The sequence below is a fragment of the Triticum aestivum genome, chromosome 3A (genome assembly GCF_018294505.1).
Source record: "Triticum aestivum cultivar Chinese Spring chromosome 3A, IWGSC CS RefSeq v2.1, whole genome shotgun sequence".
NCBI classification, from domain to species: domain Eukaryota; kingdom Viridiplantae; phylum Streptophyta; class Magnoliopsida; order Poales; family Poaceae; genus Triticum; species Triticum aestivum.
The window spans coordinates 588,401,958-588,474,046 of record NC_057800.1 but is presented as its reverse complement, the minus strand read 5'-3'; positions in this window follow the sequence as shown (position 1 = coordinate 588,474,046).

Genomic DNA, 72,089 nt, shown 5'->3' with positions numbered 1-72,089 from the left:
CTAGTATGAGTAGGAGTTGTTTGAGCCATGTTGTGCCTACTCATTCATGTTTGTTTGTCATGCCTGCTATTGCTTAGAGTTGAGTCAGGTCTGATTCATCGGGGATGAATCAGAGGTGTGTGAACATGTCCTACCATTGAGAGCTAAGTGTGTGAACACGATTTGGTAAAGGTAGCGGTGAGAGGCCATGTAGGAGTACATGGTGGGTTGTCTCATTGCAGCCGTCTTCAGGAACTGAGTTCTGTGTTTGTGATCCATGACCAGTTACTACCACACATTGGGTTCCGGTAACTCGACCCCTCTCGACTTATTAATCAACATGATCTCTGTCCAGGAGTTGCAACTAGTTTCTGGTGTTTGTAGGTAGTGTTAGTAGTCTACCAAGTGGCACCCGGTACAGGTGGGCTTGGGACAGACTAGGCACAGTGGCCCGGTGTACCAAGTAGCACCCGGATGGTGGGCTTGGGAACCCTGCACACATCGTTTGGGGCCGTGAGCGACACCCCGGCCGGATCTCCTTGCGGATGGAACCCGAATAGGCGATAAACCTGGACGAGAGACTTGTGTGGTTAGTCAGGTTGTGGCCGACTCCCTCGCCAGGCTTCCGCTTGAAGGTTGCCGAGATACACGAGGTGTACATGGCGGTAAGTGGCGAGAGCGTGTGTGAAGAAGTACACCCCTGCAGGGTTAATATGATCTATTCAAATAGCCGTGTCCGCGGAAAAGGACTTCTGGGTTGCCTGTACAGTTCATAGACAAGTGAAAGTGGATACTCTAAAATACGCAAGATAAGCGTGAGTGCTATGGATGGCGTTCTCGTAGGGAGACGGGAGTGGATCCATAGTGGTGTATTGATATGGTGAATATGTGGACTCGTGTGCGCCACCTCAAAAGAGTTGCTTGCAGTCGTAGTTTAGGATAGCCACCGAGTCAAAGCTGGCTTGCTGCAGTTAAACCCCACCATCCCCTTTGTTGATAATGATGCATATGTAGTTAGTTCTGATGTAAGTCTTGCTGGGTACATTTGTACTCACGTTTGCCTATTCTATGTTTTTGCAGAGAGACTTCAGTCTCGCTAGTAGTACCGCGTGGACTTCGACGTTTAGCTTGTTACCTCAGCTATGATCTTGTGCCCTCGGCAGGATCTGGTAGATAGTCAGGCTTCTTAGCCTTTTTCATTTCTAGATGTCTGTACTCAGACATGTTAAGCTTCCGCATGTGCTTTGACTTGTATGCTCTGATTGTTGGGTCATGAGACCCATGTTTGTAATATCTCGCTCCTCGGAGCCTATTGAATAAATACTTGAGTCGTAGAGTCATGTTGTGATGCCATGTTGTATTGCACATATCGAGCATATTGTGTGTATGTTATTGAAATGCTTGGTATGTGTGGGATCTGACTATCTAGTTGTTTATTCTTAGTAGCCTCTCTTACCGGGAAATGTCTCCTAGTGTTTCCACTGAGCCATGGTAGCTTGCTACTGCTCCGGAACACTTAGGTTGGCCGGCATGTGTCCTTCTTCGTTCCTGTGTCTGTCCCTTCGGGGAAATGTCACGCGATAAATACTAGAGTCCTGTTAGCCCGCTATAGCCCGGTTCACCGGAGTCCTGCTAGCCCAGTGCTACAGCCTGGATTCACTCGCTGATGACCGACACGTTCGATGCTGGGTCATGGATGCCTGTCCCTGTAAGTTTGTGCCACTTTGGGTTTACGACTAGTCATGTCAGCCCGGGCTCCTTATCATATGGATGCTAGCGACATCATCATATACATGAGCCAAAAGGCGCAAACGGTCCCGGGCAAAGGTAAGGCGACACCCGTGGGAATACCGTGCGTGAGGCCGCAAAGTGATATGAGGTGTTACAGGCTAGATCGATGTGACATTTGAGTCGGGGTCCTGACAGCTTTGGTATCAGAGCTTGACTGCCTGTAGGATTACCAAGCCAAACTGGTCGAAGTTGAGTCTAGAAATGCTTTAGTTATATAAGGGAATTGATTGTGGGATGGAACGTAAGGCTCTTTTTTACTCCTTATACCTTATGCCCTTCTGATCTAAGTCATCTTATCTTTCCTACGGGGTTAAGGAACCAGGCTTACTCTTCTTTCTATTAGGATCACGTGTTAGTAATCTGTAGATTTATAAGATTGTTGGATTTAAGTCTCAGTTCAGTTCCTACTACTTCTGTATGTTAACTGTTGATCTCCAAACCTTGATATTGTGCTTCTGAGTGGCTATGCCACCATTTCTGTAGTATGTCTCCAACTTTTTAGCATTTACAGCCGTTATGATGTCCGAGTCATCCCAGGTTTCTAAACAATCTGATGCACTTGCAAACCCTTTCCCTCCGGTTTTTTTATGTTCCTTTGGGCCAGGTTAATCACACTAATTGCTGAGTTGAGGTATTCTATTGCCTCGACATATATGTTGGAATTATCATTATGACCCTAGGTGTCCTAGGGGATCATCTAGTAATCTAGCCATGATTTGTGTCCCAGTGCGATGATTCTGGCCTTTATTCTCGAAAGCATCCCGTGATGCTACTTAGTAGTAGGTATTCTATTCCTGGGTTCTTGAACCCGAGATTCACTCTACTTACTTCATGTTGATAGTGTTTGCTAGTTCCTTTAGGATATTAGTAACTTTGCGATAGTCCTCGAGGTCCGTGGTATTTCCTTCTTCCAAATACTATGAACCGCTTATGGCAGATGTTTATTGGATCAATAGATCACACTTAGAGTACTCTTGAGGAGTTCTCCATTCATAAATCGTGACTCTGCCAGTCCTACCTCTCTGCATGGCTTATCCGGAAGAAACATGTTGAACTTGGTTCGACATACTAATCTATGCATCCATAACTCAGAAAATTATATGTTCTTTGAGTTGTCCCTCTTAGTTGTATTCTGACCCCTGTCTATCATTTGATAGTCAAGAGTATGCGTGCATTCGTTCATCGATACCTATTACTCTTGTGGTCCGTCAAGCCATTCTATTCCGGAATGACTAGGAGAAACAAACTCCAGTACCTCATCCATACCCAGGATTGGGTCTTAGCAGTTGTACTCCGCAGATCAAAATACTAATCCAGTTTTTGTTCTGTTCTACCCTGGAGTGTTACCATCTATATATTAAGATTATCATGGGAATTGCACACCATCCTATGAATTCTTGGTGAAGTGATACTTCTCTCCATCATTATTCATTTCTCGGTTCCCGTGTTGTTATAACCGGAATGTCGACAAGTGAATCGTGGTGTGTGAAATCAATACTGCTAGCAACTTCGTTGCTTGGTAGTTAAATGGACGATAACCTCATTCTTAGCGTGTTGATTATTGAATCGTCACCCTAAGGTTGATTGTGCTACCTAGTCCTTATTTCCGGTGCACCCCTCGATCAATGAGTTAGGATTGTGCCGATCCCTTGTTCTTGTGATCATATCGTCTTGCCCTGAAAAGCAAGATTGTTCTCGAGCTTAGTAACATATCGGTGGTTCGTGATTTTCCGAATATCTTCTCGAAAGTATCACCAGGTTGTCACCTGACTGTTATGTTGAGCTCGTGATCAAGTTGGTTTTCCAATAAACCACTTTTTCTCCAAGAATCTGTGTTGGATACCCCTGAGCTAGTTTGTTAAGCCAAACAACAACTTGGAGAGTTGGAAGATAAAAGCTTACCTGACTTAGTTCATTTCAAAGGGATATCCTTTGTATGTGTGTGTTGAAGAAAGTTGATATTTCATCGACTGACCCTCGTGATCAGTTAATGGACCTATCATCTTGTCCAACCTTTGATTTGGGTGTGGGCTATCCTCAAATCAAGTCAGAACCAACGATGTTCGTAATGTTGTCTTACTCGTGGTTTTTCCTCGGGCATACACCATTATATTCTTTGGTCTGACCAATGCTATCACCGTGTTCACTTAACTATGGAATTCCTTTTAAAAGGAAACCCGGATGAATTGTTGTGAGCCCATTGACAACATCCTTATCTCCTCCATGATTTTGTTGAACATTAAGTTAGTGTTGGAAACTTTTGAAAGCATTTTCTTCATGCTAGCTCATGAAGTATTTTGTTTGATGAAAGGAGTGACTTCCTCTTATACACGTGCATTTGGTGAAAGTTGCCGCCGTGAATTTGAGAAAGTTAGTTTTGCTTCCTCTGGAATCATCCCAAGTCAGTCATGCACACGTGCGAAGTATTCTGTGGTCTGGAGACTTGCAACCTTCATTCCATAGGTGCCCCTAGCACACCAAGCCACCGATTGATTTGTTCAAGGAGAAGAAGTTCCTTCTTAAGAGTATACCTTATGCAAGGACTTCGATATCCTCGATGATGGTTCCCAACTAGAACTCGGTAGTGTTTATTGTAAGACTACCACGTGGTCATGCTTGTCTAGGACAGCGTGTTCACATGTGTGTAGTAGAACCAGCTCATGTTTTGGAGCTTGCTATCGTAGTTCATTTCCCGAGAATCTCGCAACGTCATCTGGTCGAATTGTGTTGCAAACTTTCTTTTTCTTCCTAGACTCGATGAGTCTGGAATATCCTGACACCAACCGGATCTGAATCTCAGGCAGATATGATGGTTGGAATGTTTTCCAAGGATTATAATATTGGTCATTCTATAACTGGTAAAGTGGATGTCGTGGCCAACACACCCCGCCGGAAGACCTATTATTGTAGTAGCTTGATTGAAGAAGTTGGCCACCTCCCCATAAGGACTTCGTAGGATTTACTCCCTAGTTGTTCCTTATGGATTTTTGTGCTCCCGAAGTCCGACCTTACTTGATGTTCTAGACACCAGACCATTTCAAGGAATGGGATACGCTAGTACATTAAGGAGAGCATTAGAAGCGGAGTGCTAAATGTCTCTCGGTCGATCATCCAGGTTTTGTTTCCTTAGCCTCGCTAAGGTAAAATCTGAGAAAGTGTTATCTTCCTTTGCATCTGCATCATCCATCATCATTCATCATGGTAGCAAGTTGTGTTGCCAGGATCCTTGACACGGATATTGGTAAAATCTTGATGATTATGGAAATGCTCAAGTTCTTGAGAGCACGCGCAAGTGCTAGGTTTGATTGTCGGCATTATCTGTATAGTGCTCTCAGTTTCCTAGGCAATGCTATGACCTTTTCAAACAGTGAATTCACTCTCTATTGTTGGGTTCTTCCCCAGTTACCAGAATCATTCCCAGCATTTGCATTTTGTTCCCAGCTTGCACCGCCAATGTGCCATTCTACCATGGGTCTCTTCCATTTCCGGTGGTAAGCAAATTCATCCATTACGTTGTCTTCAACAAGGTAATCCACATCATCCAAGTCCGAGTATGCCATTCTACCGACCTCCTCCAAATGATCGATTGTGATTGCCTTAAGCTGGTATAAAGAGTTTCAATGATCCTGAATCAAAGGTAATTCTTTTTGCCACTTAAGGGGATATATCTACGAGTCACCATCCCTAAGGTGCCTCGTTGTGGTATCATGGCAACTCAACACCTTGCTACGTTGACAACCGTTCACCACCCTCATAAGTGTGGAATTGTTGTCTACCTAGTGAACCCTCGTCATTTGTTCCACTCCTTTCCGCTAGAAGTGTGCTTCATCTCTCAGCTCAAGAGATGTTGCTATGTCTCATTCCGTGGGTTAATCCTGAGTTGTTCGACCTTCGAGAAGAACAATTCTTTTAGGGTCTTTCCTTTCCTCTCGTTGTCATGTTAGTTGGAGTTCTCAGAGCAAGACTTCGAGACAATGATGGTGAACGAATCAACGTTCATTTGAAGTGCAACCTGGATCGTGAAGATTGTGCTAGTTTGCGTTCCCCCTTCACCTTACCCTACGCTTGAATCTCGGGACGAGATTCTTGTTTAGTGGGGGTGAGTTGTCACATCCCTGGCTTTGCTATGCACTTGGGCTAGCTTGGTTGCTGCATCATGTCTAAATTTCTTTTAAACTTGAAATGGGGATGACAAACCCTAGCACTAAATAAAATGCAATTAGGATCAAAATAAAAATATTTTCAATGAACCCAGAATGCCCTATAGAAAAGTTCATTATTTTTGTTAAAGGTGAAAACCCCTGCCAACAATGATGCACATATTTCTAGGCCATTCTGGATTTTTGAATTAAATCCTATTGTATTTGACTTTGGGCATTTAAATACTATAAATAATTTAAATGTTCAAATAAATGTTGGAAATTGTTAAGGGTCACTGAAATAATTAAGAAAGCACCCATAATTGTTTCCAAGATTTTATGAAATGGTTTGGTATAATTACTAAATCAAAACAAATAGCAAAAACTAGAAAACAGAAAGTAATAGAAAAACAAGAGAGAGAGGAAGCCTACCTGGGCCACCTACCTGCAGCCCACCTAGCGCCCCACCTGGCCCAGCAACGCGGCTGAGGCCCAGCCCAGCTCCCCACCGTCTTCAACCTCTGCCAGTAGGCAGAGGCGTGTCGACGCGCCCGCGCCCGAGCACCACCTCCTGCTTCCACCTCATGCTGCCCCATCATCGCCCTGGACTCCCTCCGCGATGCCACGCGACCCCTGACGCTCTCTCACTCTCTGGTTCTCTCTCCCCCTTGCTCCTCTGCTTTCTCTCCCCATGGCCGAGCATGCCCACCGCCGCCGACGTGCACCACCGCGGCCACGGCCATCCCCGAGCCGCCCCGAGCTATCCTCGAGCTCCGCCACCTCGCTCCCTACCTCCTCACCGAGCCACACGACCGGAAGGGCCCCGAAGCGCCGCCCCGATGCTTTTCTCCTCCTCGGCCGCTGGAGATCCGCCTCGCCGCCCCGCTCGCTCCGATGCATCCCCGAGCTCGCCGTTCGCCTCGTCGCAACCGCCGTGAGCTCCTGATCCTGCTCCCCCTCTCCGCTCCCTCTCTCGCACGCCGTAGCTGCCGCACCACATCCCACCGCACGCGCCGCCGCTCGCACTCGTCGCCGGTGATGCTCCGGTGACCATTTGGTCCCGGGCATGCGCCCAACGCGCTCCCCGCATCGCGTAGAGCCTCCGTGGCACCTCGCCGCGCTCGTTTGCGCACCGCAGCCCCATCCCCACTTGCACCCGAGCTTCGGCCGCCGCCGAGCTCGTCACCGGCACCACTCCGGCCACTCCCCGGCCGCGCCACCACCACAGTTGGATGCGGACGAGCGTCCGCATCCCGAAGCTGTGCTCCGCGCGCCAAACCGAGCCCTGTGGGCAAAACCCGAGGCTCGCCACCGCGGCTGGCCTCGCCGGCGTCAAGCCGCCGGTGGGTTTGACCCACTTTGACCACGGCAGGACCCCCCCTGTGTCCATGACAGGTGGGGCCGGCCTGTTAATTAGGTTAGGATTAGTGTTAACTAAAAATTAGTTAGACTAATTACACTGACACGCGGGACCCACTGTCAGGTTTGACCAGCAGCAGCGTCTGTTGACCTATTGACGTCATAGTGACGCAATGCTGACGCAATAAGTATTTTCTGGATTTATTTTTATTCAGGAAATTCCAGAAAATAGTATAAACTTCTAAAATTCATAGAAATTCAACCGTAACTCCAAATTAAATAATTTATATCTGAAAAATGATCAGAAAAATCCAATCTATCCATCTGTACCATTTTCATGCATGTTAGAACAACTTATAGCTTCTGTTTAGCACAAAACAAATAAATGGCATTTAAACTCTCACATATGGAGTTTGAATTTGAATCTTGTATTCAAACCAACCCCATTTAACTTGTTGCTAGATGCATTAGCCCAAAACACATTCATATTGCCATGTCATAGCATGCATCATACTGTGCATTGCATTGATCGTGTTTCTTCTGTGTTTGCCGGTGTTGTTCCCCCTCGGTAGACGCTGTACCGATGATGTGATCGTTGACATTGATGAAGACTGAATGTTATCTTCAGAAGTGCCAGGCAAGCAAAACCCCCTTGTTCATTCCGATAGAATCCTACTCTCTCGCCCTGCTCTCTTTTACTGCATTAGGATAACAACGAGTCATTTGTTACTTGCTGCGATAGCTGAACCCCTTTATCCTTTGCATGACCTGTCATTGCCACAGTAAATAGATGAAACCCACTAGCATGAGTAGGAGTTGTTTGAGCCCTGTTGTGCCTACTCATTCATGCTTGTTTGTCATGCCTGCTATTGCTTAGAGTTGAGTCGGGTCTGATTCATCGGGGATGAATCAGAGGTGTCTGAACATGTCCTACCATTGAGAGCTAAGTGTGTGAACACGATTTGGTAAAGGTAGCGGTGAGAGGCCATGTAGGAGTACATGGTGGGTTGTCTCATTGCAGCCGTCTTCAGGAACTGAGTTCTGTGTTTGTGATCCATGACCAGTTACTACCACACATTGGGTTCCGGTAACTCGACCCCTCTCGACTTATTAATCAACATGATCTCTGTCCAGGAGTTGCAACTAGTTTCTGGTGTTTGTAGGTAGTGTTAGTAGTCTACCAAGTGGCACCCGGTACAGGTGGGCTTGGGACAGACTAGGCACAGTGGCCCGGTGTACCAAGTAGCACCCGGATGGTGGGCTTGGGAACCCTGCACACATCGTTTGGGGCCGTGAGCGACACCCCGGCCGGATCTCCTTGCGGATGGAACCCGAATAGGCGATAAACCTGGACGAGAGACTTGTGTGGTTAGTCAGGTCGTGGCCGACTCCCTCGCCAGGCTTCCGCTTGAAGGTTGCCGAGATACACGAGGTGTACATGGCGGTAAGTGGCGAGAGCGTGTGTGAAGAAGTACACCCCTGCAGGGTTAATATGATCTATTCGAATAGCCGTGTCCGTGGTAAAGGACTTCTGGGTTGCCTGTACAGTTCATAGACAAGTGAAAGTGGATACTCTAAAATACGCAAGATAAGCGTGAGTGCTATGGATGGCGTTCTCGTAGGGAGACGGGAGCGGATCCATAGTGGTGTATTGATATGGTGAATATGTGGACTCGTGTGCGCCACCTCAAAAGAGTTACTTGCAGTCGTAGTTTAGGATAGCCACCGAGTCAAAGCTGGCTTGCTGCAGTTAAACCCCACCATCCCCTTTGTTGATAATGATGCATATGTAGTTAGTTCTGATGTAAGTCTTGCTGGGTACATTTGTACTCACGTTTGCCTTATTTATGTTTTTGCAGAGAGACTTCAGTCTCGCTAGTAGTACCGCGTGGACTTCGACGTTTAGCTTGTTACCTCAGCTACGATCTTGTGCCCTCGGCAGGATCTGGTAGATAGTCAGGCTTCTCAGCCTTTTTCATTTATAGATGTCTGTACTCAGACATGTTAAGCTTCCGCTTGTGCTTTGACTTGTATGCTCTGATTGTTGGGTCATGAGACCCATGTTTGTAATATCTCGCTCCTCGGAGCCTATTGAATAAATACTTGAGTCGTAGAGTCATGTTGTGATGCCATGTTGTATTTGCACATATCGAGCATATTGTGTGTATGTTATTGAAATGCTTGGTATGTGTGGGATCTGACTATCTAGTTGTTTATTCTTAGTAGCCTCTCTTACCGGGAAATGTCTCCTAGTGTTTCCACTGAGCCATGGTAGCTTGCTACTGCTCCGGAACACTTAGGCTGGCCGGCATGTGTCCTTCTTCGTTCCTGTGTCTGTCCCTTCGGGGAAATGTCACGCGATAAATACCAGAGTCCTGTTAGCCCGCTACAGCCCGGTTCACCGGAGTCCTGCTAGCCCAGTGCTACAGCCTGGATTCACTCGCTGATGACCGACACGTTCGATGCTGGGTCATGGATGCCTGTCCCTGTAAGTTTGTGCCACTTTGGGTTTACGAATAGTCATGTCAGCCCGGGCTCCTTATCATATGGATGCTAGCGACATCATCATATACGTGAGCCAAAAGGCGCAAACGGTCCCGGGCAAAGGTAAGGTGACACCCGTGGGAATACCGTGCATGAGGCCGCAAAGTGATATGAGGTGTTAAAGGCTAGATCGATGTGACATTTGAGTCGGGGTCCTGACAAGCTAGGCCACAGTGCGCCGTACCAGCGGAGATCTCCGTCCGGCGAGGCACTGTTGTCGTGCCATCCCTGACATCAGCAACATGGGGCGGAGTCCTACACCCACGACGGCCTGTCGGTACGGTCCACAGGCGATGGGCCCTACCGGCCAGCGAGAGTCCAGAAGACGGCAAGAGCGCCACCAGCCGGACCCGAAGGGAGCCAGCCCCCGGGAGTCGGCCTGCCCCTCCCACGGGTCCCATGCGCGATTAACCAGATGAGACGGGGAGTGGCTACAGTAATCGCCTGCCAGGTAGCTGGGCTGTAGCCACGACCCCATGACCAAGCCTGTGTCATTAGAAACACGGCCACAGTAATTGGCAACCGGCAAGACCCGCAAGCGACGGGTACGGCCTGTCGGCTCCATACCAGACCAGTCGGCGGGGCCCACCAGCCGGCGGGCCCCAGCAGTCGGCAAAGAAGCCGGCAGGCGAAGAGACTGACGGCTGGGCCCTGCGCCCGGTCGGTTTACCATTGTACCCCTAGGGGTAGGCTTATATAAACCCCCCTGGGCACCCATGCAAAGGGTTCCGATCCATTAGAACTAGACCAGACCTCAGAGAGAGAGGAGAGCTGGCCTAGTCTCCCCCTACCCTTAGATACAGCTCAAGGAGCACCATTGTACCCACTTTTGCCTTTGTGATCACGCGCCCCGCAAAGCAGGACTAGGGGTGTTATCTCCTAGGAGAGCCCCGAACCTGGGTAAAGTTCGCCGGCGTTCGTGTCTATGTCTCATCCCGTATCCAGGCACCGGCGACGTTCTACTCGCCCCCACCATGATAAGCCATCCATTGGCATATGTCGCACCCAACCCCCGACACCCGGGGAGTTGAGCTCCGAGGTGTTGTCGTCACAATTTTATCGTTACAATTCTGGAATACCTGAGTTTCGCCGACATCAAAAATCTCTTTTATGCAGTTGTTGGTGAGATAACCTCGACGCCACCCAGTACTGGGGTGGGAGTTCGGGAGTATTGCCATAACTCATATAACGGATGCTTTTCGAAGGTTGAGGTAAATGATTTCCGAAGGTTTCTTGGTTATGTGTTGAAGGATGGATACAGTTGGATGTAGGATTTGCTAGCTTTAGGTGAGATATTATGCTTCCCCTGTATCCCCAACACCTGATTGCATAACCGGAAAGGTTCGGGAGTTTCATAGGTGGGAATTCTTGTAGTTCTAGTATTTCTTCTGCAGATATTTGGTTTGTGATTGGGTAATCCTCACCAAGTATTTGTTCTTGTTCGTACCTTGTTGTTTTATTCTTCTACCTCTATCTAAGTGGCTTCTCAATTTATGGAAGTGTGACCATTTCATTTGGAATGCATTCGTTCATTTTGTTCGGATGTTAAGACTATATGTTGCAATTTCGATCCATTTGATTCAGCTTGAATATATGTCTGTCAAGATGCTAACGGATGTCACCCTCTTCAGGATGGCTCCTCCAACGCGTCAAAATCCTGAACCGCTGCCACCACCTCCACCTCCAGAGGCATGGAAAGCTCTGATGGCCGCTACCAATGCAAACACGCAGCTGATCATGCAACTCTTGCAAGAGCGCAACCAAGGGAATCAAGGCCATGGCAACAATCAGAATTAGTTTGCTACACTCAACCAGTTCCCCGCTAACCAGCCAAAGACATTCAGTAACCGTGTCGAGGCAATAGACGCTGATGATTGGCTCGTGGATATCTGCAAGCATTTCGAGTGCAGCAACGTCAGGCCTGAGGACTTTGTCAAGTTTGCCTCGTTCCAACTCAAAGACCAAGCTGCTGAATGGTATCAGCAATACAAAGATTCCAGAGGAGGTCGTGTGATTACCTGGGATGAATTCCGTCAAGACATCAAAGCTCAACACATTCCTCAGAGTGTTGTTGAGAGCAAGTGTGAGGAGTTCCGCAATCTGAAGCAAGGCAACCTGTCTGTTTACCAGTACAACATCATGTTCCAGAAGCTAGCCCGTTTCACTAAGCAAGACGTCCCTGACGAGAAGAGCATGATTTATCAGTTCAGAGGTGGCCTCAGAGAAGATCTCCAACTAGCTCTTGTGCGTTTTGAGCCGCAGAAGTACGATGAGTTTTACAACATGGCACTGAAACAAGAGACTGCTCAGCTCAAGTGCGATGCTTCCAAGAAGCGAGTCAGGGATGCAACTCCTTCTTCCTCAACTCAAGTGGCAACTGAGCAGCAAAAGTATTGGTTGCCTCCTCCTCCTCCTTTCTGTCAGACTTATCAGCAGAAGAGCAAAGGTGGCAATGGATCTTCCCACCCACCCAACCCAGGCTTTCAGAACAAGACTTCGTCTCATGCTCCAAGATCTAGTGCTCCGTATCACCGTCCGCTCTCGGAGGTCACGTGCAACAAGTGTCAACAGAAGGGTCAGTATGCCAACAAATGCTTCAATCAGAGGTGTCTTCTTCCTCCTCCTCCTCCTGTGAGAGCTGCTAGTACTGCAGTGGTCAAGCACAATCCCAAGCATGCCAAGGTTAACGTGATGAACGCAGCTCAGGCAGAGGACTCGTCAGAAGTTATCATGGGTTACCTTCCTGTTAACGATGTTCCTGCAAAAGTTCTTTTTGATAGTGGTGCATCGCATTGTTTCATTTCTAAGACTTTTGCATCAAAGTATGAGTGTGATTATCAGCATTTGCAAAGATCTTTATCAATTGTGTCCCCGGGCAAGCAAATGACAGCTAATATCTCAGTCCCGGATGTTACTATCACGTTGGGCGACTACAAATTTCTAGCTTCTCCTATTATTCTAGGCGACTCGGATATTGATCTTATTCTCGGAATGGATTGGCTTTCTAAGCACAAGGCCCGGCTTGATTGTGCTGCCAGGAAGATTCAATTGACACATTCGTCTGAGGATGTAATCGTCTTTGCCGCTCGTGATGATACCATTCGACCGTTTTCTCTCAATGAGAAGGGCGAGCTGGATGCCATCTCTCAGATTCTAGTCGTTTGTGAATATCAAGACGTCTTTCCAGAAGAGCTTCTAGGAATGCCTCCGCACCAGCCAGTTGAATTCATCATTGATCTTGAGCCTGGCACGGAACCTGTTTGCAAACGTCCTTACAAGCTTGGTCCTGAAGAGTTGAAAGAGCTAAAGAAGCAACTCGATATTCAAGAGCGTATGGGTCTCATCCAACCAAGTTCTTCTCCATTGGGCTATGGTGTTCTTTTTGTCAAGAAGAAGGATGGAATGGACCGACTTTGTGTCGACTACCGTCCATTGAACAAGAAGACCATAAAGAACAAGTACCCACTTCCCAACATCAATGAGCTTTTCGAACAACTCAAAGGTGCTCAAGTATTCTCCAAGCTTGATCTCCGTATGGGCTATCATCAGATTCGCATTCGTGAAGAAGATATCCCCAAGACAGCATTCAGAACAAGCTATGGTTCATATGAATACACTTTCATGTCTTTTGGCCTTGTCAATGCTCCTCCAACATTCTCTCGCATGATGAACTTCATCTTCAACGCCTACACAAATGACTTCGTCTTGGTCTACCTCGATGACATTTTGGTCTTTTCCAAGGACAAGGAGGATCATGGCAAGCATTTGAGATTGGTGGTGGATAAACTCAGAGAACATCAGTTCTATGCGAAGTTTTCAAAGTGCGAGTTTTGGCTCGATGAGGTTCTCTACCTTGGGCATATCATCTCCGCCAAGGGCATAGCTGTTAATCCTGAGAAGGTGTCTGCAATTGTGAATTGGGAACCACCTCAGAATGTGAAGCAACTCCGCAGCTTCCTTGGGCTCGCAAGCTATTGTCGAAGGTTCATTGAGAATTTCTCTAAGATCGCGAAGCCTCTTTCCAACCTTCTCTAGAAGCATGTGAAGTACGTCTGGTCGCCTGAATGTGACATCGCTTTCAACACCCTGAAAGAGAAGTTAGTCACTACTCCAGTTCTAACTCCTCCTGATGAATCCAAACCGTTTGAGGTCTTCTGTGATGCTTCCCTTCAAGGTCTTGGTGCAGTGTTGATGCAAGAGAAGAAAGTTGTGGCCTATACCTCTCGCCAGTTGAAGCCCAATGAAAAGAACTACCCCACTCATGACCTCGAGTTGGAGGCAGTTGTCCATGCTCTTTTAACTTGGAGACATCTTCTATTGGGAAGAAAAGTGGACATCTTCACTGATCACAAGAGTCTCAAGTACATCTTCACTCAGCCAAACCTCAACCTCAGACAGACTCGTTGGGTCGAAATGATTCAAGAGTATAATCTGAGTATTGAATATACTCCAGGCAAGGCCAATGTAATTTCTGACGCAATGAATAGGAAGGCTTACTGCAACAGTTTGATTCTCAAGCCTTACCAACCGGAACTTTGTGAAGCTTTCCGCAAACTCAATCTCCAAGTTGTTCCTCAAGGATTCCTTGCCAACCTTCAAGTATCTCCTACTTTGGAAGATCAGATTCGTGAGGCTCAACTTCTTGATGCTATGGTGAAGAAGGTGAAGATTGGGATTGCCAAGAGTCAACCCAAGTACAAGTGCTATCGTCTTGATGACAAGGATACTCTATTCTTCGAGGATCGCATTGTTGTGCCTAAAGGTGACCTTCATAAAGTCATTATGAACGAAGCTCACAATTCACTCCTCTCCATTCACCCTGGAAGTATAAAGATGTACCAGGACCTCAAGCAGTCGTATTGGTGGACTCGAATGAAGCGCGAGATTGCTCAGTTCGTGAATGAATGTGATGTATGCAGAAGAGTGAAAGCAGAACACCAACGACCAGCTGGTCTCCTCCAACCTCTTGCCATTCCAGAATGGAAGTTTGACCACATTGAAATGGACTTCGCGACTGGATTTCCAAAGTCCAAGTGTGGCAATGATGCTATCTTCGTTGTCATCGACAAGCTCACTAAAGTGGCTCATTTTCTCCCTATCAAAGAATCTATCACAGCAGCTCAGTTGGCAGAGCTATATACCTCCAGGATTGTCTCTCTGCACGGCATTCCGCAGTTGATATCTTCAGATCGTGGGAGCATCTTCACCTCCAAGTTTTGGGATTCTTTTCAGAAGGCCATGGGCACCAACATTCTCTTCAGCACAACTTTTCATCCTCAAACCAGTGGCCAAGTCGAGAGGGTCAATCAAATTCTTGAAGATATGCTCAGGGCATGTGTCATCTCTTTCGGTATGAAGTGGGAAGATTGTCTTCCATATGCTGAGTTCTCCTACAACAACAGCTTCCAAGCGAGCTCGGGCAAGGCCCCATTCGAGATTCTCTATGGCAGGAAGTGTCGTACTCCTCTTAACTGGTCAGAGACTGGTGAACGCCAACTTCTTGGCAATGACTTGATCACAGAGGCTGAAGAAATGTGCAAAGTCATTCGTGAAAATCTCAAAGCCGCGCAATCGCGCCAGATGAGTTACTATTATAGCAAGCATCGTGACTTGGCTTTCGAGATCGGAGACCATGTCTACCTCCGCATCTCTCCAATGAAAGGTACTCGTCACTTCGGTATCAAAGGGAAGCTTGCCCCTAGATACGTGGGTCCTTTCAAGATCATGGGCAAAAGAGGCGATCTTGCCTATCAACTTGAGCTTCCATCCAACTTTGCAAACGTGCACGACGTGTTTCACGTGTCTCAACTCCGCAAGTGTTTCAAGACTCCTGACTGCACCATCAACTTTGAAGAGATTGATCTCCAAGAAGACATGTCTTATCATGAGCATCCCGTTGCTATTCTTCAAGAAACTGAGCGCAAGACTCGCAACAAGTCTATCAAATTCCTAAAAGTCAAGTGGTCACATCCTTCCGACCGTGAAGCCACCTGGGAACGCGGGGGCCACCTCCGTTCTGAATATCCGGAGTTTTTTCAGTCCTAGATCTCGGGACGAGATCCTTTCGTAGTGGTGGAGTGTTGTAACACCCCGTATGTAACCTGCGATATTTATATTCCAACACTTGCCATTTTCGGCACTAAGTTATGACATTTCCTCGTTGTCGTATTTTTGTCTTCGTCTTGTTTTGTCTTTGTCTTGCATCTCATATCATGTCATCATGTGCATCACATTTGCATACATGTTTGTCTCATGCATCCGAGCATTTTCCCCGTTGTCCGTTTTGCATTCCGGCGCTCCTATGTCCTCCGGTGTCCCATTCTACCTCTTTTCATGTGCGGGTGTTAAACGTTCTCGGATTGGACCGAGACTTGCCAAGCGGCCTTGGTTTACTACTGGTAGACCGCCTATCAAGTTTCATGCCATTTGGACTTCGTTTGATACTCCAACGGTTAACCGAGGAACCGAGAAGGCCTCGTGTGTGTTGCAGCCCAACACCTCTCCAAAGTGGCCCAAAACCCACCTAAACCCTTCCATCATCTAGGTCGTTCGATCACGATCGTGTGGCCGAAAACCGTGCTCAATTTGGAGCGTCCCAGCTCCTCTTACCTATAAAAAAGTCCCTCTCCCCCGAAATCCGGACGAAACCCTAACCTCCCCATTCCCTCGCGTCGTCGGACGAAATTTCGCTGGCCGGACACGTCTGCCCGCTCCGCCGGACGAATCAGCAGCCGCCACATGCCCCGCGGGCGAGCCCCACTTTGCCGCCGACCGCACGGGCCCGCCAGGCCCAGCGCCGGCCCCCGTGTCCCATCCCGCGTCCGCCGTCGCCTGCCTCCTTCGCCCCCGACGCTGCTCGTCGCCCCCGACGCCACTCCGCCGCCCGCCGGCGTCGCGCGCCTCGCCGACGCGAGTTCCGGCCGCTAGAGCCCGCCGCCTCTCCGCTTCGTTGCCGTCTGCGCCCAGCGCCGCCCTGCCCGGCACCGCCGCCGCCATCGCCGCCGTCCGCCGCTCCGGATCCCGCTCCCCGGCCTCCTCCTCGACCTCCGAGCTCCGGCCACCTCGATCTCCGGCCGTCTATAGTGATTTCGGCCATCCTCGGATTGCGTGCCCGATCTGGATCTGGATCTGAGAGGGTTGACTTTTGCCCTAATTTTCAGTAATTTTTGGCATTCTTCATAGCATCATATCTCATCATCTGTGGCTCCGTTTTGGGCGTGTAGCATATCAAAATTTTTGTCTCGACGAGTACTTCATTTCATTCCATTGCACCATGTTCATTTGAGCTCACATTGATGCCCTAAATGCTGTTGCAAGAGTGCTAGTTTATATTAGTTTCAGCTTCTTATCAGTAATTTGTCTTTTGTCATTTTTGCCATGATTGACGTGTGCCTCCTATGAACTTGAGCCCTACATGTGTTTTGAAGTATGCCATGCCATCTTTACAGGGGTGTATGCCATGTATTTTTGTGGTCTCTGTGGTGGCTAGCACAAGCAGGCAAAGTAGCCCTTGTAGTGTTGCTGACTTCAGGGACTTAGAAATCTTCTAAGTCTGTCTTATCAATATTTTTATGCCATGTATTCTTGTTGCTACAGAGTGATACATGCCTCTTTTGAGCATGATCGGTAAGGATGTTTTGTAGATATTGTTGAGCTCTATCCATCCATGTCTTTTTTTTTGCAATTATGGAGCACCCTAGCTTGAGTCAATCGAGCTCTACTTTTGCTATAAAATATTCCTGGCAGACCTGATATCTTTTGCACTTTTGCCATGCTTGTTTGAACCTGCAATTGAGTGAATTAGTCATAGCTCAGTATTCATCTTTTGTCAAACATCTTGAGTGGATCCCTGCCATGTGTTTTGTTGTTATGTTAGAGTTCAGTTGCTTGTTGTTCTTGATGCTTTTAGATGGCTTCGTGCTGTTAATCGCATATCGGTGCCATATTTGTTTTGCTTGACATTTGCAAACCGTGCATCCGATTTCGGTGATCTTTATATCGATTTCGACCGAAATCAACTCCTCTTTCCAGTGGTACTCTTGGTTTTCCAAGTTGAGGCCAGGTTCAATCTTTCTTTTCTAAAACATGCATATGCATCGCATATCGCATCCCGCATATCATGTTATGTTTTGCATCATGTTGCTTATGCATTGCACGTGGTTCATTGTTTCTCCCTTTGCTTGTGTTCTTGCTTTGGGTAGAGCCGGGAGACGAGTACGTGATCGAGGAGCCCATTGAGTACGTTTACGAGGATCAAGTTAATGTCAACTCGGAGAACTTTGCAGGCAAGATGACCATACCCTCGAAATCACTTCTATCTTTGCTTGCTAGATGCTCGCTCTATTGCTATGCCTATGCTACGATACCTACCACTTGCTTATCATGCTTCCCATATTGACATGTCAAACCTCTAACCCACCTTGTCCTAGCAAACCGTTGTTTGGCTATGTTACCACTTTGCTCAGTCCCTCTTATAGTGTTGCTAGTTGCAGGTGAAGATTGGAGTTTGTTCCTTGTTGGAACATGTTTATTGTTGGGATATCATTATTATATCTTGTCTACTTTAATGCATCTATATACTTGGTAAAGGGTGGAAGGCTCGGCCTTATGCCTAGTGTTTTGTTCCACTCTTGCCACCCTAGTTTCTGTCATACCGGTGTTATGTTCCTTGATTTTGCGTTCCTTACACGGTTGGGTTATAACGGGAACCCCTTGACAGTTCGCCTTGAATAAAGCTCCTCTAGCAATGCCCAACCTTGGTTTTACCATTCGCCACCTAGCCTCTTTTTCCCTTGGGTTCCGCGGACTCAAGGGTCATCTTTATTTTAAACCCCCGGGCCAGTGCTCCTCTGAGTGTTGGTCCAAACTAGAGCCCTTTGCAGCGCCCCCTCGGGGTAACTCGAGGTTTGGTTCTAGTTGTATGGAGCGCTCATCCGATGTGCCCTGAGAACGAGATATGTGCAGCTCCTATCGGGATTTATCGGTACATTCGGGCGGCTTTGCTGGTTTGGTTTTACCATTGTCGAGTTGTCTTGTAACCGGGATTCCAAGTCTGATTGGGTTGTCTTGGGAGAAGGAATATCCTTCGTTGATCGTGAGAGCTTGTGATGGGCTAAGTTGGGACACCCCTGCAGGGATTTGAACTTTGGAAAGCCGTGCCCGTGGTTATGGGCAGATAGGAATTTGTTAATGTCTAGTTGTAGAAAACCTGAATCTTAACTTAATGAAAATAAATCAACAGAGTGTGTGGCCGTGATGGTCTCTTTTCGGCGGAGTCCGGGAAGAGAACACGGTCTCGAGTTATGCTTGAACGTAGGCTATTCTAGGATCACTTCTTGATCATAGTTTCTCGACCGTGCCTTGCCTTCTCTTCTCGCTCTCATTTGCGTATGTTAGCCACCATATATGCTAGTGCTTGCTGCTGCTCCACCTCATACCTTTTTCCCTACCTATAAGCTTAAATAGTCTTGATCGCGAGGGTGTGAGATTGTTGTGTCCCCGTGGCTCACAGATTACTTCAAAACCAGATGCAGGGACCGATGATACCGCTCCAGGAGATTCGACTAAGCTCAAGTGGGAGTTCGATGAGGACTCAGGACGATACTACATTTCTTTTCCAGACGATCAGTAGTGGTTCCCAGTTGGGGCGATCGGGGACTTTGCTGCATTTGGGGTTGTTCTTTATTTTGGTTCTGTAGTCGGACCTTGATTGAATCTGGATGAAATGTAATGATATTTATGCATTGTGTGACGTGGCGAGTGTAAGCCAACTATGTACCTCTTTTCCTTATTCATTACATGGGTTGTGTGAAGATTACCCCACTTGCGACATTGCTTACAATGCGGTTATGCCTCTAAGTCGTGCTTCGACACATGGGAGATATAGCCGCATTGTGGGTGTTACATCCGTTAGGAGAGCGTCTGCAGGGTCTTCGGGCAGAGGGGCCGGACAGTTAATCTGCTCCGATGTCTCCACCCAGACCTGTCAAAGGCATGGGAGCTCAGACCCCGCACATGGTTAAGCTATGGGAAATAAATACCCTACCAGATGTACAGAACTTACCGGATTCGCAGGGCGCTTCGCGCTTAGACCGCGATCATCGGTAAGAATAGGGGGGACCTCGGCGCCCTTGAACAGCACCTTCCAGACGTCCTTATGCGTCGTGTCGAAGAGCTCGCGTAGAGTCTGGTGTTGGGCCGGGTTGAACTCCCATAAGTTGAAAGCCCGTTGTTGACATGGGAGGATCCGGCGGAAGAGCATGACCTGGACTATGTTGACAAGCTTAAGTTTCTTGCTTATCATGTTCCAGATACACTTCTGGAGTCCGTCCAGCTCCACCGATGAGCCCCAAGACAGGCCCTTCTCCTTCCAGGAAGTGAAGCACGTGGGGATTCCGGATCAAAACTCGGGGGCCGCCACCCAGTTGGTGTCACACGGCTCGGTGATGTAGAACCACCCCGATTGCCACCCCTTTATGGTCTCCACGAAGGTGAAGGAAATATGCCCTAGAGGCAATAATAAAGTTATTATTTATTTCCTTATATCATGATAAATGTTTATTATTCATGCTAGAATTGTATTAACCGGAAACATAATACATGTGTGAATACATAGACAAACAGTATGTCTCTACTTGACTAGCTCGTTGTATCAAAGATGGTTAAGTTTCCTAGCCATAGACATGAGTTGTCATTTGATTAACGGGGTCACATCATTAGAGAAAGATGTGATTGACTTGACCCATTCCGTTAGCATAGCACTTGATCGTTTAGTTTGTTGCTATTGCTTTCTTCATGACTTATACATGTTCCTATGACTATGAGATTATGCAACCCCCGTTTACCACAGGAACACTTTGTGTGCTACCAAACGTCACAACGTAACTGGGTGATTATAAAGGTGCTCTACAGGTGTCTCCGAAGGTACTTGTTGGGTTGGCGTATTTTGAGATTAGGATTTGTCACTCCGATTGTCGGAGAGGTATCTCTGGGCCCACTCGGTAATGCACATCACTATAAGCCTTGCAAGCATTGCAACTAATGAGTTAGTTGCGGGATGATGTGTTATGGAACGAGTAAAGAGACTTGCCGATAACGAGATTGAACTAGGTATTGAGATACCGACGATCGAATCTCAGGCAAGTAACATACCGATGACAAAGGGAACAACGTATGTTGTTATGCGGTTTGACTGATAAAGATCTTCGTAGAATATGTAGGAGCCAATATGAGCATCCAGGTTCCGCTATTGGTTATTGACCGGAGATGTGTCTCGGTCATGTCTACATAGTTCTCGAACCCGTAGGGTCCGCGCGCTTAAAGTCCGATGACGGTTATATTATGAGTTTTTGTGTTTTGATGTACCGAAGGAGTTCGGAGTCCCGGATGAGATCGGGGACATGACGAGGAGTCTCGAAATGGTCGAGATGTAAAGATCGATATATTGGACGACTATATTCGAACATCGGAAAGGTTTTGAATGATTCGGGTATTTTCGGGAGTACCGGGGAGTTACGGGAATTCATATTGGACCTTAATGGGCCATACGGCAAAGGAGAGAAAGGCCTCAAAGGGTGGCCGCACCCCTCCCCATGGGCTGGTCCGAATTGGACTAGGGAGGGGGCGCCCCCTTCCTTCCTTCTCCTTTTCCCTTCCCTTTCCTTCCCTCCTACTCATACTACATGGAAGGGCTCCTAGTTCTACTAGGAAAAGGGGAATCCTACTCCCGGTGGGAGTAGGACTCCCCTAGGGCGCGCCGTAGAGAGGGCTGGCCCTTCCCCTCCTCCACTCCTTTATATATGGGGGCAGGGGGCACCCCAAAGACACAACAATTGATCTCTTGATCTCATAGCCGTATGCGGTGCCCCCTCCACCATAATCCACCTCGATCATATCATAGCGGTGCTTAGGCGAAGCCCTGCGTCGGTAGAACATCATCGTCGTCACCACGTCGTCGTGCTAACAAAACTCTCCCTCAACACTCGACTGGATCGGAGTTCGAGGGACGTCATCGAGTTGAACGTGTGCAGAACTCGGAGGTGTCGTGCGTTTGGTACTTGATCGGTCGGATTGTGAAGACGTACGACTACATCAACTGCGTTGTGCTAACGCTTCCGCTTTCGGTCTACAAGGGTACGTGGACAGCACTCTCCCCTCTCGTTGCTATGCATCACCATGATCTTTCGTGTGCGTAGGATTTTTTTTTGAAATTACTACGTTCCCCAACAGTGGCATCCGAGCCAGGTTTTATGCGTTGATGTAATATGCACGAGTAGAACACAAGTGAGTTCTGGGCGATATAAGTCATACTGCTTACCAGCATGTCACACTTTGGTTCGGCGGTATTGTTGGATGAAGCGGCCCTGACCGACATTATGCGTACACTTACGCGAGACTGGTTTTACCGCCGTGCTATGCACACAGGTGACTAGCGGGTGTCAGTTTCTCCAACTTTAGTTGAACCGAGCGTGGCTACGCCCGGTCCTTGAGAAGGTTAAAACATCACTAACTTGACAAACTATCGTTGTGGTTTTGATGCGTAGGTAAGAACGGTTCTTGCTCAGCCCGTAGCAGCCACGTAAAACTTGCAACAACAAAGTAGAGGACGTCTAACTTGTTTTTGCAGGGCATGTTGTGATGTGATATGGTCAAAACGTGATGAGATATAAGTTGTTGTATAAGATGATCATGTTTTGTTGAAGTTATCGGCAACTGGCAGAAGCCTTATGGTTGTCTCTTTATTGCATAAGATGCAAACGCCAAATAATTGCTTTACTTTATTAGTATGCGATAGCAATAGTTGCAAGAGCAATAGTTGGCGAGACAACCATGTGACGACACATTAATATAGATCAAGATGATGGAGATCATGGTGTCATGCCGGTGACGATGGAAATCACGACGATGCTTTGGAGATGGAGATCAAAGGCACAAGATGATGATGGCCATATCATGTCACATATTTTGATTGCATGTGATGTTTATCTTTTATACATCTTATTTTGCTTAGTTCGACGGTAGCTTTATAAGATGATCTCTCACTAATTATCAAGGAACAAGTGTTCTCCCTGAGTATGCACCGTTGCGAAAGTTCTTCGTGCTGAGACACCACGTGATGATCGGGTGTGATAGGCTCTACGTTCAAATACAACGGGTGCAAAATAGTTGCACACGCGGAATACTCAGGTTAAACTTGACGAGCCTAGCATATAACAGATATGGCCTCGGAACACTGAGGCCGAAAGGTCGAGCGTGAATCATATAGTAGATATGATCAACATAGTGATGTTCACCATTGAAACTACTCCATCTCACGTGATGATCGGACATGGTTTAGTTGATATGGATCACGTGATCACTTAGAGGATTAGAGGGATGTCTATCTAAGTGGGAGTTCTTAAGTAATATGATTAATTGAACTTAAATTTATCATGAACTTAGTCCTGGTAGTATTAGCATATCTATGTTGTAGATCAATAGCTCGCGTTTAGCTCCCCTGTTTTATTTTTGATATGTTCCTAGAGAAAACTAAGTTGAAAGATGTTAGTAGCAACGATGCGGACTGGATCCGCGATCAGAGGTTTATCCTCATTGCTGCATAGAAGAATTATGTCCTTGATGCACCGCTAGGTGACAAACCTATTGCAGGAGCAGATGCAGATGTTATGAACGTTTAGCTAGCTCAATATGATGACTACTTGATAGTTTAGTGCACCATGCTTAAACAGCTTAGAATCGGGACTTCAAAGACGTTTTGAACGTCATGGACCATATGAGATGTTCCAGGAGTTGAAGTTAATATTTCAAGTAAATACCCGAGTTGAGAGATATGAAGTCTCCAACAAGTTCTATAGCTAAAAGATGGAGGAGAATAGCTCAAGCAGTGAGCATGTGCTCAGATTGTCTGGGTACTACAATCGCTTGAATCAAGTGGGAGTTAATCTTCCAGCTGAAATAGTGATTGATAGAATTCTCTAGTCACCATCACCAAGTTAATAGAACTTCGTGATGAACTATAATATGCAAGGGATAACGGAAACAATTCCCAAGCTCTTCGTGATGCTGAAATCGACAAAGGTAGAAATCAAGAAAAGCATCAAGTGTTGATGGTAAACAAAACCACTAGTTTCAAGTAAAGGGACAAATGGAAGAAAGGGGAACTTCAAGAAGAACGACAAACAAGTTGCTGCTTGTAACATCCCAAATTTGCAATTTGGAATGTTATATATTAGATCATCATGCATATCATATTTTCTTGCATTTTGCCCGATCCTAGAAATTTCACGCAACTCAAGGACCCTCGGAGAGAGTTGGAGATTTTGTTATTTTCATATTTGAGAGTTTTCTCAAATTTTGAAAAGAGGATCATTTGATTTATTTATTTTATCTTCAATTATTTTTCCAATATCAAAAATATAACAGAGGGAATAATATGACTTTCCCAAAATTGAGGAAAAATGAAGATTTAATAAATAGATCAATTTTGTTTTCCGGTGTTTTGTTTGCGTTTTATTTGGATAGGGAAAAATGCGCATTTTCAAAAATTGCATTTGAGGTCCGGAGTAAAGTTCATTTTGTTCGGCTCATTTTTAGGAGTCGGGGAAAATTTACTTTATTAGTTTTGGAGCTCGTTTAGATTTTCTTTTGTGTTTTTCTGCGCGCGAAACCAGTTTAAAAAAAAGGAGCAGCGCCCCGCCTGGGCCAAAGGCCCAGCAGGCCGGCCATCCCTGCGCGCGCGTGCACCAGGCGCCAGCCAGGCCGCCGCCTCGCCTCTTGCTCTAGCCGAATCCTTTTAGCATTCTAGGCTAGTCTCTTTCCTTTGTTCCGTTTTCTTTTTCATCTAGGATTCCTTTTCCTACTCTATTTCTTGTCCCCTACCCCAAGAAAAACCCCCTCCCCTCCCCAATATAAATACCCCAACACCCCCCCTCTAAACCCATCAAATCAAACCCCAAGCCCCAGCCGCACCGCACCCCGCGCCCTACACCGCCGCCGCGCCACCCCACACCCGCGCCGCCGCACCTTGCCCACGTCGCCGCCGTTTCCCAACGCCGCCGCCGGAGCCCCTCGCCGGAGACCTCGCCGGAGGTTGCCCCACGTCTCTTTTCCTCGGATCGTTTTCTTCTAATCGTTCTGATTCTTTTCTTCTCTAAACTATTCCAGTTTTCAAGATCGGTTTTTGTTTCGGTTTTCTTCCGAAACCCTAGATCGGATTCGTTTTCTTTTCCGATTTAGTTGCCTTTGGACCGTTCGCTGGACCGTTCGTCCTAACGAACGTGATCACCGGATTCTTCTAGGTTAACGAACGTCCGTTCATTTAACCGTTCTTCTTTTTCTTTTCGACGGATTTATTCCGCGATCGCGATCTCAGATCCGATCTTCGTTCTAGTCTTTCTTCTCGCTCGTTTATCGGAATCAGGTGATTCAAGCGCCTGGAGTTTCGTCTCGAAACCGCCGTTCCGTCTAATCAACTTAAACAAGTTTTTGCCCCGGTAAAACTTTGACCTAGTTTCAACTTGCTAGAACCGAGTTGTTTTCTTCCGCCGTTTGTTTTCCGTTTCTTTGTTCGGTTCGTTCTTTCTTTGCAACCGGAGTTCTTAAGTTGAACTTTCTGGTTCGTTCTCTCGTTCGAGTTTTACCTGTGCATTAGATGAGTACTTATTGTGTGCTTGTTGTTTGTCTGCGATAGATCACCCGGATTGCGCCGCTTGTTACTTCGAAACCCTAGGTCTCGCGGATCATCAGCAAGGCAAGTAACACTTTGATCATACCTTTTCTACAACCCATGTTTTATTGCATTAGATCAATCCTCTCACATTGCATGATTAGGATTTAATTAAATTGTGGGATGGGAAGTAGATGAGGTAGTACCTATTACCTGTTATTTATTAAACCTTTGGGAGTTACTTCTACGTTTGCTTATTATGCCATGCTATGCTAGTAGACGTGGATCGGGTGAGTGATATCCATGACAGATGTGAGTTGATAATTTTAATGGTTTATCTAAGGTGTCCAGTTAAACACACATCTGGGTGGATTGAGGCACCTGATGTCTATCAGGACTTGCCTGTTTTATTTTGGACCGCCACCCAGGCTCAAAGGGATCATAAGATAATTCATGCTAGAAACTTCCGTGTGCAGCCACATGCCATTATGGGCTCTGGCATAGTTGACTAAGTTGTGCGAACTCTTACAGTGGTAGACTAGCAGATGTAGGGGTTGTAGGTGGTATGGTCTACCCGATCGTAAGGTGCTAGCGCTTCTGAAAGACTATGTCTCGGTCATCCGTTTCTCAAACACCATGTAGTGCGAGAAAACAAACGGAGGCGATCGAGTCTTGTGGGGAAAAGTGCGCAACCTCTGCAGAGTGTACAAACTAATCATGATTAGCCGTGTCCCCGGTTATGGACAACTTGAGTATCTAGATCTTGAATATCATGTGAATCTCAACATGTTACTTCTAATTAATGTTGTTGGGTTTTAATTGTTCACTTAATTGGGATTGAGAATGCTGTCAACCATTCTCAATGTTTCACAACCACCATGATAGTTAAATAAATTTATTCCTTTGCAGTAGGGAAAAATTGGCTTTTCGCAAAACTGTAACCATAGAGCTTTCCACCAGCCATATATGCATATAGTATAGCTGTTTCATTCCATTATTCTCTATGTGTTACATTGCCAGCATATTCCATGTGCTGACCCATTTTCGGGCTGCAACTTTCATGTTGCAGACTTTTCAGACGACGAGTAAGATGTTTTTAGGTCGTGGTTCTATACTCAGTGATGCCGTTGGAGTTGATGGACCCATTTATCTTCCAAGTCTTCCGCTGTTATCAACGCTAGATGGCCTTAAGCCATATTTATTGTAATAAGTTCTCTTTGAGACAACGATGTAATAAGTGTGTGATTGCCACTCTGCTATAAATCCTTCGATGTACTGTGTGGTGTCAGCATTACTGATCCAGGGATGACACCTGAGCACAGAGCACTTGATCCATTCGGGTCGGGTCGCTACAGAGAATGGTATCAGAGCACATGCTGACTGTAGGACACAACCACTAAGTTAAAGCCATAGATCACCCTTCTCTTCCCATTTTCTAACTCCTCATCTTTTCTACTCTTTTAGGATGACGCACGTAAGTATGCTCAACCGGATGAAGGCACACCTTTTGGATTTCACCTGAAGGAAGTCACCAAGTACCTGAACATTGGACTACCAAGCTTCACGGGAACCTTCAACGCCACTCTGCCTGAAGAGGAGCGCTGGAAGATTCAAGCTCATGTTCCGGGGAGGACATTCGCGCCAATCACGAAGCCTATAGATAGTGTTTTCAATGCACCAACCTGGAGTCTGGGAAGGAGCATGGCAGCTCATATCACCATAGGACGCATTGGAGAAGTTCATCAAGAAGACCTCAAGGACACTATCTACCAGATTTGCGGACGTCGAGATGAACAATGGGAGTTAGTCAGCACCAAGAAGGATAGATCCATTGCATCTTTCATCCAGGAGTTAAACCAGCACATTCGACGCCACGAGAACCAGATGTGCAATGATATGATAGAGTTGAAGAATGCGAAGGCAAGGATCATCGAGCTAGAAGGAGAACTGAAGTCTACATGCAAGGACTACATGGACGAGATCGTAGCTCTAGCAAGACACAATAACGATCTTAAGCAGGAGATTGAAGAACTCAAGAGGAAGTCAGCATCCAAGGAGGAGGACGAGTACGTCGCATGTCCGGACAACTACATCATCATCGACGACACCGATTCGGATCCAAGTGAACCCGACTTTGAAGACGAAGCTGGAGCAGATATCATGGAGTCTTCCACCGGTTCAAATTTCTAGATGACCACCAGATAGTAGTAGTATTCCCCCATGTAAACATTATAGTCGAGCACTTTTGCGATAGTTTTAGACCGATTGTAAGCCCTTGTTTGATTGATTGAAGTGATTTTGTGTGCATTTGCTCATGTGCATTGGGGTAGTGTTTTCCCTTTAGACCTCGCTCTATTCTCAATTCTCGTCTTTTCTAAAACCCTCAGATGCCTTCGAGACGTGACAATGGATTTCCACCGGAGCTTACTCAGTTGATCCAGCAGCAGAATCAATTGATGCAGATGTTAGTCCAGAACCAGCAGAACAATAACAACAACCCACCACCACCACCTGTTGACCACTTAGCCCGTTTCCTTAGGCTGAATCCGCCGGTGTTTTCCAGTAGCACCGAGCCGATAGTAGCAGACGATTGGCTCCGCAAGATAGGAAGGGAGTTGACCACCGCAGGATGCACGGATGGTGAGAAAGTGAAGTTTGCCGCTCACCAGCTTGACGGACCCGCGGCAGCATGGTGGGAGAATTTCACAGCCACTTACCCAATTGACACTGTCACATGGGATCAGTTTCAGCAAGCTTTCCACACTGCCCCTGTTTCAGCAGGAGCTATGGCCCTGAAGAAGCGTGAGTTTCGCAACTTACGCCAAGGAGGAAGGACAGTTGGCCAGTACGTTGATGATTTCAGCAAGTTAGCACGTTATGCCCCAGATGACGTTGCTACGGATGCAGCTAAGCAGGAGAAGTTTCTGGAAGGATTGAATGATGAGTTAAGCATGCAGTTGATGGTAGCCACCTTCAACAACTACCAGGAGTTGGTAGATCGTGCCATCATGATTGAAGGGAAGCAACAGCAGATTGAGAACCGTAAGAGGAAGTATGGATAGGGGAAGTATAACTCTAGAGCCCAGCAGAAGCCCCGTTTTGCCCCTAAACCGGGATTTCAGTTTCAGCACACCCATGGAGGAGGTAGCTCGCACAACCATAATGGCCACAAGAATGGTAATGGGAATGGAGGAAGCAACGGCCAGAACCGGACCACCCCATCCACCCCAGCCAAGAAGGACCTGAGCCACGTCACTTGCTATAAGTGTACGAAGCCAGGGCATTATGCAAATGAATGTCCTGAAGGCCAGAATGGAAATGGCAATGGAAGCTCTGGGAAGAAGCTGAACCCTTTCAATAGGGGACAGGTGAACCACGTTAATGTGGACGAGGTTGAAGATCAACCCGATGCAGTAATCGGTAAGTTTTTGGTTAAGTAATTTACCGCACTTGTTCTTTTTGACACTGGTGCATCGCATTCATACATATCAAGGGGATTTGTGGATAAATATAACCTGCCAACCCAAGCCCTTAGGTCACCCATGTTAGTAAGCTCACCAGGAGCGGAGTTCATGGCTAGACGATGGTGTGATCGGTTACCATTAAGGATTGGTAACTATGTGTTTCCCTCAGACCTAATAGTATTGGAATCTCAAGGATTGGATGTGATATTAGGCATGGATTGGTTGTCGAAGTATGGAGGAAACATTGATTGCGCTAGTAAGTCAATTTTGCTTACCACACCAGAAGGAAGAAGGATCAAGTATGTATCCCGGCATGTGCCAAACAGGACACAAGTAAACTGCCTAACAGGAGTTGTGCAAGAAGAAGTACCAGTGGTAAAGGATTTTCCTGATGTATTTCCTGAGGAATTACCAGGCATGCCACCGGATAGAGACATTGAGTTTTTGATTGAGTTATTGCCAGGCACAGGCCCAATATCGAAGCGACCATACCGGATGCCAGCAAAGGATTTGGTAGAAATTAAGAATCAGATTAAGGAGTTATTGGATAAAGGTTACATTCACCCAAGTTCTTCGCCTTGGGGATCACCCGTACTTCTAGTGGAAAAGAAGGATGGATCATTAAGGATGGTTGTTGATTATCGGGGATTGAATGAAGTAACCATCAAGAACAAGTACCCACTGCCAATGATCAACGATCTGTTTGATCGGTTGCAAGGAGCTAAAGTGTTTTCCAAGATCGATTTGCGATCAGGGTACCATCAGTTGAAGATTCGAGAGCAGGACATACCTAAGACAGCATTCACCACGAGATATGGACTGTATGAGTATACTATTATGTCATTTAGATTGACTAACGCACCTGCCTATTTCATGAACCTGATGAACAAAGTGTTTATGGAGTTTTTGGATAAGTTCGTCGTAGTGTTCATTGATGACATCCTAGTTTATTCAAAGAATGAAGAGGAGCATAAGGAACATTTGCGTTTGGTTTTGGAGAAACTAAGGGAACATCAGTTATACGCCAAATTTAGCAAATGTGAGTTTTGGTTAAAGGAAGTTGGATTCCTCAGACATGTTATATCCGGAGAAGGTATAGTAGTTGACCCCACAAAGGTTGAGACCGTAACCAAATGGGAAGCACCAACGACAGTTGGAGAGATCCGGAGTTTTCTTGGACTCGCAGGATACTACCGGAGATTCATTGAGAACTTTTCAAACATTGCGAAGCCTATGACGGAGTTGTTGAAGAAGGATACTAAGTTCAAATGGACTGAGGAGTGTGAGGCTAGTTTCCAGGAGTTGAAGAAACGTTTGGTCACCTCACCAGTATTGATTTTGCCATATCAGACCAAGAATTATGAGGTGTATTGCGACGCTTCACGTCGAGGACTTGGAGCAGTGCTTATGTAGGAAGGAAGAGTCGTTTCGTATGCTTCACGGTAACTGAAGCCTCATGAGTTAAATTATGCCACGCATGATTTGGAGTTAGCAGCCGTAGTGCATGCATTGAAGACGTGGAGACATTTCCTCATTGGAAATCATTGTGAGGTGTACACGGATCACAAGAGTTTGAAGTACATTTTCACTCAGAAGGAGTTGAACCTCCGACAAAGGAGATGGTTGGAGCTCATCAAGGATTATGACATGAGATTGCATTACCATCCCGGAAAAGCTAATGTAGTAGCTGACGCATTGAGCCGTAAGAGCCATGTCAACACCCTAGTGACGGGAGAAGTATCAAAGGAGTTAGCAGAAAACCTGCGTGAGCTATGTTTGGAAATAGTTCCGACAGGCTATGTAGCAGCATTGGAGATTCAGTCAACATTGATGGATAAAATCAGAGAAGCACAGAAATCTGACAAGGAGATTGCTGCTATAAAAGAGAAATTGAGCAAAGGAAAAGCAAAGGGATTTTGTGAGGATGAGCACGATACCCTATGGTTTGAAGACCGTGTTTATGTGCCAAATGACCCGGAGATCAGGAAGTTGATTTTGCAAGAGGCACATGATTCACCGTATTCGATTCACCCAGGGAATACCAAGATGTATTGGATTTGAAGGAAACATTCTGGTGGACCGGAATGAAGAAGGATATTGCATCATATGTAGCAGTTTGTGACGTATGTCAGAGAGTAAAGGCAGAGCATCAGAAGCCAGCAGGATTGTTACAACCATTGCCGATACCCGAATGGAAGTGGGATAAGATAGGCATGGATTTTATCACAGGACTACCCAGGACAAAATCAGGCTATGATTCGATATGGGTAGTAGTTGATCGTTTGACGAAGGTAGCACATTTTATTCTAGTGAAGACCACTTACACCAGTGCTAAGTTGGCGAAGATATACATGACTAGGATCATTTGTTTGCATGGATTTCCGAGGAGTATTATATCAGATAGAGGAACCCAATTTACCTCAAAGTTTTGGAATCAGTTGCATGAAACTTTAGGAACCAGACTAGAGTTCAGCACCGCTTTTCATCCGCAGACAGATGGACAGACCGAGAGGGTCAATCAGATTTTGGAAGATATGCTGAGAGCTTGTGCACTAGATTATGGATCTAGTTGGGACGATAACTTGCCGTATGCGGAGTTTTCTTATAACAACAGTTACCAAACCAGTTTGAAGACGGCACCTTTCGAAGCTTTATACGAAAGGAGGTGCAGGACACCGTTGTCATGGGACAAAGTTGGAGACCGTAAATTCTTTGGACCAGATTTGATTAAGGAGTCTGAACGGAAAGTTAAGTTGATTCGCGATAGGCTCAAGGTAGCCCAGTCCAGGCAGAAGAGCTACGCAGATTCTAAACGCAAGGAGACAGTTTACGAAATAGGAGACAGAGTTTATCTTCGAGTATCCCCACTTCGAGGAGTTAAGCGCTTTGGAGTTAAGGGAAAGTTAGCACCGCGTTTCGTTGGACCGTATAAGATCTTGCAACGTATGGGAGAAGTCGCTTATAAGTTGGAATTACCAGAGGGACTATCAGGAGTTCATGATGTATTCCATGTTTCTCAGCTGAAGAAATGTCACGCCGAGATGGCAGAGGTGCCGCTAAGAGATACAGTACCACTCGAAGCGATTCAGTTGAAGGACGACTTAACGTATGAGGAGAAGCCAGTCAAGATTCTCGATTATGCCAGCAGAGTTACCCGCAGCAAGGTTATCAAGTTTTGCAAAGTTCAGTGGAACCACCATTCAGAGGATGAAGCCACCTGGGAGAGAGAAGAAGATTTGCTCAAGGACCACCCTCACCTATTTTCTAGCCAACCCGAATCTCGAGGGCGAGATTCATCTTAAGGGGGGGTAGGTTTGTAACATCCCAAATTTGCAACTTGGAATGTTATATATTAGATCATCATGCATATCATATTTTCTTGCATTTTGCCCGATCCTAGAAATTTCACGCAACTCAAGGACCCTCGGAGAGAGTTGGAGATTTTGTTATTTTCATATTTGAGAGTTTTCTCAAATTTTGAAAATAGGATCATTTGATTTATTTATTTTATCTTCAATTATTTTTCCAATATCAAAAATATAAGAGAGGGAATAATATGACTTTCCCAAAATTGAGGAAAATGAAGATTTAATAAATAGATCAATTTTGTTTTCCGGTGTTTTTTTTGCGTTTTATTTGGATAGGGAAAAATGCACGTTTACAAAAATTGCATTTGAGGTCCGAAGTAAAGTTCATTTTGTTCGGCTCATTTTTAGGAGTCGGGGAAAATTTACTTTATTAGTTTTGGAGCTCATTTAGATTTTCTTTTCTGTGTTTTTCTGCACGTGAAACCAGTTTTAAAAAAAAGGAGCAGCGCCCCGCCTGGGCCAAAGGCCCAGCCGGCCGGCCATCCCTGCGCGCGCGTGCGCCAGGCGCCAGCCAGGCCGCCGCCTCGCCTCTTGCTCTAGCCGAATCCTTTTAGGATTCTAGGCTAGTCTCTTTCCTTTGTTCCGTTTTCTTTTTCATCTAGGATTCCTTTTCCTACTCTATTTCTTGTCCCCTACCCCAAGAAAAAACCCCTCCCCTCCCCAATATAAATACCCCAACACCCCCCCACTAAACCCATCAAATCAAACCCCAAGCCCCAAGCCGCACCCCACCCCGCGCCCTACACCGCTGCCGCGCCACCCCACACCCGCGCCGCCGCACCTAGCCCACGTCGCCGCCGTCTCCCAACGCCGCCGCCGGAGCCCCTCGCCAGAGACCTCGCCGAAGGTTGCCCCGCGTCTCTTTTCCTCGGATCGTTTTCTTCTAATTGTTCCGATTCTTTTCTTCTCTAAACTGTTCCGGTTTTCTACATCGGTTTTTGTTTCGGTTTTCTTCTGAAACCCTAGATCGGATTCGTTTTCTTTTCTGATTTAGTTGACTTTGGACCGTTCGCCGGACCGTTCGTCCTAACGAACGTGATCACCGGATTCTTCTAGGTTAACGAACGTCCGTTCATTTAACCGTTCTTCTTTTTCTTTTCGACGGATTTATTCCGCGATCGCGATCTCAGATCCGATCTTCGTTCTAGTCTTTCTTATCGCTCGTTTATCGGAATCAGGTGATTCAAGCGCCTGGAGTTTCATCTCGAAACCGCCGTTCCGTCTAATCAACTTAAACAAGTTTTTGCCCCGGTAAAACTTTGACCTAGTTTCAACTTGCTAGAACCGAGTTGTTTTCTTCCGCCGTTTGTTTTCCGTTTCTTTGTTCGGTTCGCTCTTTCTTTGCAACCGGAGTTCTTAAGTTGAACTTTCTGGTTCGTTCTCTCATTCGAGTTTTACCTGTGCATTAGATGAGTACTTATTGTGTGCTTGTTGTTTGTCTGCGATAGATCACCCGGATTGCGCCGCTTGTTACTTCGAAACCCTAGGTCTCGCGGATCATCAGCAAGGCAAGTAACACTTTGATCATACCTTTTCTACAACCCATGTTTTATTGCATTAGATCAATCCTCTCACATTGCATGATTAGGATTTAATTAAATTGTGGGATGGGAAGTAGATGAGGTAGTACCTATTACCTGTTATTTATTAAACCTTTGGGAGTTACTTCTACGTTTGCTTATTATGCCATGCTATGCTAGTAGACGTGGATCGGGTGAGTGATATCCATGACAGATGTGAGTTGATAATTTTAATGGTTTATCTAAGGTGGCCACTTAAACACACATCTGGGTGGATTGAGGCACCTGATGTCTATCAGGACTTGCCTGTTTTATTTTGGACCGCCACCCAGGCTCAAAGGGATCATAAGATAATTCATGCTAGAAACTTCCGTGTGCAGCCACATGCCATTATGGGCTCTGGCATAGTTGACTAAGTTGTGCGAACTCTTACAGTGGTAGACTAGCAGATGTAGGGGTTGTAGGTGGTACGGTCTACCCGATCGTAAGGTGCTAGCGCTTCTGAAAGACTATGTCTCGGTCATCCGTTTCTCAAACACCATGTAGTGCGAGAAAACAAACGGAGGCGATCGAGTCTTGTGGGGAAGAGTGCGCAACCTCTGCAGAGTGTACAAACTAATCATGATTAGCCGTGTCCCCGGTTATGGACAACTTGAGTATCTAGATCTTGAATATCATGTGAATCTCAACATGTTACTTCTAATTAATGTTGTTGGGTTTTAATTGTTCACTTAATTGGGATTGAGAATGCTGTCAACCATTCTCAATGTTTCACAACCACCATGATAGTTAAATAAATTTATTCCTTTGCAGTAGGGAAAAATTGGCTTTTCGCAAAACTGTAACCATAGAGCTTTCTACCAGCCATATATGCATATAGTATAGCTGTTTCATTCCATTATTCTCTATGTGTTACATTGCCAGCATATTCCATGTGCTGACCCGTTTTCGGGCTGCAACTTTCATGTTGCAGACTTTTCAGACGACGAGTAAGATGTTTTTAGGTCGTGGTTCTATACTCAGTGATTCCGTTGGAGTTGATGGACCCATTTATCTTCCAAGTCTTCCGCTGTTATCGACGCTAGATGGCCTTAAGCCATATTTATTGTAATAAGTTCTCTTTGAGACAACGATGTAATAAGTGTGTGATTGCCACTCTGCTATAAATCCTTCGATGTACTGTGTGGTGTCAGCATTACTGATCCAGGGATGACACCTGAGCACAGAGCACTTGATCCATTCGGGTCGGGTCGCTACACTGCTCAAGTGAAAAAACCCAAGTCTGGACCTAAGCCTGAAACTGAGTGCTTCTAGTGCAAAGGGACTGGTCATTGGAAGCGGAACTACCCCAAGTAATTGGCGGATAAGAAGCATGGCAAAGTGAACATAGGTATATTTGATATACATGTTATTGATGTGTACTTTACTAATGTTTATAGCAACCCCTCGGTATTTGATACTAGTTCAGTTGCTAAGAATAGTAACTCGAAACAGGAGTTGCAGAATGAACAAAGACTAGTTAAGGGTAAAGTGACGATGTGTATTGGAAATGGTTCCAAGATTGATATGATCATCATTGCACACTACCTATACTTTCGGGATTAGTGTTAAACCTAAAATAAATGTTATTTAGTGTTTGTGTTGAGCATGAATATGATTGGATCATGTTTATTGCAATACAGTTATTCATGGAAGTTAGAGAATAATTGTTGTTCTGTTTACATGAATAAAACCTTCTATGGTCATACACCCAATGAAAATGGTTTGTTGGATCTCGGTCGTGGTGATACACATTTTTATAATATTGAAGCCAAAAGATGCAACTTATTTGTGGCACTATCGTTTAGGTCATATTGGTGTAAAGCACATGAAGAAAATCCATGCTGATGGGCTTTTGGAATCACTTGATTATGAATCATTTAATGCTTGCGAACCATGCCTCATGGGCAAGATGACTAAGACTCCATTCTCTGGAACAATGGAGCGAGCAACAGATTTGTTGGAAATCATACATACTGATGTATTTGGTCCGATGAATATTGACGCTCGCGGTAGGTATCATTATTTTCTGATCTTCACAGATGATTTGAGCAGATATGAGTATATCTACTTGATGAAACACAAGTCTGAAACATTTGAAAAGTTCGAAGAATTTCAGAGTGAAGTGGAGAATCATCGTAACAAAAATAAAAGTTTCTATGATATGATCGCAGAAGTAAAATATTTGAGTTACGAGTTTGGCCTTCAGTTAAAACAATGTGAAATAGTTTCACTACTCACGCCACCTGGAACACCACAGTGTAATGGTGTGTTCGAACGTCATAACCGTACTTTATTAGATATGGTACGATCTATGATGTCTCTTACCAATTTACCACTATCATTTTGGGGTTATGCATTAGAGACAGTTACATTCACATTAAATAGGGCACCATCTAAATCCGTTGAGACGACGCCGTATGAACTATGGTTTGGCAAGAAACCTAAGCTGTCATTTCTTAAAGTTTGAGGTTGCAATGCTTATGTGAAAAAGTTTCAACCTGATAAGCTCAAACCCAAATCGGAGAAGTGCATCTTCATAGGATACCCAAAAGAAAATGTTGGGTACACCTTCTATCACAGATGCGAAGGCAAGATATTCATTGCTGAGAATGGATCCTTTCTAGAGAAGGACTTTCTCTCGAAAGAAGTGAGTGCGAGGAAAGTAGAACTTCATGAGGTAACTGTACCTGCTCCCTTATTGGAAAGTAGTTCATCATAGAAATCTGTTCCTTTGACTACTACACAAATTAGTGAGGAAGCTAATGATGATGATCATGTAACTTTAGATCAAGTTACTACCGAACCTCGTAGGTAAAACAGATTGAGATCCGCACCAGAGTGGTACGGTAATCCTGTTCTGGAGGTCATGTTACTTGACCATGATGAGCCTACGAACTATGAGGAAGTGATGATGAGCCCAGATTCCGCGAAATGGCTTGAGGCCATGAAATCTGAGATGAGATCCATGTATGAGAACAAAGTATGGAATTTGATTGACTTGCCCATTGATCGGCGAGCCATTGAGATTAAATGGATCTTCAAGAGGAAGACGGGCGATGATAGTAGTGTTACTATCTACAAAGCTAGAATTGTCACAAAAAGGTTTTCGACAAGTTCAAGGTGTTGACTACGATGAGAGTTTCTCACTCGTATCTATGCTTAAGTCTGTCCGAATCATGTTAGTAATTGCCGCATTTTATGAAATATGGCAAATAGATAAACAAAACTGCATTCTTAATGGATTTATTAAAGAAGAGTTGTATATGATGCAACCAGAAGGTTTTGCCAATCCTAAAGGTACTAACAAAATATGCAAGCTCCAGCGATCCATCTATGGACTGGTGCAAGCATCTCGGAGTTGGAATATACGCTTTGATAAGTTGATCAAAGCATATAGTTTTATACAGACTTGCGGTGAAGCTTGTATTTACAAGAAAGTGAGTGGGAGCACTACAACATTTCTGATAAGTATATGTGAATGACATATTGTTGATCGGAGATAATGTAGAATTATTCTGCAAAGCATAAAGGAATGTTTGAAAGGAGTTTTTCAAAGAAAGACCTCGGTAAAGCTGCTTACATATTGAGCATCAAGATCCATAGAGATAGATCAAGACGCTAGATAAGTTTTTCAATGAGTACATACCTTGACAAGATTTTGAAGTAGTTCAAAATGGAACAGTCAAAGAAGGAGTTCTTGCATGTGTTACAAGGTGTGAAGTTGAGTAAGACTCAAAACCCGACCACGGCAGAAGATAGAGAGAGAATGGAAGTCATTCCCTATGCCTCAGCCATAGGTTCTATAAAGTATGCCATGTTGTGTACCCGACCTATTGTATACCCTACCCTAAGTTTGGCAAGGGAGTACAATAGTGAACTAGGAGTAGATCACTGGACATTGGTCAAAAATATCCTTAGTGGAATAAGGATATGTTTCTCGATTATGGAGGTGACAAAAGGTTCGTCGTAAAGGGTTACGTCGATGCAAGTTTTGACACTGATCCAGATGACTCAAAGTCTCGGTCTGGATACATATTGAAAGTGGGAGCAATTAGCTAGAGTAGCTCCGTGCAGAGCATTGTTGACATAGAAATTTGCAAAATACATACAGATCTGAATGTGGCAGACCCATTGACTAAACTTCCATCACAAGCAAAACATGATCACACCTTAGTACTCTTTGCGTATTAATCACATAGAGATGTGAACTAGATTATTGACTCTAGTAAACCCTTTGGGTGTTGGTCACATGACTATGTGAACTATGGGTGTTAATCACATGGTAATGTGAACTATTGATGTTAAATCACATGGCGATGTGAACTAGATTATTGACTCTAGGAGACTGAAGGAAATATGCCCTAGAGGCAATAATAAAGTTATTATTTATTTCCTTATATCATGATAAATGTTTATTATTCATGCTAGAATTGTATTAACCAAAAACATAATACATGTGTGAATACATAGACAAACAGTATGTCTCTACTTGACTACCTCGTTGAATCAAAGATGGTTAAGTTTCCTAGCCATAGACATGAGTTGTTATTCGATCAACGGGGGCACATCATTAGGATAATGATGTGATTGACTTGACCCATTTCGTTAGCTTAGCACTTGATCGTTTAAGTTTACTGCTATTACTTTCTTCATGACTTATACATGTTCCTATGACTATGAGATTATGCAACCCCCGTTTACCGGAGGAACACTTTGTGTGCTACCAAATGTCACAACGTAACTGGGTGATTATAAAGGTGCTCTACAGGTGTCCCCGAAGGTACTTGTTGGGTTGGCATATTTCGAGATTAGGATTTGTCACTCCGATTGTCGGAGAGGTATCTCTGGGCCCACTCGATAATGCACATCACTATAAGCCTTGCAAGCATTGCAACTAATGAGTTAGTTGTGGGATGATGTGTTACGGAACGAGTAAAGAGACTTGCCGGTAACGATATTGAACTAGGTATTGAGATACTGACGATTGAATCTCGGGCAAGTAACATACCGATGACAAAGAGAACAACATATGTTGTTATGCGGTTTGACCGATAAAGATCTTCGTAGAAAGCCAATATGAGCATCCAGGTTCAGCTATTGGTTATTGACCGGAGACGTGTCTCGGTCATGTCTACATAGTTCTCGAACTCGTAGGGTCTGCACGCTTAAAGTTCGATGACGGTTATATTATGAGTTTTTGTGTTTTGATGTACCGAAGGAGTTCGGAGTCCCGGATGAGATCGGGGACATGACGAGGAGTCTCGAAATGGTCAGACGTAAAGATCGATATATTGGATGACTATATTCGAACATCGGAAAGGTTCTGAATGATTCAGGTATTTTCGGGAGTACCGGGGAGTTATGGGAATTCGTATTGGACCTTAATGGGTGATACGTCTCCAACGTATCTATATTTTTTGATTGCTCCATGCTATATTATCTACTATTTTGAATGTTTATGGGCTTTATTATACACTTTTATATCATTTTTGGGACTAACCTATTAACCCAGAGCCCAGTGCCAGTTTCTATTTTTACCCTGTTTTAGGGTTTCGAAGAAAAGGAAAATCAAACGGTGTCCAATTGACCTGAAACTTCACGGAACTCATTTTTGGAAGGAAAGAAGCCCAAAAGACTTGGAGTGCACGTCAGGGGACCAACGAGGAGGCCACGAGGCAGGGGGGTGCGCCCACCCCCCTGGGCGCGCCCTCCACCCTCGTGGGCCCCTCGTGGCCCCCCTGACGTACTTCTTCTGCCTATATATCTCCATATACCCTAAAAACATCCAGGAGCACAATAGATCAGGAGTTCCGCCGCAAGAAGCCTTCGTAGCCACCAAAAGCCAATCTAGACCCATTCCGGCACCCTGTCGGAGGGGGTAATCCCTCTCCAGTGGCCATCTTCATCATCCCGGTGCTCTCCATGACGAGGAGGGAGTAGTTCTCCCTCGGGGCTGAGGGTATGTACCAGTAGCTATCTGTTTGATCTCTCTCTCTCGTGTTCTTGATTTGACACGATCTTGATGTATCGCGAGCTTTGCTATTATAGTTGGATCTTATGTTTCTCCTTCCCCTCTACTCTCTTGTAATGAATTGAGTTTCCCCTTTGAAGTAATGTTATCGGATTGAGTCTTGAAAGATTTGAGAACACTTGATTTATGTCTTGCCGTGGATATCTGTGGCGACAATGGAATATCATGTGATTCACTTTATGTATGTTTTGGTGACCAACTTGCGGGCTCCGCCCATGAACCTATGCATAGGGGTTGGCACACTTTTTCGTTGTGATTCTCCGGTAGAACTTTGGGGCACTCTTTGAGGTCATTTGTGTTGGTTGAATAGATGAATCTGAGGTTGTGTGATGCATATCGTATAATCATACCCACGGATACTTGAGGTGACATTGGAGTATCTAGGTGACATTAGGGTTTTGGTTGATTTGTGTCTTAAGGTATTATTCTAGTATGAACTCTAGGGTTGTCTGTGACACTTATAGGAATAGCCCAACGGATTGATTGGAAAGAATAACTTTGAGGTGGTTTCGTACCCTACCATAATCTATTCGTTTGTTCTGCGCTATTAGTGACTTTGGAGTGACTGTTTGTTGCATGTTGAGGGATGGTTATGTGATCCAATTATGTTATCATTGTTGAGCGAACTTACACTAGTGAAAGTATGAACCCTATGCCTTGTTTCCTATCATTGCAATACTGTTTACTCGGGCGATTTGATAATTTGCCACCCCTTACATCCCCCTTTCACAATTTTCCACCCATTGTCTCAATGACGGGCGGGCCCAGGCCCCACCTGTCATTCTCAGGGGGGGGCAAATTATGAAAGGGGGAGGTAAGGGGTGGCAAATTATCAAATTTGCCTACTTACTCTCACTTTTATCATTCGTTACCTTGCTGTTTTTATATTTTCAGATTACAAAAACTATTATCTACTATCCATATTGCACTTGTATCACCATCTCTTCGCCGAACTAGTGCACCGATACAATTTACCATTGTATTGGGTGTGTTGGGGACACAAGAGACTCTTTGTTATTTGGTTGCAGGGTTGCTTGAGAGAGACCATCTTCATCCTACGCCTCCTACGGATTGATAAACCTTAGGTCATCCACTTGAGGGAAACTTGCTACTGTCCTACAAACCTCTGCACTTGGAGGCCCAACAACGTCTACAAGAAGAAGGTTGTGTAGTAGACATCAAGCTCTTTTCTGGCGCCGTTGCCGGGGAGGTTAGCGCTTGAAGGTATATCTTTAGATCTTGCAATCGAGTCTTTTAGTTTCTTGTTTTATCACTAGTTTAGTTTATAAAAGAAAACTATAAAAAATGGAATTGAGTTTGTCTCATACGCTTCACCTTTTTAATATCTTTCGTGAGTATGATGGAAAGGATAATTGTGCTCAAGTGCTAGAAGAAGAAATCTATAAAATGTTTGGCACTAAATATTTGAAGGATGAGCATGATTGCAATGTTGTTAGTATGAATTCCTTGAATATCCATGATGCTAATGCTATGCAAAGCCACAAGCTTGGGGAAGCTATGTTTGATGAAGATGATATTTTTTGTCCCCCAAGTTTTGATGAGCAAATTTATTATGATGAAAGCATGCCTCCTATCTATGATGATTATTGTGATGACACGTATGCTTTAAAGAATAATGATAACCATGAAACTTGTCATCTTTATCTTAATTTTCAATCACATGATAGTTATTTTGTTGAGTTTGCTCCCACTATTATTCATGAGAAGAAATTTGCCTATGTGGAGAGTGATAAAAATTCTATGCTTGTGCATCATGAAAATAGTGTTTTATGCGATAATTATATTGTTGAATTCATTCATGATGCTACTGAAAATTATTATGAGGGAGGAATATATGCTTGTAGGAATTGCAATAATATCAAGTTTCCTCTCTATGTGCTTAAAGTTTTGAAGTTATGCATGTTTTCCTTTCCTATGCAAGTTGATTCTTGTTCCCATAAGTTGTTTGCTCACAAAATCCCTATGCATAGGAAGTGGGTTAGACTTAAATGTGCTAGTCATATTCTTCATGATGCTCTCTTTATGTTTCAATTCTTATCCTTTATGTGAGCATCATTGAAATCATCATGCCTAGCTAGGGGCATTAAACGATAGCGCTTGTTGGGAGGCAACCCAAGTTTATTTTTGTTCTTTACTTTTTGCTCCTGTTTAGTAATAAATAATTCATCTAGCCTCTGTTTATATGTGGTTTTATGCTTTTAATTAGTGTTTGTTCCAAGTAGAACCTTTGGGAAGACTTGGGGAAAGTCTTGTTGATCATGCTGTCAAAAACAGAAACTTTAGCACTCACGAGAATTGCTGCCATTTTTATTTGGAGAGTGATATTTAGTTAATTATTTTTGCAGATGTTTAATAGATAAATTCCTCGTGTCCAGCAATTTATTTGAGAATTTTATGAGTTCCATAAGTATACGTTTGATCCAGATTACTACAGACTGTTCTGTTTTTTGACAGATTCTGTTTTTCATGTGTTGTTTACTTATTTTGATGAATCTATGGCTAGTAAAATAGTCTATAAAACATAGAGAAGTTGGAATACAGTAGGTTTAACACCAATATAAATAAAGAATGAGTTCATTACAGTACCTTGAAGTGGTGATTTATTTTCTTATACTAACGGAGCTTATGAGTTTTTTGTTAAGTTTTGTGTTGTGAAGTTTTCAAGTTTTGGGTAAAGATTCGATGGACTATGGAATAAGGAGTGGAAATAGCCTAAGATTGGGGATGACCAAGGCACCCCAAGGTAATATTCAAGGACAACCAAGAGCCTAAGCTTGGGGATGCCCCGGAAGGCATCCCCTCTTTCGTCTTCGTTCATCGGTAACTTTACTTGGAGCTATATTTTTATTTACCACATGATATGTGTTTTGTTTGGAGCGTCAATTTATTTTGTTAGTATTTGCTTGATTTTATTTAGAACAATGTTTTGCATCTTTTATTTCAATAAAAGTGTCATTGATAGCCTCTACTATGCCTATTTTAGAAGTCCACATGTTGCTGTTTGAAAACAGAAAGTTTACCGCTGTTGCAATAACTCCCTAGAAAAGTCAGAATGTGATAAAATGTTGAAACCTTTTTAATATTAAGATCTGATAAATTTACTACAGTGGGAATTTTATTTCATAATTTTTGGAGGTAGGGAAGTATGGATGTTGCAGCATTCCTTACAGACTATCCTGTTTAGGCAGATTGCTGTTATGTTTGCATTGTTTGCATATGTTTGCTTCTTGAATGATTCTATTTGAGGATAGGACTATTAAATATGCAGAGGCATTTAGTATGCAATGTTGAATAATAATTCTAGTGATTTGCTACAGTAGAGTATGATAAGGTTTTTGCAATGGTTTATACTAACTTATCTCACGAGTCCTTGTTGAGTTTTGTGTGGATGAAGCTTTTGAGATTTAGGGAGACCTTGATATGAGAGGAATTAAGGAGACACAAAAGCTCAAGATTGGGGATGCCCAAGGCACCCCAAGATAATATTTCAAGAAGTCTCAAGCGTCTAAGCTTGGGGATGCCCCGGTTGGCATCCCACCTTTCTTCTTCAACAACTATCGGTTAGTATCGGTTGATCCTAAGTTTTTGCTTCTTCACATGATGTTTGCTATTCTTAGAATGTCATTTTATTTTGCTTTGCTTGCTGTTTGAATAGAATACCAAGATATGAAATTATTAAATGTTAGAGAGTCTTCACATAGTTGCATAATTATTCAACTACTCATTGATCTTCACTTATATCTTTCGGAGTAGTTTGTCATTTGCTCAGTGCTTCACTTATATCTTTTAGAGCATGGTGGTAGTTTTATTTTGCATAAATAGATGAACTCTCATGCTTCACTTAGATTATTTTGCGAGTCTTAATAGCATGGTAATTTTCTTAAAATCCTAATATGCTAGGTATTCAAGAATAATAAAATTCTCTTATGAGTGTGTTGAATACTAAGAGAAGTTTGATACTTGATGATTGTTTTGAGATATGAGGATGGTAATATTAGAGTCATGCTAGTTGAGTAGTTGTGAATTTGAGAAATACTTGTGTTGAAGTTTGTGATTCCCGTAGCATGCACGTATGGTGAACCGTTATGTGATGAAGTCGGAGCATGATTTATTTATTGATTGCCTTCCTTATGAGTGGCGGTCGGGGACGAGCGATGGTCTTTTCCTACCAATCTATCCCCCTAGGAGCATGCGTGTAGTACTTTGTTTCGATAACTAATAGATTTTTGCAATAAGTATGTGAGTTCTTTATGACTAAAGTTGAGTCCATGGATTATACGCACTCTCACCCTTCCACCATTGGTAGCCTCTCTAGTACCGCGCAACTTTCGCCGGTACCATAAACCCACCATACACCTTCCTCAAAACAGCCACCATACCTACCTATTATGGCATTTCCATAGCCATTCCGAGATATATTGCCATGCGACTTTCCACCGTTCCGTTATTATGACACACTCCATCATTGTCATATTGCTTAGCATGATCATGTAGTTGACATCGTATTCGTGGCAAAGCCACCGTTCATAATTCTTTCATACATGTCACTCATGAGTCATTGCACATCCCGGTACACTGCCGGAGGCATTCATATAGAGTCATATCTTGTTCTAAGTATCGAGTTGTAATTCTTGAGTTGTAAGTAAATAAAAGTGTGATGATCATCATTATTAGAGCATTGTCCCAGTGAGGAAAGGATGATGGAGACTATGATTCCCCCATAAGTCGGGATGAGACTCCGGACGAAAATAAATAAATAGAAGAGGCCAAAGAATCCCAAATAAAAAAAAGAGAAAAGAGGCCATAAAAAAGAGAAGTCCCAAATAAAAAAAATAAAAAAGAGAGAGAAAAAGAGAGAAGGGGCAATGCTACTATCCTTTTACCACACTTGTGCTTCAAAGTAGCACCATGATCTTCATGATAGAGAGTCTCCTATGTTGTCACTTTCATATACTAGTGGGAATCTTTCATTATAGAACTTGGCTTGTATATTCCAATGATGGGCTTCCTCAAAATGCCCTAGGTCTTCATGAGCAAGCGAGTTGGATGCACACCCACTAGTTTCTTTTGTTGAGCTTTCATACAGTTATAGCTCTAGTGCATCCTTTGCATGGCAATCCCTACTCACTCACATTAATATCTATTGATGGGAATCTCCATAGCCCGTTGATACGCCTAGTTGATGTGAGACTATCTTCTCCCTTTTTGTCTTCTCCACAACCACCATTCTATTCTACCTATAGTGCTATATCCATGGCTCATGTTCATGTATTGCGTGAAGATTGAAAAAGTTTGAGAACATCAAAAGTATGAAACAATTGCTTGGCTTGTCATCGAGGTTGTGCATGATTTAAATATATTGTGTGGTGAAGATGGAGCATAGCCAGACTATATAATTTTGTAGGGACAACTTTCTTTGGCCATGTTATTTTGAGAAAATGACATAATTGCTTAGTTAGTATGCTTGAAGTATTATTATTTTTATGTCAATATGAACTTTTGTCTTGAATCTTATGGATCTGAATATTCATGCCACAATTAAGAAGAATTACATTGAAATTATGCCAACTAGCATTCCACATCAAAAATTCTTTCTTTTATCATTTACCTACTCGAGGACGAGCAGGAATTAAGCTTGGGGATGCTGATACATCTACAACGTATCTATAATTTTTGATTGCTCTATGCTATATTATCTACTGTTTTGAATGTTTATGGGCTTTATTACACACTTTTATATCATTTTTGGGACTAACCTATTAACCCAGAGCCCAGTGCCAGTTTCTGTTTTTACCCTGTTTTAGGGTTTCAAAGAAAAGGAAAATCAAACGGTGTCCAATTGACCTGAAACTTCACGGAACGCATTTTTGGAAGGAAAGAAGCCCAAAAGACTTGGAGTGCATGTCGGGGGACCTACGAGGAGGCCACGAGGCAGGGGCGCGCCCACCCCCCTGGGCACGCCCTCCACCCTCGTGGGCCCCTTGACATACTTCTTCCGCCTATATATCTCCATATACCTTAAAAACATCCAGGAGCACAATAGATCGGGAGTTTCGCCGCCAGAAGCCTCCGTAGCCACCAAAAGCCAATCTAGATCCGTTCCGGCACCCTGCCGGAGGGGGTAATCCCTCTCCGGTGGCCATCTTCATCATCCCGGTGCTCTCCATGATGAGGAGGAAGTAGTTCTCCCTCGGGGCTGAGGGTATGTACCAGTAGCTATGTGTTTGATCTCTCTCTCTCTCTCTCTCTCTCTCTCTCGTGTTCTTGATTTGGCACGATCTTGATGAATCGCGAGCTTTGCTATTATAGTTGGATCTTATGTTTCTCCTTCCCCTCTACTCTCTTGTAATGAATTGAGTTTCCCCTTTGAAGTAATCTTATCGGATTGAGTCTTTAAAGATTTGAGAACACTTGATGTATGTCTTGTCGTGGATATCTGTGGCAACAATGGGATATCACGTGATTCACTTTATGTATGTTTTGGTGACCAACTTGCGGGTTCCGCCCATGAACCTATGCATAGGGGTTGGCACACGTTTTCGTCGTGATTCTTCGGTAGAACTTTGGGGCACTCTTTGAGGTCCTTTGTGTTGGTTGAATAGATGAATCTCAGGTTGTGTGATGCATATCGTATAATCATACCCACGGATACTTGAGGTGACATTGGAGTATCTAGGTGACATTAGGGTTTTGGTTGATTTGTGTCTTAAGGTGTTATTCTAGTACGAACTCTAGGGCTGTTTGTGACACTTATAGGAATAGCCCAACGGATTGATTGGAAATAATAACTTTGAGGTGGTTTCATACCCTACCATAATCTCTTCGTTTGTTCTCCGCTGTTAGTGACTTTGGAGTGACTCTTTGTTGCATGTTGAGGGATGGTTATGTGATCCAATTATGTTATCATTGTTGAAGGAACTTACACTAGTGAAAGTATGAACCCTAGGCCTTATTTCCTATCATTGCAATACCGTTTACGCTCACTTTTATCATTTGTTACCTTGCTGTTTTTATATTTTCAGATTACAAAAACTATTATCTACTATCCATATTGCACTTGTATCACCATCTCTTTGCCGAACTAGTGCACCTATACAATTTACCATTGTATTGGGTGTGTTGGGGACACAAGAGACTCTTTTTTATTTGGTTGCAGGGTTGCTTGAGAGAGACCATCTTCATCCTACGCCTCCTACGGATTGATAAACCTTAGGTCATCCACTTGAGGGAAATTTGCTACTGTCCTACAAACCTCTGCACTTGGAGGCCCAACAACGTCTACAAGAAGAAGGTTGTGTAGTAGACATCAATGGGCCATACGGGAAAGGAGAGAAAGGCCTCAAAGGGTGGCCGCACCCCTCCCCATGGGCTGGTCCGAATTGGACTAGGGAGGGGGGGCGCCCCCTTCCTTCCTTCTCCTTTTCCCTTCCCTTTCCTTCCCTCCTACTCCTACTACATGGAAGGGCTCCTAGTTATACTAGGAAAAGGGGAATCCTACTCCCGGTGGGAGTAGGACTCCCTTAGGGCACGCCATAGAGAGGGCCGGCCCTCCCCCTCCCCCACTCCTTTATATACGGGGGCAGGGGGCACCCCAAAGACACAACAATTGATCTCTTGATATCTTAGCCGTGTGCGGTGCCCCCTCCACCATAATCCACCTCGATTATATCGTAGCGGTGCTTAGGCGAAGCCCTGCGTCGGTAGAACATCATCATCGTCACCACGCCGTCGTGCTAACAAAACTCTCCCTCAACACTCGGTTGGATCGGAGTTCGAGGGACATCATCAAGTTGAACGTGTGCAGAACTCGGAGGTGCCGTGCGTTCGGTACTTGATCGGTTGGATCGTGAAGATGTACGACTACATCAACCGCGTTCTGCTAACGCTTCTGCCTTCGGTCTACAAGGGTACGTGGACAACACTCTCCCCTCTCATTGCTATGCATCACCATGATCTTGTGTGTGCGTAGGAATTTTTTTGAAATTACTACGTTCCCCAACAGAAGGAGCCCTCGAGCCATGTAATGTTGGGCATTTTGCCCACCATGTCTCTGCCGCATTCCGCTTGTTGGCTGCCAACTACCTTCGGCTTTATATTGAAGGTCTTCAGTCATAGGCCGAAGTGGGGCTGGATGCGGAGGAAAGCCTCGCACACGATGATGAACGCCGAGATGTTGAGGATGAAATTAGGGGCCAGATCATGAAAGTCCAGCCCATAATAGAACATAAGGCCGCGGACGAATGGATGGAGGGGAAACCCCAGTCCACAGACGAAGTGGGGGAGGAAAACCACCCTTTCGTGAGGTTCCGGGGTAGGGACGATCTGCACCGCGGCTGGCAGCCGGTGCGCGATATCCGTGGCTAAGTATCCGGCCCCATGTAGTTTTTTGATGTGTCCCTCCGTGACGGAGGAGACCATCCACTTGTCTCCCACTCCGGACATGTTTGGAGAGAGTTGAGGAGAAGGATGTGGACTTGGGCGCTGGAGCTCGAGTGCGCACTGGTAGAAAAAGGGCCTATAGTCCCGGTTCGTAAGGGCCTTTAGTCCCGGTTCCGGAACCGGGACTAAAGTGTCGGTACTAATACCTCCCCCTTTAGTCCCGGTTCAATCCAGAACCGGGACTAAAGGCCCTCCACATGGGCAGTGCGCAGAGCCCAGTCAGGAGACCCTTTGGTCCCGGTTGGTGGCACCAACCGGGACCAATAGGCATCCACGCGTCAGCACTTCTGTGGCTGGGGTTTTTGTTTTTTTTGAAAGGGGGGGGGGGGTTGGGGGTTTTGGGGGGTTAATTTAGGTGTTTCATATATTGTGTTAGCTAGTTATAATTAATAGAGAGAAGTGTCCTCTGTTATGTCCGTGCTTGGTCGACGCTACGTACTATACATACGTATATAGAGAGGACTAGACACGCTAGCTAGCTAGTAAGCAAACGAAGGAAACAGAAGATCGTCATGAACATATATGCATATATACAGAGAGAAGTGATATCGACCACCTCTCCTTCTCCGAGAGATTGGTCGAACAACAAGTTCTCGTATATCTATCTGACACTACCGGCTACATATATACAATAATTATCTCTTACAAATATAATCATACGGACTCAGGGTCCACATAGAATTCTCCGTCTTCAGGGATCACGTGGTCAAGAAAGAATGCCGCCAATTCCTCTTGAATTGCTCGCATGCGAGCTGGTGCTAGGAGTTCATCCCGCTTCCGAAACATCTAATTTGAAGAAGGGGGTCAATACATATATATATGAATGAATGAAACTCAACACAAATGATGGTAATAAAATAAAATTGTGAATGTTGTTATTTACGTACTTCATATTGTTCGTTAGAGTACCCGCCCCGCTCACAGGTCGTGTGGCGGATGGACTCGCAGATGTAGTATCCACAGAAATCATTCCCTTGTTCCTGCCACAACCACTTTACAAGAAATAGAGGTCAATCAAACTGATAAGCAAGAATGCTAAATGGTATTGATGAAACTAGCGCTTGAATCACTAGGAGATGCGCGGAACATGCTACTATAGTACTTACTTTCGGGTGTCTAAATTCCAGCTCCTTCGGCAGTCCCGGAACTGTTTTGGTGAATTTTCTCCAAACCCTGCCGGACAAAGAAAACAATTACTTGATATCAGGAAATGAACAAAGTTGCTGATATGGTGGATAATGATCGATTTAACTTACTTCTTGAGGATTTCAGTCATGTCCGCATACTCCTTGGGATCTTTTCGTTTAGAGTCCAAGACGGTTACTACTCCCTGCTCAAGCTTAATCTCTAGGAGAATATAGTGGAAACTGCACACACATGCATAACTCATGAATTACATTACTATAACCTTGACTAATATATAAGGGAAACCGAATACGCACAAGACAGTAACACTCACCTGAAGTTGTAAGGAAAGAGTATTATATCTTTGTTTTGATTTATTACGAACGATCGTAGCAAGCTGGCCTCGGTAGCTGCGGCATGAAGTTTAACCTGAGTTGCATCTATGAGATATGTGTTAATGAACCCAATATCACCGACTTGTCTTTTCTTCAATTCGGCGATCTTCAATCTGCATAATATAGTGAGGATGATTATAAATACATGCAATGAAAGAGCTAAGCTATATAGAGAAACTTAATGACAGAAGTAGTACTACTTACAGACAGTAGCAGGCGACCGTTGTTTTATCGAGGGCCAATTGATTGAAAAACTGATAGAACTCCTCAAATGGAACAGGCAACAGATCAATTCCAACGAGGTCATGCTCCTTTTTAACTTTCACATACAAAGTACTCCTCCCCCCAGAGTCTCTGCAGATTTTCAAGTACCAATCATGCAATCTTCGCATCATCGTTGATAGAGATCTTTCATCTTTGACGAGAGGCTTCCCGTACTCGTATCTTTGTATCTGCACCTCCATGGGTTCATAATGTACTTCGTCGGGCAGGTAATCTGCAAGATTGCTATAACCGGGCACCATCCTCGGATCATTATCGACGTTGTGGCTAGGCACCTTGAGCGGGGGGCACGATTGCTTCGCTTGTTCGCCGAGCTGGGCAATTTGTTTCCCAGCTCGTCGTTCTTTCAGCCTTTGATCACTGACAGTACTTCCCGACCGCTCCGCTTCGGCAAATTCCTTTCCAATAATGCGGTCATAGTTTCCTTTCGGCGGATCAGACTTCGGTGGTTTTGTCAGGGCAGCCAGAGTGCGCTTCACTTTCACCCGATCTACCTTCTCCTCCGGAGGTGGATGTTTCTTTGCTTTCACCCCTTCAAAGAATTTCTTCACTTCTTCTCGCGCGATCTCGGCGTTCTCCTCCTGGGTCCTCTCGTATGGTAACTTCTCTGGAGTCTTCAGAGAAGGACCGAATCTGTATGTCCTCCCGCCTCTGGTTGTACTGCTAGACGCCGACCGAGCAGACGTAGCGGTTGTCTTCTTTACTTGCTTAAGAGGCGGAGGAGAAGGACTACGACGCGCCGGAGCAGCTGGAGCGGCGGCAGGTCTCTTCCGCCCTTGCTGACGAGGCGGAGAAGGAGGAGGCTGGCTGCTCGGGCGCGTCGGCGCAGGCGGAGAAGGAGGCGGAGTGCCGCCACGCGCCGGAGAAGGAGCCGGCCGAGGGCCCTGATCGTCACTCGCCGGAGGAGGAGGCGGTGGAGGCGGAGTGCCCTGACTCGCCGGAGGAGGAGGAGGAGGCGGTGGCGTCCAGTTCGGAAGGTTGATGAGCTCCTTCCGCCATAGGCATGGAGTCTTCAGAGCAGACCCCAGCCGAGTCTCCCCTTCACCGGTAGGGTGGTCAAGCTGGAGGTCCTCAAATCCCTCCGTTATCTCATCCACCATCACCCTAGCATATCCTTCTGGAATCGGCCGGCAGTGAAAAGTTGCGCCGGGTTCAGTAGGAAAAACAGAGCCAACAGCCGCCTTGACCTTCAAATTCATCCATTGCGTCATAAGGTGGCAATTTTGAGACTCCGTTATAGCATCCACGGGATAGCTGGCAGGAGCCGTCAAGGCATGCTCCGGCTGAAGCAGCTCGGTGGAAGCCACGCTGCTTCTGCGCTGAGATGGCGGGGTAGCTTCGGGGGAGGCTTCGGCAGTACGTTTGCTGCGATTTGCTTCTCGTTCCTCTATCGCGTCTACCCTTGCTTTCAGCGCCTGCATTTGGGTCTGCTGCACTTTTTTCCTCCTCTCATGGGATTTGTAACCGCCTGCGTCCGGAAACCCAACCTTCCACGGAATGGAGCCTGGCGTGCCTCGTGTCCGTCCAGGGTGCTCAGGATTCCCGAGGGCCATTGTGAGCTCGTCGTTCTCTCTGTCTGGAAAGAACGTCCCTTCCTGCGCTGCTTCGATATACTGCTTAAGCTTACTGACTGGTATGTCCATTTGATCGTTCGTCCAAATGCACTTCCCTGTTACAGGGTCCAGTGTTCCGCCAGCCCCGAAGAACCAAGTCCGGCAACGGTCTGGCCAGTTAATTGTCTCTGGTTCGATCCCTTTATGAACCAGATCATTCTCAGTCTTGGACCACTTAGGCCGGGCTACGAGGTAGCCACCTGACCCCGTGCGATGGTGAAGCTTCTTCTTCGCAGCATTTTGCTTGTTTGTCGCCGACATCTTCTTACTCTTTTCCGATGTCTTGTGGGCCACAAATGCGGGCCAGTGATCTCTGATCTTCTCATATCTGCCCTTGAATTCTGGTGTCTCATTATTTTCGACAAACTTATTCAGCTCTTTCTTCCACCTCCTGAATAGTTCTGCCATCCTCTTCAGAGCAAAAGACTTGATTAATTTCTCTTTAACTGGGTTCTCTGGATTATCCTCAGGCGGTAGGGTGAAATTTGACTTCAGCTCAGTCCAAAGATCATTTTTCTGCATATCATTGACATAAGAGACCTCAGGGTCTTCTGTAGCCGGCTTAAACCATTGCTGGATGCTTATCGGGATCTTGTCCCTAACCAGAACCCCGCACTGAGCAACAAATGCGCTCTTTGTCCGGAGGGGTTCAATAGGTTGGCCGTCGGGCGCGATTGCTATGATCTCAAACTTTTCATCCGAGCTCAACTTTTTCTTCGGGCCTCGTCTCTTTACCGAAGTTGTGCTCGATCCGGAGGGCTAGAAAAAAGAACAAAGACTTAATTAATATGTGTACATACCAAAACAATGAATGCATCAATCAGCTAGTCAGCATAGGCTTAACTAATATATATACCTGGCCGGACTCGGTTCGGTCACCGGAGCCGTCATCACGGTCTCCTTCTTGCACCGGCATTGGGTCACCGGAGCCGTCCTCATGTTCTTCTTCTTGCACCGGCATTAGGTCACCGTAGCCAGCTTGTTCACCCTCTCCTTCCAGACCATCGGTTTCGTTGAGAAACAACGAGATGGCATCACTTCCTTCTGCGATTATGTCCCTCAACAACGCTTCTTTTGTTACTTCGTCTAGGGCGGTGTCCATAGTTTCTACAAATATTTACAACATGGCAATTATTATTCAAACATGACAGATGGATATATTAGTGCCAAACGTAGAACTAGCTACCTAATCATAGTAAGCTATCGGGAGGGGGTATATATCGACAACGACGACACTACATCTATGTCCCTCGACGACCCTCGTTCCCGATAAAAAAAGAGGAAGAAGAAGAAAAATAAGAGGAGAAGAAAGAATAGAGGAGAAGATCTCCTCTATTCTTTCTTCTCCTCTTTTTTTCTTCTTCCTCTTCTTTTTTATCCTCTTCTTCCTCTCATGTTCGATAGGATCGCCGAGGGGTCGGGAGGTTGCCTAGTGTCAAGGGATTCAACAAAACCATGTCTTCATCATTAGGCGAAAGTAACATGTGCATGATGGTACGAAGCTCTTCAAAGTTGTTCTGGAACGGAGTCCCAGATAGGATAATTCGCTTTTTGGTACAAAGTTCAGCAAGAGCCTTCCGAATATCGCTATTTGGAAGGCCTTTGCTGAATTGGTACCAAAAGGCGGATTATTCTATCCGGGACTCCATTCCAAAACAACTTTGCAGAACTTCGTACCAACATGCCCTGGTTACTTCCGGCTAATGATGAAGGCATGGATTTCTTCAATACTTTGACACTAGGAAACCTCTCTCGACCCCTCGGCGATCCTCGACCCCTCGACGACCCTGGAACCCTCGACCCCTCGACGATCCTCTTCTTCCTCTCATGTTCGAGAGGATCGCCGAGGGGTCGGGAGGTTGCGTAGTGTCAAAGGATTCAACAAAACCATGTCTTCATCATTAGGCGAAAGTAACATGTGCATGATGGTACGAAGCTCTTCAAAGTTGTTCTGGAACGGACTCCCAGATAGGATAATCCGCCTTTTGGTACAAAGTTCAGCAAGAGCCTTCCGAATATCGCTATTTGGAAGGCCTTTGCTGAATTGGTACCAAAAGGCGGATTATTCTATCCGGGACTCCATTCCAGAACAACTTTGCAGAACTTCGTACCAACATGCCCTGGTTACTTCCGGCTAATGATGAAGGCATGGATTTCTTCAATACTTTGACACTAGGAAACCTCTCTCTACTTTCGGCTAGTAAGAATAAGAATAAGAATAAGAAGAAGAAGAAGAAAAGAAGAAAAAAAAGAGGAGAAGAAGAAAGGAATAGTGGAGAAGAAGAGAAAATAGAAATTCTATTTTCTCTTCTTCTCCACTATTCCTTTCTTCTTCTCCTCTTCTTTTTCTTCTTTTTCTTCTTCTTATTTATTTCTCCTCTTCTTTTCGGTAGAGGAAACCCTAAATAGCTAGCAAGTATCGTGGGTGTGAGATACATGTGGCCTTCGGTGTCGGACACTACATCCACGTCCCACAAGTGACGTGGGCGTCGAAGCCCGCGCCACTTGTGGGATGTGGGTGTAGTGTCCGACACCGACGGTACATGTATCTCACACCGACGATACTTTCTATTTAGGGTTTCTCCTCTACCGCTCCTCGACCTCTCGACGACCCTCGTTCCCGATAAAATAAAGAGGAAGAAGAAGAAGAAAAGAAGAAAGAAAGAATAGAGGAGAAGACTTCCTCTTCTTCCTCTCCTCTTCTTCTCCCTCTTCTTCCCCTTCTTCCTCGCCTCTCTCATGAATGTCCGACGTTCTCGACCCCCCCCCATGTGTCGAAGAAAAAAAAGAAGAAAAAAAGAAGAGAAGAAGAAAGGAATAGAGGAGAAAAGAGAAAATAGAATATATATTCTAATTTTCTCTTCTTCTCCTCTATTCCTTTCTTCTTCTCCTCTTCCTTTTCTTCCTCTCCTCGTCTTCTCCTTCTTCTTCTCCTTCTACGAATAGTGTTCCCGAGTGAACCGGAGGGGGACATTGGTCATATTTTCTACGAATGTTCTATATACATACATCCATCGATATCATTCCATACATACATATACATCTACATTATATATGAACAAAAAATATCAAAATTCATCATACATACATGCATCTACAGTATATATGAACAAAAATTATAAACTTTCTCCCCAACTCATACATACATACACACATACATCTACATCATATCAATATTTTGCAAATTTGGAGCAGGGAAGGAAGGAGAGGATGGGCTACCTCTCCCGGAGGGATCGGGGAGGAGACGCGGGCGGCCGGCGTCGGGGGCGACGGCGACGAGGACGGGCTCGGGGTCGGCGAGGGCGAGGGCGACGGCGGGGCGCGCTCGGCGGCGGCGGACGGCGGAGCTCGGGCCGGGGGCGCGCGGGGCAGGAGCTCGGGGGCTCGGGGACGGCGGAGCTCGAGGGCGAGGGCGAGGGCGACGGCTGGGCGGCTCGGGGTCGGCGACGACGGCGAGGCAGGGCGCGCTCGGGGGCGGGGCAGGGGCAACGGCGGCGACGGCGAGGCGAGCAGAGGGGCAGCCTGGCGGCGATCGAAGAAACTGTACCAAAATTTTCACAAGTGTGGCTTATATAGACGGAGCATTGGTCCCGGTTGGTGGCACCAACCGTGACCATTGCCCCCTTTAGTCCCGGTTCGAGCCACCAACCGGGACCAAAGGCCTCTTTTCGGCAGCCCAAAGGGCGGGAAGCGAAGGCCATTGGTCCCGGTTGGTGGCACCAACCGGGACTAAAGGGGGGCAATGGTCACGGCTGGTGCCACCAACCGGGACCAATGCCACCTTTAGTCCCGGTTGGTGCCACCAACCGGGACCAATACCCTTGTGCTGCCCCGCGCCCAAAAGTTTAGTCCCACATCGCTAGTTGACAGCGCCCAACACCAGTTTATAAGCTCTGCTGCCTCCTCCCTCTCGAACTCCTCTGAACTGCAGGCCTATGGGCCTAATTTGACACTGCTTTGCCTGTGGGCCTATTGGGCCTTCTGCGGGCCTGAATCCTGGCCCATGTAGGGTTTCTAGTCGTATTCAGGCCGTGGAGGCCCAGTAGGTGGCATTTTTTTTGGTTTTTTCTTTTTTATTTCTACATTTTTTTGGTTTTTTATTTTTTTATTTCTACTTAAAACTAAATACTTACAGTTTTTTAGTGATTTCTTTTTGCTTTTAGGTCACAAAAATTATAAACTTTCTGTTAGTGCCATTAGTTTTAAATTTTAAATAGTTCAAATTTGAATTTTTAAAAATTTATGTGAATCACTAGTTTATGAATAACTTTACTATAAAATTAGAATTTTTTTCTATTTATTTTTTATTTCTACTTACAACTAAATACTTACAGTTTTTTAGTGATTTCTTTTTGCTTTTAGGTCACAAAAATTATAAACTTTCTGTTAGTGCCAATAGTTTTAAATTTTAAATAGTTTAAATTTGAATTTTAAAAATTTGTGTGAATCACTAGTTTATGAATAACTTTACTATAAAATTAGAATATTTTTCTTCTTTGCTATTTATTTTTATTTATACTTACAATTAAATACTTATAGTTTGATTTTAGGTCACACAAATTATATTCTTTTTGCTATTGAAGAATATTATAGTTTTATTTTAGTTGATCATAACATAATATTTTAATTGATTGTTTTTATTTTCATAAAAGTTTTGTAGTTCATTCTGTTTGCTATTAATTCATTCTTTGAGCTAAATGACTCTGAAATTGGAAAGCATTTCAAAATGAACTCTGAAAAGGTTGAAAGTTGGCATGGTATCATCATTTCACCCACATAGCATGTTCCAAAAAGTAGAGAGGGTTACGACAAAAACTTGATGCACTTCGTGTACAAAATGGACAATCACTTTCGAAGTATCAAAGTTTCGAACCATAAGACATGAAAGCATTTCAAATGAACTCTGAAAAAGTTGAAAGTTGGGATGGTATCATAATTTCACCCACATAGCATTTGCTTATTGCGGGAGAAAGTCTTCACTTTTTCTTCGCTTGTGTCATTTGCTTATTGCGCCGTAACCATGGATAATCTTCATTGTTTATCAGGATGCTTGGGTCAGCCTTGACATTGAAGGGAGGAATTTCATGAAACTTTTCATAATCTTCAGACATGTCTGTCTTGCCGTCCACTCCCAGGATGTCCCTTTTTCCTGAAAGAACTATGTGGCGCTTTGGCTCATCGTATGATGTATTCGCTTCCTTATCTTTTCTTTTTCTCGGTTTGGTAGACATGTCCTTCACATAGATAACCTGTGCCACATCATTGGCTAGGACGAACGGTTCGTCAGTGTACCCAAGATTTTTCAGATCCACTGTTGTCATTCCGTACTGTGGGTCTACCTGTACCCCGCCGCCTAACAGATTGACCCATTTGCACTTAAACAAAGGGACCTTAAAATCAGGTCCGTAGTCAAGTTCCCATATGTCCACTATGTAACCATAATATGTGTCCTTTCCGCTCTCGGTTGCTGCATCAAAGCGGACACCGCTGTTTTGGTTGGTGCTCTTTTGATCTTGGGCGATCGTGTAAAATGTATTCCCATTTATCTCGTATCCTTTGTAAGTCAATACAGTCAAAGATGGTCCCCTGGACAACAAGTACAACTCATCACAAACAGTGTTGTCACCTCTGAGACGTGTTTCCAACCAACTGCTGAAAGTCCTGATGTGTTCACATGTAATCCAGTCGTCGCACTGCTCCGGGTGTTTGGAGCGCAGACTGTTCTTGTGTTCATCGACATACGGGGTCACCAAGGTAGAGTTCTGTAGAACTGTGTAGTGTGCTTGAGACCAAGAATATCCGTCCCTGCATATTATTGAGTCTCTTCCCAGAGTGCCTTTTCCAGTCAGTCTCCCCTCATACCGCGATTTAGGGAGACCTATCTTGTTAAGGCCAGGAATGAAGTCAACACAAAACCCGATAACATCCTCTGTTTGATGGCCCATGGAGATGCTTCCTTCTGGCCTAGCGCGGTTACGGACATATTTCTTTAGGACTCCCATGAACCTCTCAAAGGGGAACATATTGTGTAGAAATACGGGCCCCAGGATGACAATCTCGTCGACTAGATGAACTAGGACGTGCGTCATGATATTGAAGAAGGATGGTGGGAACACCAGCTCGAAACTGACAAGACATTGCGCCACATCACTCCTTAGCCTTGGTACGATTTCTGGATCGATCACCTTCTGAGAGATTGCATTGAGGAATGCACATAGCTTCACAATGGCTAATCGAACGTTTTCCGGTAGAAGCCCCCTCAATGCAACCGGAAGCAGTTGCGTCATAATCACGTGGCAGTCATGAGACTTTAGGTTCTGAAACTTTTTCTCTGGCATATTTATTATTCCCTTTATATTCGACGAGAAGCCAGTCGTGACCTTCATACTGAGCAGGCATTCAAAGAAGATTTCTTTCTCTTCTTTCGTAAGAGCGTAGCTGGCAGGACCTTTATACTGCTTCGGAGGCATGCCGTCTTTTTCGTGCAAACGTTGCAGGTCCTCTCGTGCCTCAGGTGTATCTTTTGTCTTCCCATACACGCCCAAGAAGCCTAGCAGGTTCACGCAAAGGTTCTTCGTCACGTGCATCACGTCGATTGAGGAGCGGACCTCTAGGTCTTTCCAGTAGGGTAGGTCCCAAAATATAGATTTCTTCTTCCACATGGGTGCGTGTCCCTCAGCGTCATTCGGAACAGCTAGTCCACCGGGACCCTTTCCAAAGATTACGTAGTGTAAATCATTGACCATAGCAAGCACGTGATCACCGGTGCGCATGGCGGGCTTCTTCCGGTGATCTGCCTCGCCTTTGAAATGCTTGCCTTTCTTTCGACATTGATGGTTGGTCGGAAGAAATCGACGATGGCCCAGGTACACATTCTTCCTGCATTTGTCCAGGTATATACTTTCAGTGTCATCTAAACAGTGCGTGCATGCGTGGTATCCTTTGTTTGTCTGTCCTGAAAGGTTACTGAGAGCGGGCCAATCGTTGATGGTCACGAACAGCAACGCCTTAAGGTTAAATTCCTCCTGTCTGTGCTCATCCCACGTACGTACACCGTTTCCATTCCACAGCTGTAAAAGTTCTTCAACTAATGGCCTTAGGTACACATCAATTTCGTTGCCGGGTTGCTTAGGGCCTTGGATGAGAACTGGCATCATAATGAACTTCCGCTTCATGCACATCCAAGGAGGAAGGTTATACATACATAGAGTCACGGGCCAGGTGCTGTGATTGCTGCTCTGCTCCCCGAAAGGATTAATGCCATCCGCGCTTAAAGCAAACCATACATTCCTTGGGTCCTTTGCAAACTCATCCCAGTACTTTCTCTCGATTTTTCTCCACTGCGACCCGTCAGCGGGTGCTCTCAACTTCCCATCTTTCTTTCGGTTCTCACTGTGCCATCGCATCAACTTGGCATGCTCTTCGTTTCTGAACAGACGTTTCAACCGTGGTATTATAGGAGCATACCACATCACCTTCGCAGGAACCCTCTTCCTGAGGGGCTCGCCGTCAACATCACCAGGGTCATCTCGTCTGATCTTATACCGCAACGCACCGCATACCGGGCATGCGTTCAGATCCTTGTATGCACCGCGGTAGAGGATGCAGTCATTAGGGCATGCATGTATCTTCTCCACCTCCAATCCTAGAGGGCATACGACCTTCTTTGCTGCGTATGTACTGTCGGGCAATTCGTTATCCTTTGGAAGCTTCTTCTTCAATATTTTCAGTAGCTTCTCAAATCCTTTGTCAGCCACAGCATTCTCTGCCTTCCACTGCAGCAATTCCAGTACGGTACCGAGCTTTGTGTTGCCATCTTCGCAATTGGGGTATAACCCTTTTTTGTGATCCTCTAACATGCGATCGAACTTCAGCTTCTCCTTTTGACTAATGCATTGCGTCCTTGCATCGACAATGACCCGGCGGAGATCATCATCATCGGGCACATCGTCTGGTTCCTCTTGATCTTCAGCAGCTTCACCCGTGGCAGCATCATTGGGCACATCGTCTGGTTCCTCTTGATCTTCACCAGCTCCCCCCGTTGCAGCATCACCGTATTCAGGGGGCACATAGTTGTCATCGTACTCTTCTTCTTCGCCGTCTTCCATCATAACCCCTATTTCTCCGTGCCTCGTCCAAACATTATAGTGTGGCATGAAACCCTTGTAAAGCAGGTGGGAGTGAAGGATTTTCCGGTTAGAGTAAGACCTCGTATTCCCACATTCAGTGCATGGGCAACACATAAAACCATTCTGCTTGTTTGCCTCAGCCGCATCGAGAAACTCATGCACGCCCTTAATGTACTCGCGGGTGTGTCTGTCACCGTACATCCATTGCCGGTTCATCTGCGTGCATTATATATAATTAAGTGTCCAAATTAATAGAAGTTCATCATCACATTAAAACCAAAGTGCATACATAGTTCTCATCTAACAACACATAGCTCTCCAGAGCATCTAATTAATTAAACCATACATTGAAACTATGTAAAACATTTCAATGCGAAAACAAATGCGATCATAATCGCAACCAAGGTAACAATTGATCCAACGGCATAATGATACCAAGCCTCACCACGGTAATAATTGATGCAATAATAAATGTAAGAAAATGATACAAGTATCTATCTAAACATACAAGTAAGAATATTTTTCCTTTCAGAAAGAAGATAAGAACAAGAGGCTCACCACGGTGGTGTCGGTGATGAGATCAGCGTGGGTGATCGACGGCGGTGAAGACGGGGACGGGGCGTGACGGACCGCTAAATCTAGACAAATCTCGAGGAAAATGGAGCTTGGAGGTCGAGCTTCGAGAGGAGAAAGCTTAAGTAGTGTGGCTCGGGCATTCCATCGAACACCTCATGTGCATAGGAGGTGAGCTAGAGCACCACAAAGCCCTCTCTCCCTCGGCCAGAAAAAACAGAGCACTGTGCTCTGCTCTTGCGCGAGGGGTATATATAGGCACCTCATTGGTCCCGGTTGGTGGCATGAACCGGGACTAAAGGGGAGCCTTTGGTCCCGGTTCAAGCCACCAACCGGGACCAATGGTGGTGGGCCAGGAGCGAGGCCCATTGGTCCCGGTTCGTCCCACCAACCGGGACCAAAAGGTCCAGACGAACCGGGACCAATGGCCCACGTGGCCCGGCCGGCCCCCTGGGCTCACGAACCGGGACCAATGCCCACATTGGTCCCGGTTCTACACTGAACCGGGACTAATGGGCTGAGCCGGCCTGGACCATAGCCCTGTTTTCTGCTAGTGGCGCGAAAGTGGATGAGGAAGGAGGAAGAAGGCGTGGGTATAAAAAGGTGAAACCTTATCCCTTTATTAGGGCGGACAAAACTATGCGCCCCCACCAGCCTGGTAAAACTTGCTTATCCCCCAAGCGCCGTAATTGATGGCGCAGTTGGGCTACCCACGTTCGTATTAATGGGAATCCCGTAATAAGGGGACACGATCTCTGCTTCGACAAGACGTGCCAAGGAAACCGCCTCGCGAAACACGCTGAGACAGGTTATGAAAAACGATTCGAATAAAGACCTGGTTGTGGTGTGATGTCACACTACAGGGAACGTCAGCAGATTAGACTGGTGTAAGTATTATTCCCTCTACGGTGGTATGTGGAACTTATTTTGCAGAGCTGGACACGATCCTCGTGTTCAAAATGTTCTATGAAGTATTCGGAGGAGGAACCCGCCTTGCAATGCCGAAGACAATCTGCGCGCCGGACTCATCGTCATTGAAGCCTGGTTCAGGGGCTACTGAGGGAGTCCTGGATTAAGGGCTATCCGGACAGCCGGGTTATATCCTTTGGCCGGACTGTTGGACTATGAAGATACAAGATTGAAGACTTCATCCCGTGTCCGGATGGGACTCTCCTTGGCGTGGAAGGCAAGCTTGGCAATACGGATATGTAGATCTCCTTCTTTGTAACCGACTATGTGTAATCCTAGCCCCCTCCGGTGTCTATATAAACCAGAGGGTTTTAGTCCATAGGACAACAGACAATCATACCATAGGCTAGCTTCTAGGGTTTAGCCTCTCTGATCTCGTGGTAGATCAACTCTTTTACTACTCATATTATCAAGAATAATCAAGCAGGACGTAGGGTTTTACCTCCATCAAGAGGGCCTGAACCTGGGTAAAACATCGTGTCCCCTGCCTCCTGTTACCATCCGCCTTAGACGCACAGTTCGGGACCCCCTACCCGAGATCCGCCGTTTTTGACACCAACAGGGGCTATACTAACTAGTGTGCACAGAAGGCCCCTGACAACTTGCATGTCATTGAAAATGGTGATATATTATCCTTTCCTGATTGGAACATGCATGTTTCAGGCAGCTCGAGGTGCACTTACCAAGGTTGCAATTTACATGATTTATGTATATATATTGTGAGAACAAAACCCGAAGAAATGATTATGTGTATTTTAGCGAAGTGTGCTTGTGAACCACATTTTAGCTTGGAATTGTGTAATCACGACATGACATCATGATTCCCCAAAAAAATTCAAATCATAGTTAGCACAGTATGGACACCTAAATCTTGAACATTCTAAATCTTGAACATTCTAAAATTCAGATCATAGTTAGCACAGAAGAACTGTTAAATAATAAATAACATGCACCAAACCACTTGTTAAAGTAAGGCTGCTGGAGAGATTACTTGAAATCCATACAAGCGAGTAATTAGAATCATCTGAATACGCGGTAAAAAAACAATTATCTAAGGTATGTTACTTGCATTTCCTTAAAAAGGTGGAGCTTCACTATTCCAGCAAGAGCTACTGCTATTCGTAGCTCATCCATTGATCATGTAATATAGTATATGGTAATTGTGGAATGCGGTAGGGATGGAGAATAGTTGGATAAGTTGACCTTTGTTAGCTGCAGCATACATGTTGATGATACCATGGATCATTGTATTTGTCTTCTTCGTCCATGATTAGGATGTAGGTGTCACAGCACTTGTACAGACAAACACATTACACCGATGTCGTTCTGAATCGAGTAGAAGAATTCCATGGTCCGAACTGGTCTACATCACGTACGTAGCACTACTGCCATCTGCGGAAAACTTCCTTGAACACCATCAGGGGTCTGGATGTGTGCAATTATATGCGTCAGTCAAATACAATAGTTGATCGGCTAGAACAAGCATGGGGATAATGAATGGCTGGACATAATCCATCCATCGATGACTCATCCCTTGGTCTAATTACCTTCTGACGTTGAAGGGCCTGATGATGCCGGGAGCGCCGGCTCCATGGAGGACGTACCTACTGACGCACTTGGAGGTGCACCGAGCCGCCTCAGGCGACCCCGGGTGCTTGATCTGCTCCGCTTTTCAGTTGCCTTCTGCTGCTTCGGGCTGGGATGGGCGTCCTCCGGCCACCGCCGGACCGCCACGCCAGTGCACCAACGCCCGCGTTGTCAGTCCTCCATCCCCCTGGGGTCTTGCCGCTTGAGGAAGAGGGTGAGAGGGGTAGGCTTGGGAAGAGAGAGGGGCTCTACCAGATTCGCCGCCGCCGCCAACGATGTCTTCGCCTGTCGTCGCCATCCTTCTCCTCCGCCCCAACAGGGCACCACCGCTGCCCCTACTTCTCCACCCAAGTGGTGACGCCCTAGTCGGTCCAACCCCTCAGCGACGCGGCTGCCCCGCTCCCATCCTCAGTTCCCGCAACATGAGTTGGCGGCTAGGGTTAGCCGCGGGGGCGCGCGCAGGGAGGGAACGGCGAGGAGGTGTTGTGCATCGATTGGGTAGACAAGGGTGAGCCACGCTGCTGGCGGCTGGCGCGTAAGTAGGATGGCGTCGGCCAGAATCAAAGGGGCGGCGGCGGCGGATCTCAGAGGCGGCGAAGGGCTCAGCGGCTAGGGGAGTCTTGACGATAGGAAACAGATCGAGGGGAGTCTCGAGGCTGTTTTTTTATGATCGAGGCGGAGAGACTACAACCAGTCAGTTAACAGCCGACCGCTCTACCACTGAGGTACTGAGGAACAAGGGGGGATTCGACCTCCTAGAGTTCAACTCCCGCTCTCAACCCATGAACAATTTGAGTCCGAAGCTTCTTTCGTAACTCCCATAATTTCTTCGTAGTGGCTCCGTTCCATGCCTCATTTCATAGGGAAGGCCAAAGTGGCTCTATTTCATTCTATTTCACTTCCTAGCACTTCCTAGCATTTAATATCTAGAATCTATGTATGTAGACACATGGATCCGTACATCTCGATCGGAAAAGAATCAATAAAAGGAGAATCGGACGATATCTTTCTCGAAACAAACAAAAAGGAAAAGAAAGAGAAAACAGAAATCATGATCAACTAAGCCCTCTCGAGGGCTTGCTTAAAAATAAGAAAGAAGAATCTTATGGAAATAGCATGTAATAAGGTTTGATCCTATTCATGGGGATTCCGTAAATATCCCATTTCAAAAATCGAAACAATAGGGACTTTCGGAGATTGGATGCAGTTACTAATTCATGATCTGGCATGTACAGAATGAAAACTTTATTCTCGATTCTACGAGAATTTTTATGAAAGCGTTTCATTTGCTTCTCTTCAATGGAAGGGAAAGAATCTAGGGTTAGTGAAAACTAATAAATTAGGCCAACTTTGTCAGCCTATCCTTAATATAGAAATAAATCGAAAGGTTAAAATAAGAAGAAAGTCCAATAAAAGTATATCAGAATCAATCCCTCTTATTAGATTTCTATAGAAGAGATAAATGCTTTATCAAAGGAAATAAGAAAAAAGGGTATGTTGCTACTCTTTTGAAAGAAAAAAAATAGGAATGAAAGAAAAACCGGAGGTGGGAGGATGACGAAAAAATACCGGAAGTGGGAGGATGATAAAAAAAACTAGCGAAAATAAACCGTGGAGACTATTCACCAAGTCGTCCATTAGAAGTAGAGATATTGTCGTTGGCTACAGTTTGATCAAAGAAAAAGAAAAACATAGTTTGCAATGGAAGGAAGAAACTGGTTGGAGGAAAATATGTATGAAGAAAACAAGTTTAAAATGGGCGCAATAGGTTTTGAAAATGTTTGTGAATTTTAGAAATTTATTTGTGAAAATCGGAAATAAATTGTAATTTTTTTAAAATAGCATGATTTTTTAAATATTTTTTCAGGTTTTATTATTTTATGAATTTAAATAAAAAGAAAAATAAAAAAACCCTAAGAAAGTAATTGAAAGAAGTATTGAAACAAAAAAAGCAAATAAAACCGACCAAAACAACTGCACTCAAGGCCTAATGGCTTGGCTCATGCCCCCTCTTCCCGTGTGGGCAGTTTAATTTGTACGGACTACACACTATTGGAATGGTACACATCGTGTGCTATGGTACACATCAAAGTTGTGTTTGTGCCCGCATGGAGGTGTGCTTCGCGTTGCATCAAAGGTGTGATTCACGCGCAAAATGCACTACACACCAGGGAGTACAAGTTTATTGCAATGGGAAGTACAAGTTATATCAAAACAAAGTTCATCGAAACCTATCGACATGTGGTCTTGTTTGTAAGATCTGTATGTGAGGAGCGCAATGGTACAAATAGATCGTAATCTAGACATTTCAACTTGAAAATTAGATCTCACCAAAAAAATAGAATACACCCCTATCCAATCCTCTTGATCGGGTGGAAAGCCCATCAAAATTCTCTCAACTTGAGTTGACAATATAACCTTGCTAGTCAGCAAAGTGCACTTTAGTAACAATAATTTTGAGCCCAGTGTGTTACATACAAACCACTATGAAATTTTTAAAAATACTTTACCAAATATATATCAACAGTAGATTCATTTAGAAAACTATGTGTGAAATGAAGTTTAAGGAGTTGGATACTGACCACATACAGAATTATATGGTACACACTAGCCTTAATTTTTTCACCTTAAAATGTGCTTCTAAAGCTTCTATTGCCGCTTCTCTGTGAAACTTGAAATGGCCTTGTAGGTTTGGTTTGAGCTCTAAACCAGAGAATTTGTTCTTTGTATGGTCCGGACTTCAGTTTATATTGCCCTGAATTCTGGGATCCTGGAATTTCCCCACAACTCTGGGTTAAGCTCTAAACAAGGAGATATGCTCTCTAATTGGTTCAAAAATTAACCTACAAGTGCCTCAAAATTCTGGGACCCCGAAACTGTGGACAATGTTCGAACTCTCCTGGTATGTTACAAAGTAAGATTGTATTTTTGGGGGTGGGGGGGTTCTTTCCCAACATGACTTGCTCGTGTGAATCTTAGCATAAACCTCCGTCATTGACCCAACCTCCCATGTGATGAACCTAAGTGTGTGGAAAAAAAAGATGGAACCTAGGTCCGTGATTCTACCGAGCCAAAATGTACCCCCTAGTTCTTCATCAATCTTGCACTCTCGGAATTTTGGTGAATCTGATATGGGAGTCGCCCAAAAGGTTCTAAGTTGTGGAAAATCATCGAGAAGTTTGTGGAAGTTGGAGGGCATCTCGAGACCTAACACATAGTTGTGACCATTGGATATTTGTGTTTCAAGCCTCTCTAGTAGAGATTAAAGTCCCCTTAAGGACTTGAACTTCCGGATACATCTTTTCCTTCCATTTTCGTACCACGAGACGCTCGAGATTAGCACTTAGCTTAGCTATAGTATCATGCCCATGCATGCTGATGTCATGATAGAGTGGTACAACCAAGAACAAAGGATGGACCTGTGAAAACTAGGGTTGGGGATCACATGAAAAATACCATGAAAATACACGACTCCAACCCAATCTAATCATGAGATATGAAAGAGATTACCTCAATGAATGCAAAAGACCCCGAATCCAGGGCGGACCCAGGACAAAAATGTCCCGGTGTCCATGTATACATTAAATGTGTGCGGTATCAAGCAATGTTCTTGATGAAAGTAACACACATAATTATATATGCAAGTGTTCTTTATATTTCTCTCAAATCATGATCTTCTTTTTGTAGAAAACCAAACCACATTCAACAATTCAGAGATCATATCAAGATAATAAACAAATATTGTGCAAGTACAAATACAACGTTACATTATTTATGTTTGCATAGTCAGGGGTAAATTAGTAACTAACAAAGCAATATTGATTGAATTGTGCTAACCTGGAATTTAACTCACTTGACATTTTTTTCTTAATATCCTTGTAGCGCCTTCGGTAGTTGATAATAACCCGAACGACGTGGATAACACTCCAAAATTGGCAGATCACATTAATCCAATTTTCAATTGTAACAACCCTAAAACTAAAAACCCTAGGCACACAATTTAGGAAGCAAGAATTAGACGTAATAGATCCATACACCTGGGAGAAATTGATCATGTGTCTTACATTTTCTCTCTCCAGTTCTCCAATGGCTTGATGGCATGGCATGGTGTTGCTTCGATGGCGACGACAACACCATGACCAACAAGTGTGGATCTACCGTCTACAGGAGGAGGTGAGGCCCTAGCCAGGAAGTAGATGCAAGTTACGCTAGAGCTCAGACCGACTAGGGCGCGGGTGCGTGGCAGCGTGAGTGCGTGAAACTGGCCGCTGATCACATGGGCTGCTAGATGGGCCTGAGTGCATCTGCGTCGTTGGCCCCTTGCTCTTGGTCTTGCTTGTCGTTGTCCATTAAGAAAATTTATCGGTGTCATCTCAATTGACAGCCTAGGTACATAAGGTAAGCAACAAGCTTACCCGGTGTCTCATGACACTGGCTGGAGTAACATGGGTCCGCCCCTGACCTAATCCAAAGAAAAATGCCATTGATTTGAAAGGATTTGAGAGAGAATTGAGTGGAGGAGAAATAAGGGGAGATGGAATGAGGAGGAAGAGAGATACGATGAGTGGGAGCCCCACCCAGCCCCGCTACCACTTACCTATTCGATTCAGAAATGCCAGCACTGTGGGCGCGTCTACAAACGCCTTCGTCATGTCATACGCGCCACATCAGCATTCAACGATTAACGAAAAAAGGTTTCCCCCCGCTTTATATTATAAAGCATACCACCAAGCATCCAACACAAAGCATCCAACACAAGGTTACAAGTACAAGAAGTCATAGAAACATGTTGGGGGCACAGCAAGACAAACCCCAAATAAGCCTACTAGGAGACACTAATCTGGCTCAGGAGGGGGCGGTGGAGGCGGTGGGGGAGGAGCAAAAGACGCAGCCAAGGCGCGAAGACCCGTCATGATGTTGTCGATGACGCCTCGATCGCTCCGCTTACTAAGCGGTCTCCAGAGCTGCAAGTAGCCACATAATTTGTAGATCACATCAGTCACTCGGAACGGAATCACTCGTTCGACGACTAACTTATTGCGGGTACACCAAAGGGACCAGGCAAGGGTACCTAGCGCGACCCAAATAGGGGCACGCCTAGTCCCGGGGAGCCGTAGGACCTCCCCAAACAAATCCGGGAGGTTTTCGTGGCACCACGTGCCCCCAACTACCTCCCGGAAGCAGCTCCATAGGAACTGCGCCGCCGGGCAACGGAAGAAGATATGGTTGCAATCTTCCGGAACCAGACAAATGGGACATAGGCCATCCCCAGGTCCATTACTCTTACGGACCTCAGTGCCCGAGGGGAGGCGTCCTCTAACCCATTGCCATAAAAATATACGGATCTTTAAGGGGAATTTGATCTCCCAGAGCATCGTGAGCTCCACTAGGCCAGGGGTAGGCACAATCGCCTGGTATAGGGATCTAGTCGAGAATCTACCGCTTGGCTCGAGGTGCCAGGAAAGTGAATCCGGTTCCAGAGAAGGAGGATGAAGGGCAATGCATTCAAGTAGTTCATCCCATTGCGAAAGTTCGATTGCCCCGAAGGTGCGACGGAAGGCAATCGCGCCTAGGTTCTCTAGTGCCTCGGCCACAGAGATATGTGGGCGAACACAGATAGAGAATAGAGCATAAAAATGCTCTGCAAAGGGGCGGGTACCCGCCCATCTATCCAGCCAAAAAAGGGTGGCAGTCCCAGAGCCTATCTGGACGGAGGTCCCAATGCGCAGAACCGGCAACAAAGACATCATCGATTGCCAGAATTGGGAGCCTCCAGACCTAGAGGCAAACGCTAATGGTTGCCCGCGAAGGTACTTCCCACGAAGAATCTGAAGCCACAGGCCGCCCTCCTCAGTCTGGATCCGCCAAAGCCATTTGGACAGGAGGGAAATGTTCATACGCTTGGAGGAGATGACCCCCAAGCCTCCCTGATCCTTCGGTTTGCAGATCTCAGACCATTTGACCATATGGTACTTCTGCTTATTGTTCTCTCCTGCCCAAAAGAAGCGGGAGAGTAGTTTGGTAACTTCCTGATGAAGGGATTCATGTAGACTATAGAATCCCATTATATACATCAGTAGGCTAATAAGGGAGGAGTTCATTAGGATCACTCGAGCGGCTTTAGAAAGCCATCTCCCTTGCCAAGGCTCCATTCTAGGTTGGAGCTTGGCGACTATTGGACGGAAATCCTTTTCCAGGAGTCGTGCATCACTAAGGGGCATGCCGAGATAGGTCATCAGGAAGGAACCCAAGCGGCAGTTCAGACGATTAGCAATCCGCTGGGCCTCCCGTTGGGAGTATCCCATGACCATTACCTCGCTCTTGGCAAAGTTTATTTTGAGGCCCGGCATTTCCTGGAAGCAGAGGAGGAGGAATTTGAGGTTCTGAATATCCTCATCAGATCCCTCCACCATCATAATAGTGTCGTCCGCGTATTGGAGATGGGTCAAACCTCCAGGTGTCACCAAATGAGGGCAAACCCCTCTAATGTGACCCGCACGCTTGGCCAAGTCCAGAATCGAGGCGAGCGCATCAACCACAAGGTTGAATAAGAATGGGGAGATTGGGTCTCCCTGCCGGACCCCTTGGCTAGTCATGAAGTAGGGGCCAACCTCCCCATTGATGTTAACAGCCGTCCGGCCACTAACTAATTGCATTACCCGGGCTACCCAGTGGGGGTCAAAGCCACGTTTCAGCAACACTTCCCGAAGGAAGGACCAGTGAACGGTATCATAGGCTTTATGGAAATCGATCTTGAAGAAGACCGCACGGAGGTGTTTGCTCTTAACCTCATGGATAATCTCATGGAGGGCAAGAATCCCATCTAAGATATATCTCCCTTTTGTGAAGGCCGACTGGTTCGGATGATGAATCCGGGGAGCAATAAGGGCCGCCCTAGTGGCGTGCCCTTTAGCGAGGATTCGAAATATCACATTAAGGATTGTGATGGGACGGAATTGTCTAATGTCCGCCGCTCCCGGAACCTTGGGAATCAAGGAGATAATCCCGTAGTTAAGTCGGGATACGTCTAGGGTACCCCTAGCGAACTCGCTAAACAGATCAAGGATAATATCCTTGACCATCGGCTAGAAGGCCTGGAAAAAGCGAACCGGCAAGCCATCAGGGCCGGGAGCCGACATCGGGTTCATAGACTTAACAAAGGTCTCCACTTCTGCAACATCGAAGGGGGCTAGCAGGATTACATTTTCCGCGGGGGAAATCTGTTGATCGCGTGACCAGATATGGTCGGCTAAGGCAACACCATTCCGCTGCCGTCCCTGAAATAGCGACTTGTAAAAGTCGTCAACTAGCAGGCAAATAGCCTGAGGGTCTTGAAACAACTGTCCACCCTCCCAAAGGAGAGGGATAGAGGAGCGTCGCCTACGGCCATTAGCGATGGCCTGGAAGTAAGCAGTGTTGGCATCCCCAAATAGCACCCAGTTAATGGAGCCGCGCTGGCGCCAAAACTCTTCCTCCTTGGAGTAAATCTCCATCAAGGAGTCCTCCAAGTTATATCTATGCATCCATTCCTCCGCGGATATCCCTGAGATATCGGCGCGGAGGTCAAGGCCTCGGATCTCCTTGAGGAGGGAAGCCTTCTGAAGACGAAGATCTCTCCCAATGTTCGCTCCCCATCCCTTCATGAACTGTCGGGATCGTTTGGACATATGATGCCATTTATCGAGAATAGACATTGCCTATGGGGCTCGGCGCGAGCCGAGACCCAGTGATTCCGGACGGCATCCATAAAGCCAGGCTGCCGAAGCCAGAAGTTCTCGAAACGGAACCGTGGGGGAGGGCGGCCGTTCATCCATAGAAGCTAGGAGGAGGGGGGCGTGGTCAGAACCAATACGGGTAATGGCCTGAAGCGATGCCAAAGGGAAACGAAGTTCCCAATCCGATGAGACAAACACCCGATCGAGCACGCTAAGGGTCGGGGAGACCTATCGATTAGTCCAGGTAAAATGCGCCCCGACCTTGTCTAGCTCACGGAGCCCCAGATCCGCGACCCAATCATTGAAACGTCGCATCTCGGCCAAATCCACCCGAGAGTTATTCTTCTCCTCAGCGGATCGAAGGAGATTGAAGTCGCCTCCAACCACGACCGGGAGGGTCGCGGAAGAAATCTTGGCATGAAGTTCCGCCAAGAAAGCGGCGGATCGACTGTGATTGGCCGGGCCATAGACAATGATGATCTCCCATTTGAAGTTCACATCACGTTCCCAGACTTCCATACTAACAAAATGGGCTCCACGGTCCATGGAGCCCACCTCAAAGGTGGCATCCTTCACACCCAAAAGGATGCCACCGGAGTGACCTGTCACCCCACTAGATGGCAACCAGTGCCAGGCAAAGAGATGTCTACTGAGACGCTCAAGTTCTACAAGAGAGAACTCAGTGCGCATTGTCTCTTGGATCGCCACAACATCTATGGCTTCATCACGCATGTATTCTATGAGCTGCCTGCGACGGCCATCATGGCCGAAGCCTCGCAGGTTCCAAAATAGAGCGCACATGATTACTCACCTAACGGGTCCTCCCTGGACCCAACTGTGGAAGCAGCACTAAGGGCACGTCGTAACTGAGCAGTACGAGAGCGAGTTCGGCCACGAACCTCGCCAGGGTCGGCCTCAGAGAGGACCCGATCACGGGGACGGCGAGGTGGGGGGTGGGGGCCTCCACAACTACTACCGCCTCGTGAGCCCTAGTGGCTGCGAGGTGGCCCTCCAGGATCTCTTTGGCCTGGAGGGACGCAAGCTGCTCAAGGACGAGGCCCTTCTCGCCACGGAAAACAATAGCTGAATTAGCCGCCACCTTGGCAAGGTGGCCAAGGGGCACCCCCGCAAGCGCGGAGAAGGACGCATCACAGAAATCATCGGAGTCAGAACAAGGGGCCTGGGACATGGACGGACCTGTGTCAAGGTTGCGAATGGCGGCGCGTCGCGAGGCCTTCTCCACCGTGTTCGGGGAGGCCCCGGAAAGTCCCGTCGCCGCCCCAATTCTGGCACTCTTCCGGGCATATGACACCGGGGTAGAGGCCGAACGAGGGCGGCCC